This window comes from Pseudopodoces humilis, chromosome 19 (assembly GCF_049639895.1).
Source record: "Pseudopodoces humilis isolate 2021_Gansu_Grassland_sample_001 chromosome 19, ASM4963989v1, whole genome shotgun sequence".
Taxonomy (NCBI): Eukaryota; Metazoa; Chordata; class Aves; order Passeriformes; family Paridae; genus Pseudopodoces; species Pseudopodoces humilis.
In genome coordinates, this window is record NC_142218.1 from 3,351,122 (window position 1) to 3,423,210 (window position 72,089).

General features: G+C 44.0%; 1 long non-coding RNA gene across 1 annotated transcript; it reads left to right on the forward strand.

The window, feature by feature from the left end:
- The first annotated feature begins 18,046 nt into the window (after positions 1-18,046).
- Positions 18,047-23,478, forward strand: LOC148182797 (uncharacterized). Its single transcript, XR_015774179.1, has 3 exons — positions 18,047-18,157; positions 20,401-20,724; positions 22,543-23,478. It is a non-coding gene; the product is annotated as an uncharacterized LOC148182797 (long non-coding RNA).
- The last annotated feature ends 48,611 nt before the right edge of the window (positions 23,479-72,089 follow it).

Here is a 72,089-nt window from a genome sequence, read left to right on the forward strand (position 1 = left end):
AAAGGAAAGGAAAGGAAAGGAAAGGAAAGGAAAGGAAAGGAAAGGAAAGGAAAGGAAAGGAAAGGAAAGGAAAGGAAAGGAAAGGAAAGGAAAGGAAAGGAAAGGAAAGGAAAGGAAAGGAAAGGAAAGGAAAGGAAAGGAAAGGAAAGGAAAGGAAAGGAAAGGTGCGGAAAGGAAAGGAAAGGAAAGGAAAGGAAAGGGAACCAAGTTACTTCCTTCACATTTGTGATTCAGCCTCTGCCTTCATTGTGAGACCATGCATCAACCCAAATTTATTTTAGAGAGCTCTGACTGCAAATGATGCATTTTGTGATCTGGCAGGGAAGGGTTTAAAAGTCTCATTGTAAAAATGAGGCCAGTTGATCTGTGCCTTGGCTGTTTATTCCACAAAATCAAAGTGTGTATGAAATGCTCCTGAATCAAACCAGCAACACTTGCTACCAGCTGGAGAGAGCCTCTGATCTGTGCCCCAGTGCTCACATCTGCCCTGAAGTTTATCTGCTGCTGGGTGACCTAAAATGGGTCTAATGATGACCAAGATAGGAAAAAGTTCTTACTTTGAGTTACTTCTGTGGCCACAGGAGGGACAGCCAGTCAGGACTGCTGCAGGCTTTTTTCAGGTAATTAATAAATATATTAAATAGTGAGGGATTTTGCCCCATCCATCCCCTGTCCATCTTCCCCTGTGTGATGGGGCTGCCCCGACACTCCCCTACCCACTGACTGCAAAAACCCTGGGAGCCACCAGAAATAATTAAAATATCAATCTGGATTTAACAACAAAACCCCCCAAACTGTAAACAAACACACAAACACCCACCCCATAAATAAATAAGTAGCATACTGCCCCCTCAAGCAAATCAGAGGAAAACATCAAACCAGAACATCAAATAACATAATAAACAAATGATTAATCACCATTCAAGCAAGTGCTTCTCCTAGCAGGCTGAGGGCAGGTCACCCAGCACAGCCTGGAAATCATGGATCCAGCCCTCCAGATGTGCAATTCCTGCTCCATTTTTATAAAAACTCTTCTCTCTGGAGCTGACAGAGTGCAGGGTAACAGGTTCCTTCTGCTGGTGTTCAAACAGGCTATGCCTACCAAAAAGTGCAAGGCAGTGTTTTGTTTTATGACCCTTTTAATTGGCTGCACAGTCCATAATGTGCATTGTTGCACCCTGGAAATTAGGTTTACTGTGGTATTGTACCATATGCCATTCCAAGGGGCTCACTGTGCCCCTGTAAATGTTTAGTTTTGTTCGTGATGTAGGTGCTGAATAGAAAAATCCATTCCTCTGGGAGCTTTCCCTGTTAGTAAGCTCTAATAATCTTCTGGGCAGCGTTCAGTGCACCAGCTGAGAAAGCTGGCTGTGGTAAGAGCCCCTTCCCTGAGCCGTGCCAGTCACAGGAATTCCTGCCAGCCACGACAGTAGATGGTGCTCGTGGTTTGCTTTAGCTGCCTGCAGACACAGCACCGGGAGGTTCTCTGCTCTTGGGGCTGTTCCCACGGAAATGTCCTGCAGAAAGCAACCCTTGGGATGGCCGAGCATCTCATCAGCCTTGGAGAGTGGCCACAGCCCCCAGATCACCCCGTGTGCAGTCCAAGAAGTGCTGAGTGTGTGTTTCCCAGAGCAGCTGTGGCTGCCCCTGGATCCCTGGAAGTGTCCAAGGCCAGGCTGGACAGGGCTTGGAGCAGCCTGGGACAGTGGAAGGTGTCCCCGCCCATGGAATGAGATGAACTTTAGGTCCCTTCCAACCCAACCCATTCTGTGACTCCATGATACAGGCAACAAGCCAGCTTTCCCATGGCTCCTTTTCCAAGCATCACATCCTGGAGAGGCCCCTCTGCAGAAGGAAACACCCCAAGAAGGCACAACAGTGCTTGGCTATGCCATGCTCCCATGTACCAGCCCCCATGGGAGCTCTGCACAGCCCTCCTCAGCTCCAGCCAGCTCCTGTTGACAGCAAGAACAAGGCAAGATCGCTGCTTCATGGTTTTTAATCTCCATAGAAGATTAAAAAGCCAGTAGAGATGGGTGTGGGCAAGGCTTGGTGTGGTGAACACACCCCCAGCAGCGAGGCAGCGCGTCCCCGGCACAGAGAGGCTGCTTGGGGGCTGATGATGCTCTGTACTGAGAGGATTTATCATCAGGCAGGCAAGGAAAAGCCTTAAAAATACTTTACAAAGAGGATAAACACCTGTGTGAAGTCTTCTCTGGGGACTTAGAGCTCAGGGTGACAATTTGATAAGGCCTTAAAACGCAAGGTGAGCTGTAAAAGGCTTGGGTGCCCAGAGCTTGTATAAACAGCTCCTTCTCAGTCCAAACATGTGCTCCAAACCAAAATGTGCTCTCTGAGACTTATTGATTTCTATAAACTCTATTCACCCACTGTAGGCCATGGCTGAGCAGCACCAGTTTAAGATTACACATAATCTATAAAAATATTTCTACTTCAACAAGTGGTGCTCCATCATCAAATAGAACAGCTGTGCCTGGGTGGAAAGGAGAAGAACAGAGATGATTTTACACTCACAGATGTATATTGCCTGGATGTGCCTTCATGCCTGTGAACAGGCACAAAGTTATCTTTTAAATAAGCCCTGTTGCCTGGACATTAAAAGGCTTGGAAAAAAAAGTAAGGAAAAATGAATGCTTCTGCAGCTTCCTCGGCACTAATTGAATTTCTGTCCATAACATTTACAGACTTTAAGAAGAGCCCACTTATTTACCTTTTCTCTTGAATTTTTTTTTTCTCTCCATTTAAAACTCATTGTGTTGTGTCATTTTATAGGCGCCAGGAATAAATCTTTTGTCGACTCTATTGCATTATTATGCAAAGTACACAAAAAGTATAGGAATAAAACAGCCCGAGAGAAGCTGAGTGCTGTTCCTTTCAGCCCTCCCTGTCTGCCCCAGCAGCAAACTCTCCAAGTTTGCTAACACAATCATTTTCTCAGGAAAACTTCCTCACCCTTGGCCATTGATTGCAAAAGAGTTCACTTGACCATGCTAATGCCGGCTGCGGGGAAGTGAATTTACTGAGGGAAGAAAGACTCCATGAAGGAGCCATCAATTAAATGTGCAGAATTGATCCTGTGGGATGGAGGAGCTGCTGGGCATTGGGAGGATTTCTTGGCAGCAGGAGAGAGCTCAGCTGCAATAAACTCCCTTTTTCCCCCTCGATGGAGACGTGTCCCAAAAAGAGTCACTTTAGGGAGAACCAAAATCACTGCTGTTAAAAATATTTCAAAGGGCAAAGCTCAAGGCACATTTTGGCTCCTCCAGGTGCTGTTGCTGGGCTGATCTTTGTGTGAGTGGCTCAGAGCCGGCTTTGTGTGAGGTGTGAGAAGAGGCACCTGAACCTGGGGCTGACCCTGCCCTGCCCCACCAGCAAAGCCCACATTTCTGGGGGCTGGCACTCCTCACCCAGGCTCCTTACTGGAACAGAGCTCTGCTCCCACAGCACAGCCACCAAATGCAATTAAGTCACTTAATTAGGCCGGGTGAAACACAAAGAGGGATTGAGGAGTGAGGGGACTTGGCGGCTCTCTGCGAGGTGACGTCAGGGGCTGCTGGAAAAGCTCATCCACACAGCTTTGACCCTGGAAATCTCTGCTGGAAAAGCAGTGGAGTAGGATGTTTGCCTGTGATTTGTTTGGTTTGGTTTGTGCTATTTTTTTTTTTTCTGTCCTACCATAAAACATTGCAGAGAGCTGGACTGATGGTATGAGAAAGTCCTGACACTCCTGCCACCCATTTCTCTTCCCCTCCTTGTTTATATAAATAAAGGCCCTTTGCTTAGGAGAAGACAAGTGCAGCAGCTGTCTGTGGTGGTGGAAAAAAGAAAAACGAGGGAGAAAAAAGTCAGGAGGGAGCCAACAGTAAACTTGTACCTTCTGGGAGGTAAATAACAAATCTGTGGTCACTTAGAGAGCTCTCTCCAGGGGGCTACTCAAACTTATCCACTCTCATCCACCTATTATTGCCCATTTTTTTCAGCTGACAACATGGAGCTTGCAATGATGGGAGGAACAGCCCTCTGCCAAAGGGAAAAGGGTGAAATACTTTACTCTTTGCTGTTGATTTACCCAAGTATGTGTTTAAATGAAAGGCTGAGGACTCCACAGCACCTCCTGGAGCCGTCCTTGGAGCATCTTTCTGGTGGAGCACCGGTCCCACCTTTAGAAGACCCTGCTTAGTGCCTGGAGCTGGATCTATGCAGGGTGGGATGGGGTCTGGGGGCCTGCAGCAGCTGCTGGCTGTGCAATGGTTTGTGCCAGAGCCCTGTGGGAAAGGTGGAGGAGCTGCCAAGGGAAAGGTCTCACTCTGTTTCTTGGACAAATTTAATGCTTCTGGAGGTTCAGATGGAGACATGCATCCCTGGGAAGTGTTTTCCAGCACTGCAGGCATTAATCCCCCGGGGACATGTTGGACAGTGGGGTGCTTGGGTTTCTCCACCTTGGCACAAGCTGACCACTTCTGATTCCACAGGGATCCTTGCCATGAGCCCAGCTTGCTGCTCCCCTGCCCCACAAACCCATGGCCCCTGCTGGCCCCACTCCTCCTGCCCTGAGGAGCTGTTCTAGTCACTTAAATCCCTTCAATATTTATTCACTTTATTCCTTAAGTACCAAAATGCTTCAATGGGTATTTTAGCTGAAGATTTTTCATTATTTTCTTTCATCATCTCCAGCTATTTTTTGCCTTCAGTCAAGCCCCTTACACATAATGTCCCCTCTCTGCACCTTTGCCTCAGGTATCCTGGCACCCCACATTGAATTAATAAAACATCCCACCTGCAGACCTGAAAAAATGAGAAGAAACCACCACATTTTATGGCAAGATGATGAATTTAAACTCATCAAGCCTCATGACATTTCCTTAAGTTGTGTGACTCGGCAGATCACCCCACTGCGAGTCCTGAGCCCTGCCACTGAACTCTTTATCAAATAAAACACTAATGAGAGCAGACTAATCCCATTTCTTTGGGATGGGAAGACATTTATTGCTGTGCCTTATCTTGCCCCTTTCAGTCCAGCTGGTTGCAACTGTTTGCTCTGCATTTGTGCTGCTGTTTGCAAATAGAGACAGAAAAGGGGCTGGGAGCATCATTGCACCAACAGGTTTCTGTTTGTGGAGCTGTGCTGTGCACGGGCCCCAGGATGAGCAGAAACAAGTATTTATGAATTATTTACATTTCTTTAGTTGCTCTTCAGCATTTTGCTGTTTAAACAGTTTGTCCTCTGTTCTAGGAGCAGAAAGAAAACCAAAATGGCTTCAGTGACAGCTCAAATATCCCACAGAATGACTAGTAAGTAATCAAAGTAAACAACTTGTGAGGAAAAGGCAGCCTGAAAAATTATTCACCCAACAAATCCACACAACAAATCGGTCATAGAAGAGGAATTTTTGTTCTACAGGAAACCCTCAAATTAAAAAGCAAACAGAAGAAAAATGGTTCACCTTTTCCACCAGAGAATGGGCACATTACCAAAAAAGTAGGATAAATATTCAATATTATTGTGGCTTTGTCTCTAAACTGTGAGAACATCTGAATCCTGCAGAAAAGTAAAGAATTGAATTGAGCAGCTAAGGAGATGATGGTTTTTTCCTTATCAAAATGAGACAGAAGCATTTTATTTTGACTTTTTCCCATCAAAAATATTATGGAAATCAGCAATTTCCTTTGCAAGATTTCAATGAAAATGGCAATCCCATTTGCTAATGAAATACCAGCCTGTTGTGGGTGCCTACCAGGCTGTTTCTGGTATCAGCTTTCCCTCAGCACAGGTCTGTGGGGTTCACTGGGGCTGCTCTTGGCTCCAGTGGCTCCAAGATCCCTCAAAAAATCCTCCTGAGCCTGGAAGGGGCTCTGCTCATCGCTAATTTATTCCCCATGAATAATTCAACCACTTCTTGTCATTGCTGTGCCACACTCGATTTTATCATTGACACCTCCAAATGGAGCTGGGAGGGCAGAACAAGGGTTCCCAAGCTCTGGAACATTCCCTGTGTTCTCTTGGGGTGGAGATGAGCCTGGCCTGGCTCCAGCAGCTCAGGGCACCTGCAATACATCCTCCAAACCCAGCCAAAGGTGGGTTGTGGATAACTACAGCACAACTGGGTTTGAATATTTGTATTTCAGTCAAGTTTACTGCAAAAAAAAACCCAAAAAAACCCAACAAAAACAAACCAACTCGTTTCTGCACATAGGTAAGGTACAGGTATGGAGAAAATGGCATTTTTTATGTAAATAAAAATTGCAGAGGAAAAAAATCTATCCTTCCTCTGCCCAGCTTGTATTTGAGGATATTCTGGGTTTATTTTGCAGGTGAGCTGCTGGAGTTTTAACTCTATAAATAAGCCTGGCTCCACTGATCTCAATGGCACGATGCTGACTGACACCTGCATAAGTATTTCTCATAACGAGCTCCTTCTGGGCCCACGAGTGCCAATTGATGTGGCAATTACACATTAATACCTGTGACTGTGCACAATCAGACTGGGCCAGAAGGGATGCAACCTTTTGTTTTTTAAAATTAATAAAATATTTATTGCAATCAGCTCATAGCTTCCAATTTGTTGCCAATTAACTGAAGTGTTTAGTGTGAAGCTGATTGAGGCTGCAGCCACAGGGCTGCACTCAGGGAACAAATTGGAGGCATCTTGCCCTGAATTTCTCTCTGTTTCATTCTCTCCAGGTAGGAACAGAGCAGCAGGAGCTGGGAAATAGTGAGAACTTTCCTCTCCAGGGAAAGACATCTCCAGTCATCAAGAGGAGACAAAGCCAGCAGACAGCTAAAACACCCCACAGATTAAAACTCTGAAGTGCATCAGGCTGAACTCCTGTTGATGAGATTTCAGCCAATAAACTGAAGCTGACTTTTAAATATGTTGGGTTTTGTTTGTTGTTCTTTTTGGGGAATATTGATTAAATGTGGAGCTGCAAAACAGAATGGCACCAAGTTTTGAAATACGTTTGCCATGGAAATTCAAACGTTGATTTTTAGCTGGTCTGGTGTATGGGGACTGTTAATCTAACCTGAGGAGATCCCTGTGGTGTGGGACCTCAAGGCATGGCAGAAGATTTATATAATTACACAGAGGCCAAGAAGGGACAGGACAAGCATGGAGATGAGTCTTGGATTAGCAGAGAGCCTCCCCAGCTGCACTAATGCTGCTGGAAAGATGATTTGGCTGCTTGGATGGCACGTGGTGTAAATGTCCTCTGGAAGTCAGTGACAACAGAACTGCCTGGAACAGGAGGCTGTGATGGACATCTACTCCTGTCAGTGCTTTGCTCCTGCTCCTTTTGAGCATCTTTCTTCTGACACAGCACAGCTGATGTCCCTGGGCAAAAAATCCCAGCCCCAAACTCCCAAAGGCCGAGTTATTCCAATACTTGAATTCTCACTTGTGTCCTATAGAAGTTTGTTATTTAAATTGCATTCACAGCCTCAGTGCCTTGATGACTCCTTCTCAGAGTATTTTCTTCCCATTTGTTTATTTTTAATTTAAACCAATGAACTATTCCTGCATTCCTTCCCTCATGTCAGAGAGCAGGACAGATTTGTTACAACTCCAGTGAACTCTGGAAATGAGTTTATAAAATCTTGGGATGTTTCAGATGAGCACAGGCTGTGCCAGAGGGAGAGCCAGGTTCTGTGCCAAGAGAAAGAGCAGGCCCTGGGTTTTATTTATGGGTTTTATTCAGCTTATTCAAACTCTATAATGAGGGACTGTCTCTTCATCAAATCTGTCTAATGGGATCTTTGATCTCCATTAGGAACTGGAGCTCAGCGAGGACAGCAGCAGTAGCATGTTTTATCTGAACCTCCCCACTGATACAGAAAAGGTGATTCATCCCCAAACTGGGCCATTTTTTTCAGTGAGTTTGCCATTCATGGAAATTAGGTCTAGTCCTTGCTGCTGCAACTCACATAATTATTAATAAACTGAATGTCTGCATCTAAAACAAGATCAAATCACATCTTCTTTTCTAAGAATGACTGGGCAGAGCAGAGCTGGCTTTGTTTTAGCTGAGGGGTAGCAGAGAGCCAAGCCCCAGCAGAGTGAACATTTGATGGTGGCTCACACCAGCAGAGGAGGAGCTGCCAGGGACACAGGAGGTGGCAGCAGTGTCACAGGTGCTCCACTGGGGTCCTTGTTGGAGCTGAGCTGGGCTGGACTGAGCTGGATCCGTGTTCTGTAGCATCCCCCAGGGTTAATGTGTCTTATTGGAGTTCCACAAATGTTTACTATGAACGTGGAAGGAGACATGATGGGTGTGGAACTGGAAGAGGACAGGGAATGATCCTTGGAAGTCTCCCTTTTTCTTCTTACAGTGATCTGAATTCATCATCCCCTGATGGAGCCTCTCATTTTTAGGGGAGATTAACTCCTCATCCTCCCTGCACAGAAAATTATCACCCACGGGCACAAGCACCCTGTTTGCACAGGACCAAGACATTTTTGGGTGATTCAGGCTCAGGTGGAGCTCAGCAGCTCCAGCACTATCCCCTGATGGTGCTTTCAGCCTTCCCAAGGGTGCTGCAGAGCCTGGACCTGCTCCTTCAGCGCGGCTGGGAAGTTCATCCAGCACGGCTGTGACAGGCCCTAAATCCACACGTGCAGCTCCACTCCCCCTGGAAATGGGCACAGATTGGGCCACGACAGCAAGATTTATTGCAGTGTGAACAGCAGGGTAGAGCAGAGAAAGAACATTGGGAAACAAACCTCTGGCTGAATATCTCGATCTGCCTCTTTCTATTATTTTGTTGTGGAGTGTATAATGGTGAGGCAAAAAATTCTTGCGGAAAAATAAGGGATAAAATAATATTTCCATCATTTCACAACTGTTGGTGGAAATTCAGGGAGTAAACAAATTCCTGCCCTAGTGCAGGGGCCATTTAAATGAAGTCAGTGCTGAATCCTGTCGTGTGGACAAGAGCTGTCCTCCGCTGCAGGGGCCGGGTGACACAAGTGGGATGAGTGGGATTCTGCCTCCTAAAACTGTGAATGTTGGAGGATTTCTCCCAGACAAAAGCTGCCAGGGTCAAAGGGCCTGTCTGGCCCTGGTCTCCCTGGGGATGCCTCTCAGCTGCTGCCACTTGAGCACCAGGCTTTCCTTCCCTGGAGAAGAGCTGTCCTCCAAAGCAAGGCACCTGGTGCCTGAAGTGGGATTTCACCTAAAACTGCCAATGTCCAAGGATTGCTCCCAGACAAACCCTGCCAGATGGGTCTGGCTGGCCTTGGCCTCCCAGGGGCCACCTCAGGACATCAGCTCCTGAGACACTGAGGGGCCTGAGATTCCTCTGGACGAGCTGTCCTTCTCAGCCATGCATCTGTGACCCAAAGTGGGATTCTGCCTCCTGAAATTAGGAATGTCCCTGACCTGTTTTAAATTATTTCTGAGAAACTTCAGGTAGAACCATTGAATTTTAGAAGAGTCTGGGTTGGAAGGAACTTTAAAGATCATCCAGTGCCAGGAGCAGGGACGTGGGCAGGGACAGCTTCCACTATCCCAGGTTGCTCCAAGCCTTGTCCCAGCCTGGCCTTGGACACTTCCAGGGATGGGGCAGCCACAGCTGCTCTGGGCACCCTGTGCCAGGGCCTCACCCCCTCCTCAGTAAAGAATTTCTTCCTAACATCAAAACCAAACCTGCTCTCTTTCAGTTTGAAGCCATTCCCCTTTGTCCTGTCCCTACAGCTCCATATGAAGAATCCCTCTCCATCTTCCCTGTAGGTTCCTTTTGGGCAGGTTCATATCTGAGGTGCATCAGAAGAAGGGAGAAATGCAAATATTGTACTGTTCATCAGCAGATCTGAGAGAGAATGACACAGTTACCATACATTCAATTTCTCAGTTCGAAGCAAATATTAGGAGATAAATATTTCTTTGAGGGTGGGTTTGTACAGAAAAAAAATAAAATAATAACCTTGCAGACAAATTCAATATCATATTAAAATAGAATTACAGTTACTAGCTGAAGGGGATGTGGTGGGTGTAGTCTATTTGAATTTTAGAAAAGCATCTGATGCAATCTCTCATAAAATTTTAATCTCAAAATAAATTAAAACTGGCTTTGATATAAGCACAGCTACATGGATCCATAACTGGCTAAAGAATCATAAAAGTAAGAATGAAAAGTGGCATTTACATCGCACTGGAGGAAGTCGTCTTTCTTACTGCAACTCCGATAAGAATAATTGCCCTTATTTATTATCTCCCAGCAATAGAGGAGGGGAAGCATTAACAGCACATTGCCAGACTAAACAGGAAGGCATATAATGCACATGAACTTTGGGAGAGAAGTTATATAGTGGTTTTCTGCCCGTGGTGGGCAGTTAGAGCAGGAAAGGCGCTTTAAATTCATGGCTCTGCTTTGCTCAGAGGCTCCTTGGGCAGCTAAGGACCAGCAGTGAGGCAGCTCTCCTGCTCTGAACCCACAGGCAGTGAAATGTTTGTCTGTCACGAGCTTTAATGTGCATGGTATTCATGATATTAACAGAGTCATCAGTGTTTTCCCTTAATTGGATACAGAGGAGGAGCCTGCTGTGTCTCATTAGGCGGCTCTGGTGCCCTGCTGGGGCTTGGGGCTTGCCTGTCCCACAGTCACCTGGGTTTGGGGGAAACTGAGCTGTTCTCCCATTTGATGGCTCCAAACTGGATGGACTGGAGCTGTCAGTAACTTTTCCATACACAAAGTGGGAGGGAAAAGCCATTGGTGACTTATCCTACACTGCGGCACTTGGAATCTGGGAGTTGGTTTAGACCTCCTTGCTCTAATTAATCCATAAGCACAACTGAGCTAGTTTGCCTGGGGGGAAAAAAAAAAATCTTTGAAAGTTCTGGGAGAGCAAAAATTGAGCTGGAAAGTCCAGATGAGGCAGAAGTAGATATCATCTCTGCACAGTGGTAATTGACTTTGAAGACACTATTCATCTGAATTACTGAGTTTGCAAGGCTTTCCACCCATTCCATCTTCACAGAGGAATTCAATATATTCAAGAGTAAAGATGTACAAAGAACTGATTTTTCTGTCATATGAACAACCCAAATGAGGAAATGTAAAAAGAAATCATTTCACATCAAGCTGAAGCAATTTATGAAATTCATTCAGGGAAATTAAAGTAAAAAAATCTTTCTCATGAAACCAAAGACTTTCATTATCCATTTTTAATTAATTTAAAATAAAATAGATGTCTTGTTGTTATATAATGTAGAAATACTTCTTTCAAAGGCATTGAGAAAAAAATACCCCCGTTTAGATTTCTCAACCCAAAATTTATTCAAAACTTTACTTCAATTAATAGCTTCATTTTTCTGATGGGAAATGTTCAGAGGAAAGCCTTCCCCGAGTCTGGCTGATTCTGGATGTTCCTGGGTGCTTGCTTTCCTTTGTGCAGCGATGATGTGCATGGATGGGCACTGCCTCCTCACAGCTCTTTCTGAGCTACAGCATCATCATCCTCAGCACCCAGGAGGGCCAGGAGGGCAGAGGCAGGAGGTGCTGAGCCCTCAGTGCTCTCCACAGCAGCATCTTCTCCAGGAACAAGCTGCCACTGTGTGATGGGAGCTAACCCTGCACGCTGCTGCCTGGAACTGCCACTGACCCTCCTTCCACGTGGGTGTTGGGCACCGTTCCTTGCTCTGGATGAGCTACAGGGTGCAGACAGAGTTTGGGAATTCAATCACAGCAAAGATCTCTGTGGTGGAGGTGTTCCAGAACCTCACTGTAACCATGGAACTCCAAACTCACGGGGATTTCCACAGAGCTCTTTGCATTCCAGCCTTCCTCTGTCCCAGCTGTCCATGCTGAGGATCCCACTGCTCCTTGGACTAAAGGACTAAAAACAAAAAATATTTTGTTGCTATTGATGCCACATCCCTGGAAGTGTCCAAGGCCAGTTTGGATGGGGTTTGGAGCCACCTCACCTAGAAGAATGTTGTCCCTGGGAACAGGGATTAGGAATGAGGCGGTCTTTCAGGTTCCTTCCAACACCCAAATCATTCTGGGACTCCATGTTTCCACAGGGAGCGCATTCGTTAGCTCTGTTCACCTCGATGGAAAGAAAGTCTGTGGGCTCCTGGAGCAAGCCTGTAGCCTGTGTGACACCACAGCCTGGTGCTCCATCTTCCTGCCCCATAAAACACCTCTTGTCACATCTGGAGCTCCCTGCTCCAGCAGCCTTTAGTGCATCCTTCATTTTGATGCCTCGTTCCAGGTTTTAAATAGCTGCGAGTCCCCCATTGCTCATTAGCAGGCTCAGAGAAGCGGCTTTTATAGAGCCATGTATTAAACAAATAAAAGACGTCAAGGAAACTTAAAAACACATCCAGCTGCTCGCAGATTTACTGCGCCAACATTAAACTCTCATTAAATGTACTTTTATAAGGGGTGGCTTTATTTTTTGACTCTGAATACCTGTGACAGCGGGAAGTGGGGGTTATCGAGATATACTGGCTAAACGAGAGCGTTTATCGGCGTGAGGTTTATTGGGCACATCGCGGTGACAGTGCAGAGCATGGCAGGTGTTTTGTGGGCTGTCACGCAGGAAGGCGCTGCTGGCCTCGCTAACAGGGGGTTTATGAAGCAAATAAACATTTCTTTGCTGTCTGGCTTCCTTGCTCCCCCCCCCACCCCGGTCTCTTTGTCTCCAAGGAAGTTATGCTAAACATTTCAGGGCACTAAAAATTTCACTGTTTTGTCAAGAGGAGGTCTTGGTGCATCTGGAAGTGACCTTGTCTCAAATTCCACATTTTGAACTCAGGGGTAGGTGAGATGGGGGTTTCACAGGGGCACAGAAGAGTTTGAGTTGAGGACCTTAAAAATAATTTCATTTCTCCCCCTGCCATGGGCAGGGACACCTTCCACTATCCCAGGCCAGGCTGCTCCAAGCCACATCCAACCTGGCCTTGGACACTTCCAGGGATCCAGGGGCAGCCACAGCTGCTCTGGGTACCCTGTGCCAGGGCCTCAGCACCCTCACAGGGAGAATTCTTCTTTATATTGGATCTAAACCTCCCCTCTGCCAGTTTGAAGCCATTCCCCCTTGTCCTGTGACTACCCCAGCAGGGACCACCATTTCCCATCAGTCCTGTGCAGAAATACCCTGAACTCAGATGTTTCTGCCTCTGGTCCTTATTGCAGCCAAGGCCAAAGGTGTCCCATGAGGTTTGCAGAAGGGCTGGCTCTTACCTGGCTCCCACAGCCTGTGCTGGCAGAGGTTTTGATAGACACACCCTGCAGGACAAAGCAGTGACACCTGCACCTCTCTTTGTCCCTCACTGCCGAGGTGCTGAGGCAGAGCAGGGAATCTGCTCACTGCAGCACATGTACTCATCAGATGCTAGATTGATATGGACAAATGTGCACAAACCAAATTGGTTTATGCCATATTTGAATTTTTATCTGCAACAATAATCCATTTATTAGTGAATAATTCAGGGTATTAAATACTAAAACCCCATCTTTGACGCTGAAAGTCACTGAGCCCCAGAGTGCTGAAGGCTGAGGGAGTGTGCTGAGCCAGGCCTGGGACATGCTGCTCATATTCTTCATCCTTCATCTGGTACAGATGTGGTAACAGTGTGGACAGACCTGTACTCTGACCCAATGTGACCATCCTAGTTCTCTGAAAAGAATATTTTATATAATATATGACTTATATATATTCCATTTCTTGTTTCAAGTAAAAAGTGATTTGATGGCAGAAGAAAGGGTTTATGTCTTTGGGGTTCAATTTTCTGAATACTGCACAAAAATATACATGCAATTCTTGGCAATAATTGAGATTTTGTATGCAAATTGGGTCATTCTGTGTGTGTAATTGCCCTTTCAATGCATAATTGCCCGTGGGCAGGTTTTGCAGGAGATCATATCAACTGCATGTGCAGATAAGTCGCACATTTTTATTCACTTCAGGAAATGTGCACAAGCAGGAATTTAAAACCAGACACCCAAGAGGGCTGGGGACTTCTGAGCGGTCTGGAAACAATGAATGCTCGGGCTGTAATCAGCAGGCAGGATTTGGTGAAGATTATGAACCTGAGAAACGGAATAAATATTTGTGATGGATGTTGAGGAGATCCCGTGGCACTGGAGGGGACAGCACGAGCCTTCCGCAGGGAAGGCCTGGCTCACGTTAACCCTTCCTTCTTCAGTGCAGGAGACAAGGGAAAGGCAAATACTCCTTTATTAATTAGCACCCCTTAATCACTTTGCAGGGAGGATGACATTTGGACAAGCATCCCATGCCTCCTCCCCTGTGGGAGCCTGCTTCTCCATGCACGGCAGAGAGCAGAGCCTGCTGAGAGTTGAGCTCGTGCTTAACTTTGAGCATGTTTGTTTTCTGTTCCAATTAATACAAATGCTGATTACTTAAGAGCTTTGCTGAAATGGGTCCAAAGCACCAGAATGGCCTGAATGAGAGAGGCATTTTGATATCCTGATTAGAGAAAACCTGTTCTAGGGTCTTCAAGGAATATCTACAGAATTTTTGTGAGACATTTTCCCTTACGCAATCTTCCTGCCTAAGTTCTAAAGACACTTTTACTGAAGATTTACTGATAGAAACCTTCTACTGAGTGCATTTGATTGCTCCATATTTCAGAAACAATGTGGGAATGGAAAAATCTCTCTCTTTAGGCTCCATTATCTTAGACTCCTGTTGTCAGCATAGAGTTATAAAGAACCAATACTACCTTTAAACACCGAATAGCTTAACTGCTCAAAACATAAAATGGAAGCACTAAACATATCAGTTTTGTGTAAAAAACCCTGCACTTTTTCCCTTGTAATAAACAAATAGATATATAACAGCAGCCAAAATAAACCAGGTAAATGCTTTGGCTCCTCTTCTCGGAGTGCAGGGCTGTAACTGCTGGACGAAAATCCATCGCTGTGGAATACTGGGAATGAGGGTCACTGTCTATTCACAGCCTCCAGTGACAGAGTGGATCATTTCAAGGGTTAGCAGTGAGGAAATACTGTCCCTGGAATCAGGGTTCTCTCGACAAGGGTGTGTGTCCAGCAGAGCTGTGGGGAGCACGGCCTGCCCTCCCATTTTCTGTTGCAGTCACGCTCGTCCCTGTTGACGATTAAATTCTTCTGGGCAAACCCTGTCTGTTTGTGATAAATTTGATAAGATAAAAGATTTTTCTAGACAAAGGAAATGCAAGATATCTCATCTATCTGGTCTGGAGATGCCATTTGATATAGTGCCACATGGGAAATTATCAGCTCAGCTGAAAGCACCGAGAATTTATACAGGAGCCGTGAGGTGGGAACAGCGCTGGCTAAAGGGAGCCCGTGACAGGGAGCAGCAAAAGGGGAATTATCACTCTGAAGTGAGGTTACCAGCAAACATCCCTGAGGATCAGGACTGGATCTGAACATATTTCATTTCTGCATTGACCTTGGAGGGGAATGATGAGAGTGGCAATGACACTCACGCGATGGAAGGTGCATCCTCAATGCAAACCAGGATGGGGCTGTTAACTGAGGACTGACCTTGAACACTGAAGCAATAGAAAAGGGATAAAATACAATAATATATAATGTATGCATGAGTACTTATGGAGCAGTAGTGAGAATTTCAGCTATTTGTTAGAAATGACTGAGGAAGAGAAAGACCTGAAAGCTTGGGCATCATGGGTTAACCATGAAGTGGCAATTATATGGTTTCAAGGAAAAAACTATCAGATATACCTAATTCACTTTTTCAGTTAAGGCTACAGGTCTAGAGAAGCCTTAATTCAATTTTACAAAGCTAGGCCTGACCTCATCAGAATAGTGTGTACAGTTCTCTTCCCCCAAGAGTGAGAGGGAAGAATTCAAACAGTAAGTGGTGCCATAAGGGGATTTAGGACAACCAGAGGAATGCAGGGGCTGTCCAGCTGAGAGAGGAAAAAAGCACATACTTTAGGTAGCTAAAGACTGGGAGTGGAACATATGGAGGGGCAAACACTCAAAGGAGAAAATTGCTGCTGAAAAGAAATAACAGTGATGGGCAAGAGGACAAATGACTTAAATAAACCAGGAGTTAATTTAGGCTTGAAATTAGCTGAAAATCGGTGTTGTAACAAGTGGGGACAAACCCCTTTAACAGTAATGTGAAATAAAGCATGAATGGTGCATTATAAAGTTTTTAATGGAGCTGGAGGAGTGTCAGGACTGGGGACATGTTCCTGTGTGGTGTTTTTTGGGAAGGACTCAGCACTGTGGCTGCAATGTGCTGTGTAATGGCAGCCCAGGGGCATGTGAAGATTGCTGTCTATAGGGAAGTTTGACGGACAGCAGCTCATAAAACAGACACCTTTGAAGGTAGGCCAGGGGATTTGTGTCTGAGGAAAACTATTTGGGATTACCACTCTACACTTGGTTTAAGCCTCTAAGCCATCCATGGAAAGAGGCAGAGGTTGGATTGAGAGTTACCTGCCCTGCTTGAGGGCTCTGTGTGTCCAACAGCCCTGATGGGCAGCCCGTGCTCAGAGTCAGAGGATACTTACAGAAAATGCACATTTTTGCCAAAGCTGGACCCTGGTCATGAATGATTCATGAATGGGAAACAAGGCTACATTCATCAGATAATTTATATGTAAACCACTAGTTCCAGCAGCTACAGAAGTGAGCCCAGATGCCCGCAGGTCAGAGCCTGTGGCAGTGGGGAGGGAGCTGTGCTGGTGCTGCCTGGGGCTGTGTTAGCCTGGCACAGCCCCTCGCTGGCAGGGCACCAGGTGCTGCTGGGCACCCTGCCTGTCCTGGCTGCAGCCTTGGCCAGGGGCTGCTCACCTGGGGCAGCCTCTGGGGGTGCTGAGCTCACTGCAGGGGTTTGGTTTGAGCAGTGATGGCAGAGCTTGCTGAAATCCCAAATCCTTGTTGCCACCGTGACAGGGCTGTGCTGGGACAGGAGGGGACTGTGGCTGTGCTGATCTCACATCTCCTGCAGTCGTCTGGGCCAGAGGAGGCTTTCAAGGTCTGCTCATGGCAGAGGTCAAGGGCAGTGGCACCCAAGTGCACTGACTGAGTAAAAGCAGTGTTTTCACAGAGGTTTAAGGCTGGGAGGTTAAACCACAGCCAACACTAATTGCTTGTTAGTCTCACTGATGTCCATCCATTTCAGGGCCACCAGAAACTTCCCACATGGCTGCAATGAGTATTTAACTGCACCCAGAGAAAGAGGGAACGAAACCTCACCTGTCTCTTGGGTTTACCCTGCCTAAGGCAGCCCCAGCCTTATGGAGCTATGCAATTCCTCCAAAAAATTAGTTCTCCCTCACCCTTCCTGAGGTCTCTTTGTTAAGTCCTGGCTGCTTCTATTCACTTTCCATGAAATGTAAGCATTTGGCCAGGAACTGGTCAACTAGCAAAAAAAAATAATCTTCACTGGTGAAAAAAGTAATCTTCACTGGTGAAAAAAGTAACCTTCACTAGTATTGATCTGCCTGTTTAGTGGCAGAAGAGTCCTGAACCTACTTCAGAACATAATAGACAGCAGAAATACATTTCACCTGCAAGTAAAGGGCTTGGAACCTATGAAATTTAACTGCATGTGTTCACCCACCCCACTCACCTTGTACCAAGCAACTCTACCAATTAGCTTTTTAAAACCTCTTTCAGTATAGGGAATTAGATGAGATGGACAGTTGGTCTGACCCAGTAGTGCTGCTGTTATTTTTTATTAGAACTAGGCTGAGTTAATATCAAATTTATACCAACTTGCAGCTGGAGCTGCTCCAGGGCTGTGCAGCTGCAGAGTGATAAGACCAGGGGGGAGCACACATTCCTGGTGAGAGTTTGTCTTCTGTCACCCTGAAGCCTTCTGATAATGTTTTCATAGTTTCAGTTACTTTCCCATGAAAGTTCTATAAACATAAGTTGTTTATCACATTCCTTCTAAGAGATGTCTTTTGAGGGACGTTTCTCATGACCAGTGTGATTGGGAAGGTGGTAACTTAATTATCCAATCCCTGGTCATTGTTGTGAACCTATAAATACTGGAGTCAGAGAATAAAGGTTCTTCTTTCCTGTTCTGACACTGAGAGGTGTTTGTGTGCATCATTTTGTGTCCTTTAGTGACAGCCTTCCCTTCTGCATTACTGGAACCCCAGGAGGATTTTGAAGAGGCAAAAAGTCTTGTGATATCAGTGGGTGAGCCAGATAAATCAATTGCCCATATCTACCTATAGATATACTGGATCTAGGAAATGAGGCAAGAGGCTTTCTGGGCGTTCATAAGGGGAATGGGATCTAACAGGAATGGGATCTAACAGGAATGGGATCTAACAGGAATGGGATCTAACAGGAATGGGATCTAACACTGCTTTCTCCTTGGAGAAGAGCATGAGAGGTGACCCCACTGTGAAGCTGAGCCCTACTGGCAGGGCAGAGCTCCTGTCCTCAGGGTTATGCCCAGGTTATCCTGCTGGAATTGGCAAAATCCAGACCACAGGTTCCCTGCTGGGACTCCAGCTTGTCACTTTTCCCAAATTCCCAGTGAATGATACACTTACAAAGTAACAGAGTTCTGGTACCTGTGCTTCAGAGTACTAGAGCTTTATATTAGAAATTTCAGTAAAAAGAATCAAACAAATTATAGCAATTCTTGCGTGCTATTTTTCTATCCATGAGAAACCAGCCAAACTGAAATCAGTCCAATTAATTTTACTTGGAAGTAACCTGTGAATTTCCCTCTGTGAGAAATGTTCCAATGTTCTTCCTTATGGGGGCATTCTGGCTTTGAGCACATGACTAATACATTTCTTATTTGTCTACAAGAAAACTTGTAAAAAGATGATTCCATGTCCTGGTCTCTTGCCTGTGAACACAGACATTTTCAAAATCTCTCACCTCACCAGTTTCCTACTTGCCTGGTTTTCCTACTCTTGCTTTCTAAATTGATTCCCTTTGCATCTGCCCTTCCTCAGACCTCTTATTAACATCAGCTTTCCCTTCATGGGCTGCTTCCTTCCTCCCCTGGTGCTCCCTGCTCCCAGCTCTATCTATCCCTCCTGCCCACCCATTTATTTTTAGCTCTTTTCTCACACCACTGCGTTGATTCCAGCCCTCCCCAGCAATTTTAAAAAGACATCCCATCTCCAGCCTACCTTTGCAGTAGCTTATACAGTCAAACAGAACAAGTTTTCTCCCCTGAATAGAGTCTAAATAGAGTTAGAAAGGGACCTTTTAGACACATTCCTCATGTCTTCTTTTGGCTGTCCAGATGTGGGCAGATGTGTTGACTTCCTTCTTAGCAAACATATCAGGCTGTCTGCTATGGATAACTTCAGAGATCTGGTAATTCTCTGAATTTTAAGAAATAAATTATATTTCCTATCAAGAGTTTCTATGGCATTTGCTCTTAAAGCTATTTCATATCTGCCTGTATCCACTATGGATTTTCAGTTTCCACATTCATATGTTAAGAGAGAAATGAAAGAAGCAAAAATGCCCTTTTTGATGCTAATCTACAGAGCTTCAATAACCAAATATTTATTTTTAATATGGTAGAGGCAGTGACCATCTTCTAATTCACAGCATTATTTCCTCCCTGAAAATTTTCACAGCACAGGAGATTGTTGCTGCCAACACATGCCAAGAAGTTTGTTAATTGTCATCCCTACCTTCCAAAGCTGTTATTGAGCCTGCAACCACTGCAGTGATAGCTGAGCTTGTTTGCAGCATGAATATTACAAGTATTTCCCCCACAGTTCTGCATTGCCTTCTGGTCCTCACTTCAGTGTTGGCTAAGCTGTCATTTACAGGAGTGATGTTGTCATTACAATATTTGATATTTTTCTGAGCGTAGCTGTCGTTGGAAGCACATTATGTACTTCCTAAGGAAACTTGCCATTTATTTCTTGCCATGAGGTTGGTGGCACTGCCAAGCAGCAGGTGTGGATAAACTCACCTGGTGCACCCTGGCCTGGGACAGCACCTGACAGAGGCACCTCTTTGTGTTGTATTGCACCTCCAGGCATCCCAGATGTTCTGCAGTGGGCACTCTCAGGTGGTTTTTACAATCTATTTGATGGTAATTCCCTGAGCCTAGAGACTGGGCTGTTGATCACTGGACTTTTTAAAGATTAGAATTGATGCTGTTTAGATTTGTTCTCATGGTTTATAGAACCATAGAATCATTTAAGTTGGGAAAGCCCTCTAAGACCACAGAGTCCAACCTCTAACCCAGCTCTGGCAAGCCTGGTGCCACATCTGCACATCTTTTACCCATCACAGAATCACAGAAATGTGTGTTCTTATGGGTCAAACCACAACACTCACCCCACCTGTGCCACAGCAAAGTCCCCTAGTGTGCTGAGAAAGACACTGCTGACCTTCCCAGTCTGCCAGACCATTTCTCTTTCCCACTGAGAGATTTTGTTTGTTCCTTGCAGGGCTTTGCTGGCTCCAGGTTTTGCAGAGCGGTCACAAGATTTCCTCTGTTCTTCCATTCCAGCGCATATCCTCACTCCAGTAACACTGATGGACTTCAGCTGGGGGAAAACTGCTGTTGAATCTTCTGCCTACTGTTTAACTCTTGTTTTTCTAAATACTGGAAGTTTCTTTGCCAAAAACAACAGTTTTGTTTGGTTTCTGTTTGTTTGCTGTTCTCTAAAAGTGGTTTGTCCGCTTAACTTTTGTTTTTTGCTATTAAAAATCTTCCTTTGTTGATCCCTGAGAGGGGCTCCAGCTGCTCCATCCTGACCATACAAACCTTGGTGAGTGAATGTTTTCCTCTCATTTCTCTGAGAAGCCACTTTGCCTTCATGATCCATCTCCTTCCCCTTGTCTTGATTTGTGTGACATTTTCCAGCACTATTCTTTGTTCTGTGAAAAATTTCTTCTGCTCTTTTTGTGAGGATATTTTGGAGGAGCTGATGATGCTGTTTCCAGCCTCTCACCCACTCTCTAGATGACCTCACCTACCCTGATTTTAGGTTCATTTACCTGTAAGCTGGCAGTGGCTGGTACTGCTCGATAGCATCCTGCAGGAAGATGTGTGACCTGTAAATCAAAGCCTTGTAGCAGCTGATTTATTCTTTAGTTCAAATTGAAATTGATCTTGTGCTTGTCTTACAGCTTTCACTGTCAGTTTGGTTAATGAATTAGGATTTTATTTGGGTCTGCAGTTTAGTCCCATACCTTTCCATGCAAATCATGATTCCCTCTCCCCTCCTCAGTCCATACCAGGGGTGGTTCTGCAGCTGCAGCTGATAGCAGGGTAGATGTCACCAATCTTTCACCATTTGCATTTTCATAGTCAAGTCAGCTGTTTGATTGTTTTTCCTCACAGTGGTTGATTTTTCTTAGCAGAAGTCTCCCATTGTTTAGAGGAAGTCATGCCTGGGTTTTCATTAGTCTGGAGACAGCTCCAGACCTGACCCTGCCTCCCCTCCCCGGAGCTCTTTGGAGGTGTGTGATGGTAGATAAATTACAATCAGCTCACTGGAAACCTGGCTATAAGCAATTCATCTGACATGCAAATTGCTGAAAATTATTGGTTGTGTAGACACTGTACTAACTCCAAATCATCCACATAACCTAAACATTAAAAACTCAGTGCAAACTGGTGAAGTGGCATTGCTGCTCCCAGCAGGACTTTGCTCTGGAAGGGAGTGCAGCTCTGGAGAAGCAACAGATGATATTAATTAATTACATTTATTATTAATTAATTCTATTTATTATTTATGGATCTTAGGGCTCATATAGGTCCTATAGGTTTATCCAGTGCGACTTCCTTGATATTTGCCTGCATTCTGGGATCACAGGAATTCTGCCTCTCCCTGGATGCCTCTCACCTTATGTTCTCCTTGGTGCTGTCTCTGGTGCTCAGGCAGCTCCACAGCTGGGAGGTTTGAATCCATGACATAAACCTATAAAATTCTCTAAAATCAAAGATTTTCCTGCTGTGACTTCACAAATTCTCAGGAGGAATTGCTGCCTAAAATAAGCCAGTGGCACCCAGCTAGGAGCACATACATTATATATAGTATATATAAATATATATATAAGTATATGATATATATATATTTATATATATAATTTTATTTTATATATATAAAAAATAGTATAAATCAAGTCTCATTACCTCAAGTTAGAGGCATAGAATGAATTTCAGAATGGTTTGGGTTGGAAGGGACCCTAGAGCCCAGCTCATTCCACCCCCTGCCATGGCAGGGACACCTTCCACTATCCCAGGCTGCTCCAAGCCCTGTCCAGCCTGGCCTTGGACACTTCCAGGGATCCAGGGGCAGCCACAGATTCTCTGGGAAACCTATGCTAGGGCCTGCCCACCCTCATAGGGAAGATTTCTTCCTAATATCTAATCCAAATCTCTCCTCTTTTTGTTTAAAGCCATCATCCCTTGTCCTTTCACTGACTGTGGAAAAATCCCTCTCCCTCTTCATGGTGTTTCAGTCATCTAAAGAAACTATAAAGCAGAGGCAGTGTGCTAAAAGAGTTATAAAAAAAAGGGTGAAAGCTGAAAGTTGTGTTGGGATTGGTACTGAAACTTGCTAACCTGTGTTTGTCTCCAGGGCCAAAGTTCACACTGAACTGATGACAGTGTGGGATTTCCTGCATCCAGCAAACATCCACAGGGGAGAGCTGCATCCTTGTCAGCCTCCTCCTTCAGACCTCTGATTGAAAGACTAAGAGTGGACCAACTGCTGGAGCTCAGTGTCAGATGCTTTAAATTACAATTTAAATTACAGCCTGGGGAGCAGCAGAAAGGCTTTACCTGGCTGCCTCTGCTGTAGCTCTCCTCTTGGTAATTTTCTTTGCCAATGTTTTGGCAGTGTCCCCTTCCCCCAGCCCTCGGTGAGTGTTCAATGCTGACATTCCAGCTGAAGCTGTGTGTGCAGCATCTGCTCTCCTCCCCCTTGGATCACATGCACGGCCTCTATTTATAGCAGGAGCGAATTTTTGTTCTTATGCATCATTCCAGCCAGCAGAAAGCAAAACAGAAGGAGAAGCTGATGGAGGAAAAATGTTCCCTCAAGTCAGATTTTCAGCAGAGACAGGAGGAACAACCTCCTGCCCTTTTCAGTGCCCTCACACCCCACAGTCTCCATCCAGAATCCTCCACTGGCCACTGGGCCATGGCCAGGTTCCTCCTAGGGGCCACCACACCACAGTAATGAGCACATTCAAATTGAGCCAAGTGTATTTAGTTTTTAGAAGACTGGCATAAGTCATCTTTATTGAATATAATTTAGTTTTAACATATTGCTCTGTGCTTGAGTTATTATCTTCACTGTGCTTGGAGAAATAAATTACATTGAAGCCTTTATTTTTGACCTGTGACATCAATACACGCCATGGACAGATTCCAAAATCTTATCAGCTTTGGCATGGCTATTAAATTACAGTGGTGAACAAACCTCTTTAGAAATGAAAAATGCTTTTGGAGCTTTGACCTTTTACATTTCAATTCGTAAAGAGCCCAGTGCAAATGGGAAATGCTGATCAAAATCCAGTTACTTTAATCTTCCGGGGTGTCCTTTCTGCAGAAGAAAAGAACAAAATGTATCTTCTTGCTTTGTAGCCCTTGAGATCTTGACACCAAACTTTGCCTGCAACTCTGAGGTTTGGTGGTGGAAGCAGAGCTTGAAAGCACAGAACACAACAAGTCAGCCAGAGTCACAGTTCCCACAAAGAAACCTACTGCAAGATAAAGATATTAATTAAAATTGGACAAAGGCACACAGCCTTTCTGCTGCACATGGGCTGTGTCCATTGGTGTTCCAGGAGGATGTGTGAGGATCTGCAGTATTTTCACCTCTGCTCCTCTTCCCTGAGCATGCACCGAGGCTTTGGCTGTCTGAAAGATGAGGAATTGCACCCAAACTGGTATTTTATGTACTCTTAACCCAAGTATTTAAGTATTCTGAAGCCAGTACACCAAGATTTGGGTTGTTTTCTCACTTCTCCCACTGTCTTCACAGAACCATTTTCCCTTTTTAAAATATTCTGCCTGGTTCCTTGTGCAGCACATGGGGATGCACAGTCAGATGGGGAGTGACACTGGGGCCAAAGGACACAATTTAGGAACAATACTGCACAGCTCTGTGTGTCACTTGGCTGAGGGAGCTCTAGGGACAGGTCTATACCAAAATGAACCATTGTTACTCACATTAGCCATGGTTTTTACCTTCCCTTGCTCTTTTCAGCCACGTGAAGAACAAGGTTTAGCTGCCTGTACTCGTGGGGGAAGGACCAGTCTCCAAAATCTCCCAGATCTCCACAGGCAGCCGGAGATGTCGCAGTGCACAGCTCTCAGGCACCTTTAGGGTGGTGGAAATTCATTCCTTTCTCATCAGCCCTCTGGCTATGCTTGCTTTCAACACTACTTAGTGGTGCTTTCTGTATTTCTTACAACTTTTGGAGAGAGACATTATTTTCTACTGCTGATGAGAACAAAAACACAGGTTACACTGAAATTAATGAATACAGCTGGACAAAGACCCAGTTTGCTCCTTTTTAAGCTTTAATTAAAACTGTAGCACTACAGAGAGGCAGAGGAGTTTCTGGGTTGTTTGTGATGTTTCAAGTGAGTAATTCCACCCTAGGACATCCATCAGCAATGCTCATTTAAATTCCACTTTAATCCCATATTACTTTTTCAGAGCCAGGGAAAACCTTGACATCCCAAAGAAAGGACAAGCCAGTTTCTCTTCTTGAATCAGAAAACAGGGATGGCCCCAACAGCCCAGGGCACAGAAAGGTCCCTAGGGCTGGGAATGCAGAGAAGATAATTGAGTTTACTGATGCACCAAACAGGATTTACATTTCTAAATGAGTAATTATGGTCGATAAATTCACCAAGAGCAAGATGGATGCTAATTTTTTTGTTTTGGTATATTCTAGGTACCATGTTGGACCTAAATTATGGGCAGCAAGTGGTTAACAAGTCTGCAAGGCTGGTCTGTTGGACAGAGAGCTAAAATAAAGCACCGTGCTGCAAGAAAAACCTAATGTATGTAAATTGAATGCCAATTGATTAAACATATTCATTGAGGTTTCACTTCTAGGTCATAAGTAATGTATCTATTACATACTTGTTAAACCTCATTAAATAATTGCCTAGTGGTATTTAACATGCAATAAGTATCCCCTGAAATTCAGCTAAAATGTATTCCTGCATTTGCTTAGGAACTCGCCCGAGTGAATTGATTGAAGATTTGAATAAAAGGGATCTGCTGTACGGTGGTGTGAGATATCCCAGTAAATCTGCTAAAAGACACATAGTATCTGCACAATTATCCATGTAATTCCATGCAGAGGGAAGGATTAGTCACTACAGAGCTGAGCTCAGGGATGGAGAGCTGGAGTCTGCAGGACTGAAGCAGAAGAGGGAGAGACCTTGGAAGAGTTTTCCAAGGTATATGGACTTGGAGCTGCAAATTTTACTTTTATTTTCATAGGTGAAAAATGTTTGCTACAAATCTAAATGTTTATCCCCAGGTACAGGGCTCACTTGTTGCTGCTGAATTATTAGCAACGTCTTGCAGTTACAGGCTCTGGAGCGAAACAGCTCCAGTCACCTCACAAACATAAATTAAAGACTCGTGGGGTCTGTGGGAGGCAGCCACTTTATATCATCCATTGCTCATCGAAGGCATAAGCAAACTCAGGCACTGAGTTTAAATTATTTGCCTAGGCTGTCTCAGGAAAATCGATGGGGAACATCAGCCAGAAAATTCAGACGTATGTACCTCTCACCTAGGGCTGTGCCAGGTGACTTCCTCAGCCTGGCTGTGCAAAGTGTCCCTGCTCCTGCAGAACAGAGCCTGCAGCACAGCCTGGAAACCTCCCCTCAGCCCAGCTCCTCTCAGCCAGAATCAATCGTGAGCAGCAAACTGAAAACAAAAACAAAGCAACCCCCCACCCCAACAAACAACAGTAAGAAGATGTTTATCAGCTGCAGACTCATTTAATTTTTGATGGGTCACTGAGATGTGTGCTTGTGGCACGAATGACCGGCCTGTGCAGCTGATGTCCTTCCTTTGCTGCTCAGGATGTTGGAGCAGGCCCTTGCTGGGATTATTCTTCACAAGATCTTGTGAGCCTCAAGGCAAGGGGGAAATGCCCTGTTCCTCCTCAATCCTCTGAGCTCTTTCCAGTCCCCAGAGAGTCCTGGGGGCATCCAGCTGGAGATGACATCCCACCAGCATCTCTCCCATCCCACACAGACCCGATCCTGCCATTAAACCACTGCAATCATCCCATGGAGCAATTCAGACTGATTCCTTGGAGACCAGAGAGACAGAAGTGTGACAATGACTAAGAACCCTAAATATCTACGTTGTTTTGGCTTTTTTTTTTTTTCTGTGATGTTTTATAGACATGAGTTAGAAATATTGCTGGAACCTGTTGATTTCCCCCCTCCAGCTTTATCTAATTTTTTTAAGCTTGTAGGGAATTTCTAGCCAAAAGTCTAGTAGGAGGATGAGAGCAAACACACGGGGGAGCACTTAGACTGTAACAGCAGAGTACTCCATCCAGCCAGCTCGTGTACCTGAAATGACCATTTCAGAGGAAAACCTGGCTTTTCAAAAACCCCATTTATTCCAAAGAGTTCACAGTTTCCCAGAAACCGAAAGCACCTCGTGGAATTTTCTAAATGCCAGGACCACAGGGCGACCCACTCTGTCTCTCTGAGCATGAAAAGAGGAGCACTTTTAGAAACTCTCAGTGTTCTCAACAACAAAGAAATGTTGAATTTTGAAGCCTGTTCCCACTAAATGCCTTTTAAAAAAAACTTTTACTCCCAGCTCTATAGTTGGAAATGTCTTTCAACAAGCCTTTGCATTTATATTGGGTTGCCTGTTTGCCTAATCTTCGATGTCCAGCTCAGCAAACTCCCCTGTTTGGAAAGGTATCTCCTAAAATACAGATTTGAGACTTAAAAGAGGGTATTTAGTGTGTCCACCATATGAGCGAAGCACTTGGCCCCCATAATAAATTCCCTGCATTTGCAGAGTTTTTGTCATGTTTGCACAGTAAACATTTGTGAAATCGATTTAATGGTTTAATTTTTCCAGTGCTTGTGAAGATGGGTACTTCAGGAACATTGCTTAATACACAGCCAAAGCATAAACCCAGCCACTAAACAGTATTATATAATTAAATTTCTATTTAATGGTGTTTATGCCTCTGTTTTGAGGCTGGAAATGTGATATATGCACACACTTCCTAACAGGTGTGTTGTAATGTTATTAGCAGGCAGTGATGCCGACTCTTTGAGTTCCTTTAATTTGTGCATTATTAAAGAATCCTTGCCTCATTCTCACATAACAAATTCCAGAATTACCTTCACAGAGGTAAATACCACAATGCTGGAATAACTACAGCCTCTCTGCAGCCATCAGCTGTGCCACAAAACTCTCTGTAAGACGCAGGTGCAGCACTTCTCCATCCTCCCCAGCCTTGCCCACAACTCAGTTTGTGTTTAATAGGACCCAAGAGAGAGCAGAGACGAGGAAAAAGGGGGTTTTTATGCACATACTCACAAATAGAGCCAGGAAATAGCACGGGAGATAATATTCCTCTGGCTCTTTGCTGGAACAACAAAGGGCTCTGAGGAGGAGGAGGAAGAGTGTGGCTGAAGGGAGAGGAAGGCAGGCATTTTTATTTTCTGCTAAAGTGAGGAGTTAATTGAAAAGAGTAAAACATTTATTATATTTATTTAATATTATTTAATATATATAACTGATTATTTATATAACCGGTTGTATTTTAATATTAATATGTTTGGTGACACTCCAGAAATGGGATAAAGGCCTTTTAGAGAGCAACCTCAGGCACCAGGGACACAGAACTTTTAGCATTTATAGGATTATGCAGGTGATGAGTTCTGGGGTCCTTGGAACCATGGAATCATGGAATATTTTGGTGGAAAAAGCCCTCTGAGATCATCAAGTCCATGCACTGACCCAGCAGTGCCATGTTCACCGCTGAACCATGTCCCCAAGTGCCACATCCACACATCTTTTGAACACTTCCTTGCAAGTCCACAGGCAGGCTATTGTGTCTACACAACTCTGGATGCTCCTAAGGCTGTGTTTATGAATATTTCCAAATGGAAAATAGAAATATCTGTCTTTCTTGCACTGTTGCTTATTTTACAGTCAGCAGGGTTAATAGAAAATTGTTATCATGATGATTTAGGAATGGATTTCACAGAAAAAACAGAAAGATCTGGTGGCTCTTCCATCACGTGGTTAAAGATCTTTACATTATTTTTTCTGCAGATGGGTTCAATATCTGTAACAAAACAAGGTCGATATCATGATCTGCATTGCTCAAATATGAAAACAGAGCCCAAGTGCTCTGGGGTTATGTGTAATGCAGTGTCACAGTGTGCTGATGGAGTGGCAGGTACATCACAGGTGTGGATTTCTCATTAGGAAATACAGGAAAGCAAAGAAAAAAGGTACTCACTTGAATCAAATAAATGAGCTCAAAGTATGGTGGTGATAAAATGCTGCTTAATCTGATCTCATGGACAAAACTGCTCTGTGCTGTAAAAAATAATAATCATTTCTCTCCAGCCTATTACACTTCTTTGTGTTCCTGCAGCAGAGCGGAGAGAGCAGGAGCTTTCAAAAATTTCCATCTGCAAGGAGGTTTTAAACAGTCTCATCCAAACATTTCCTGGGAGAGTGAGCATCTGCACGGGCACTAGATCCCCTGGGAAGGGAACAACACAGACAGGGCAGGGCTGGCCCTGGGATGCTCCAGGACCAGTGAGCCAAAATAAGGATTTTTATAAGGCACCAGTGAAATTATAACTCATTTCAGTAGTCTGGAGTGGAGCACATTCCAGGGATCAGCTCAGCTCAAGTAAGCAGAAGGTGAAGCGTAGTGAAAGGAAAAAGGAAACAATTTAAACTGCTCATGTGTGGAGTCAGTCTTAAATTAACTGTAGGGAGTCAGGAGAGCAACAAGGTGTCACTGCCAACAAGACATCTCTTCAGTGAGCAGTGGTGGCTGGAAAAGCAAACAAAATGTTCCTTTGCATTAAAAAAAAGCTCGAGGAAAGCACAGAATTATTCCTTATCTTTAATATGAAGTGACACCACACCATGGATCCTCTGCTCGGCTCCACTCTCTGGTCTTGTGGGAGGAGAGAGCAGAAATAAAACAGGTCTGGAGAAGGCAATGAAAATGATTAAGTGAATAGAAAGCTGAAGTGTGTGGAAAGATTAAAATATTAGAACTATATATCTTAGACATTAGAGGAATAAGGAGCTATGACAGAGAGAAATAAAAAAATAGCAAAGTGATGATAAAGATATAAAAAATAGCAGAAAGTTTAAAGAAGGTAAGTCAAGAACTCCTATTCCTTGAGCAGGAGGTGTATAAGATGAAATTAAAAATCAAGAGTTTAGATGTTCTTAACACATTTAGTGATGCTCAAGAGAAGACTGACATCTGTATCCGTGGTGTCCAAGTGTACACTGGAACAGTAACCTGTGACAGGTAAGAACCACCACAGTCCTGAGCTCAGCCCAGTCACGAGTTCTTGGAGTCTGAATGATTAGGAGATGTCTTAGTTCATTAATAGATTTACTGCCTCTGCCCCTGGATCAGCAGGCAGAATGAATTTCAGAGAAAAATACAATATTATGTATCTCTGCACTGAGATAGAGATCAGGGTTGGTTTTTTTTTTTATTATTATTCTTTGGAATTAATGAAGTAGAAACCTCTCAGTGTGAAGTCTACAGCAACAGGAATTGTGCTCAGTGCTTGTGTCAGTAGATAGCTGAGATATATTCCAGACAGACACCACACCTTTTCCAGCAGACTGTTCTAAGTGCTACAAGAGAACAAAGAGCAGATTTCTAAAACACTTTCAGAGCTGTCCTGAACAAAATCAAACATCTCTGTGTGGATGAGGGCTGGGAGAGGTGAGCTGACATCACACCAGGTACCACGAGCCAGGAGAAGGCTGAGCTTCCCAGCAACAGCACAAGAAATCCTGTGCCCAGCCTCATCCCAGGGGCCCTGGGCAGCTGCCCTGACTCTTTGTCATGGTGAAAGAGGGATGTGAGACTGATGGGTTACACTGCCATCACCTCAGGATGTGAAGCTGGTCCCACTCCCTGGTGTTTATTATGAAGTGTGTTTCACTGCACCAGCAGCACTCTGGGCTGGGCATTTCCAGGGAATAGTTACACTTCTCCAGTGGTTTATCACTTGGCCTTTGGCCTCCTGCCTTATGACTCTGGCACATCATATAATTACTGCTTGGAGAGTTTTATTACTTAATTATGGAATCAGTTATTGCTATTCAACATGCCATCGATCCCTCCCCAGCAGCCCCCCATAAACCCCCAAACAAGTTTCCCCTTTCAATCACATTTGTCAAAAATTTTCCACAAAGCAATGAACTGACAAATCTGTGCTTTGTTGAATAAGGTGTAAAATTTCCCAATGTACAGAATCCTTGCTGATTTTCAGTGCCTCTCCCACTCCTCCACTCCTGAGCCCTTTGATTTCAGGCTGTGATAATATATGAAGTCACATTTACCAGTGTTGGCAGAAAGCAGCCAGAGAACCTCATCCTTTTTACTACATCTCCTAAAAACAAATTAGGGCTCCACCAGACAAGCTGTTGGCTTGTGTGAACATCTGCCTGGCACTCTGTGGGCTGCTTGCAGATCACTCCCAACCCCTGAACCGTGTCCTGGATGGGTGGCTCAGCCCCTTCCACCCAGTGCATGTTTGGTGCAGTCATGAACCATCCCAGCACGCTTTGAAGAACAGGTTTGCTGCTGTTGTGTCACTGGAGGAAGATGAAGAGAATGTTGCCATGGCATTCAAGAGGGTTTGGGTTTGGGGAAGAGGTCTCAGCCACTTACTACTCTTTGTTCTGTGGTTCTCCCATCACGAGAAGCAAGGCTGAGGTTCTGCGGTGGCTCCTGGAGGCAAAAAACCTCAGTGAAAAATAATCTTAAACCAACTTGATTGTCATCCCCAGTCCCCAGTGCAGGGTGTGCTGATTTATGACAACCTCCCACAGCTGCCCCCAGACTGTTTGACAGCCCAGACAGACAGAGATTCTTAATAGCGTGAAGTGCAGACCCATCTCCTTCCACCTCCAACATCTCCCCTGCACCGGGACCACAGCTCCACATAAATCTGCCCTGCCCGTGCCAGGGGAATTGTCTCCCGGCCTCCTGCAGCTTGTAAAGGCTGTTTCAGGAGATAGAATTAGTACCTTGATGCTTGGTATTGATCTCTGTTTGATTTATATTCTCTTGATCTGATTTTCTCCTTGGCGTCATGAGTATAAATCAAAAGTAATGCCCATAAGAGTCAGAAGTTGCGCTGGCTTTAAACTTGTGCAAGTGAAATTGAGGTTCCTTAACTCCAGGCTTTTCTGGTGAAAAGGGAGGGCAGAGTAAAAAGATCAGCTGCCTGACTCATGGGAATACAAAATAGCCAGTCAGTGTAGGATGCAGTCTTCAGCCATTCCTTTATTTTATTTTATTTCCTTAACCTGGATTTCAGGAATTCCTGGAGTCTCTCTCCTACAGTTAGTTTGGGAACATCCTTGTCTGCAATAGCCAATAATCCCCCCTTTTGGACCTCCATATGGGAGCTGAATTAAAATTTCCTTGTGGGATGTGAGGAGGAGGGACAAGAAAAGTACTTTTGCAGTGAGGTTTCCAGTGTGTGACCATTTTGTGTTGTGTCACTTGGATAAAAACCCACAAAGACACCAAAACTCTGTCATCAATTTTTATTTCCAAGGCAGTCTTTGATGGCCATTCATGGTCATATGCAAGAGACTGACACAGCCTGGAGATTCTCTTTACAAAATTTGGTGCATCTTTCTAAAACCACTCTTCAGATGTCCTAAAATATCCATTAATTTATCCTGAAACTCTCTCTTACGTGCTGAAGAGCTGCTGAGTAATGGAAAAAGGAGGAAGAGTGGTCTGCATGCACTATAATTCTCCATTGTGGCAGATGCAGAGAGGGTGGAGAGAGGTCTGGGGGGATCAGGCTGCATCCTCACAGAGTGAAAGTCCACTCCAGGTAATAGAACTGGTGTGAAAAATTTATAAAGGAGAAAGCTTCCAGGGGGTCCCCTGGCAGCAGCCCGTATGTTCTGATGTGACTGATGGAAAAGTAAATGTATCTGAGCAAAGGCCAGGGATCATAAAAGGCTTTGTAGGGAAAATGGACCCTCTTAATTAAGTTCTGTGTGTTTTTGCATAGCTGGGAGGCAGAAGTGCTGGACTGGCAGGAGGAGCCACACAACCTGCTCCTCTTTATTTCTCCTTCGTGCCCAGGTATTCTTCAGCACCTTCCCCTCAGCACTCTCTGACAATGCAAAGAGCAAAATTTTAGTAGAAACATTGAAAGGTTTCTTAAAAATTTTATTTATTTTTAAACCCAACAGTTAAAAAGCACGTACCTGTGGGTGTAGAGCCAATTATTCATATAGTATCAGTATTGCCATAGCTTGCTTAAATTTAATTTAAATATAAATGGTCTACATTTACAACACTTGCTTGGGGAATAATCCCAGCCTCTTTCAGTCCTTTGCCTTTAAATTATTGACTGTCATGCTTTGCCCTCAAGTGAAGAAATAAAGATGTTAAAGGAATGCATTTGCATGCCAATGGTCTGAGACCACATCAAACCCAGCTCAACAGATTATTTTGAGGTTTTGTCTGATTTTATGTTTTTTACACCATGCTTTGAGAGATTGCTGCTGTTGGGCTTCACCACACCCCGGAGAAGGCTCTCCACTCTCAAAGACCACCTTGGGGCAGGAGGCAGCAAACCAGGGAGCACCTGCACCAGATTTTTGCACTATAATGCAGCACGTATCATCTCGTAGCCTTGGGGAAAGGGAAGGGAATCAGTGCAGGCAAAGCAATGCCTTTTCTGTTTGCTGTCAGCACACTGTCAGCTCCTTCTTGTATTCCCTGCCTTCTGCCAATGACAAAGGGAAAGGGAGCTGGTGAGGGATTGGGTTTTTTGGGGTTTTTGCTGCAGGTCATGTGAGCAAACACAGAGCACTGTGAGAGGGCCATCAGCAATGGGCTCTTTCATTTCAACGCCGCCTCATTTCTTAAGGTAAATAATAAACACGTCTGCTGAAGTTCCAAAGAGCTTCTGGGATTAGCTGTAGTCTCTGCTGGGAAACCAATTACTCTCAAGCTCCAAAGCTCTTTCAGATTGTGACACTTGCTAAATTGGGTTTGGGGAGCGCTGGGTGGACAAAAAGGTGCGTGGTTTTTTTTTATTCCATATCGGAGTGTTCCTGCGTGTGTTCAAACAAAGAGGGGAGGATAGAAAAAAGGCATTTCCCTCCAAACAGCAGCCTCCATCTCCAGTGCCATCAGACAGAACAGAAAGAGATACAGGCACTGGAGGAGATTTGAGATGAGTTCCGCTCATCGCTGCAGGATGGAAACGCGAGCGGCTGCCTTTGATTAATGTATGCCCAAGGTCACACATGCAACTGTAGCAGTCAATAGCAATCAGATTAGTGTAATGTATTATTCAGTGTTTATGATGGTGAATTTGTATAGCGCCCGTGAGGCAGCTTTGATCCCCTTGAAATGTTTCCTGAATGCCATTTGGGAACGCCACGGAGCCCAGGCAGCCGTGTGGCATCTCCAGCTCACGTTCCTCCTGTCAGCAATGCATAATTACCCACCTCTGCTGCTCCTGCCTGGACACACACTTGGATTTCATTGATCTGCAATTGGTTACCAGCCTGACTTTTTTTTTTGCCCCCTAGGTGTTAGGAGAGTAAGGGATATAATAAAAAGTAATGGATTTAATTGAAGGTCCCAAGTGCTTTCCAAATACTGCTCTATTAGGCTTTGCTATAAATTGGTGATAGCTTTATCCATGTTCAGTCCTGGCCCGTGGATGAGTGTGCAGTGCTCTGTGGGGTGCAGAACCACTCTGTGGGATAGGTAGATAATAGAGCATAATTTATACTTTATTTATCAATCTTACTCTACAGAGTTTTGAAACAATTTTCAGCTCCCTTCATATTTTGAAAAGATTTTTCTAAACAATTCTACAAATAATTTTTGGGCTGTTTTGTTTTGTTCTGTTTTTCTCAGTTCTTTGCAGAAGGATTGAGGGACTGAAGAGAATTTACTCTCATATAGGACATCTCTTTGAAAATTAACTTCAAAATTTCGACAAAGTTGCCTTGTTAGTGAGCAAATTGTTATTTGTGGAGTGCAAGGGGTGCAAGGTTCGTTCTGTTTAGTTTGATTGCACTCAGCTCACCACAGGACTGAACCAAATCTGGTGGGGTGGGTTTGGCATAGGATGGGCTGCACCTGTGTGTTCTTTCTCTGAAGGAGAAGCCCAGCATTGCTCTGTTGCCAAAAGTGCATCCCTGGCAGACCAGCCAGGGCAGGATGCTGACAGGGAAATCTTGAAAAGGCCTGGAAGGAAGCTGACATTCCCTCTGGAAAGGGTTTGGAATGCTGTGCTCTTTGTGGTGTTTCCAACCCAAAGCATTCTGTGGTTCAATCAGGGAAATGATGCACACTGCGTGAGGGGACCTGCATAAATCCCAGAGGAGAGGGGGATATAGAAAGGAGCTCTTGTTTCCCACTGAAAGGAGCTTGCTGGGTTAGTTGTGTCAGAAAAATTAATCTACAAACACCAGAGGTTTATGTCCAAAAAGGAGACAGGGGAGTCCTTTTACTTTATTTGAATAAAGGGAGAGGCCATGGGCCATTCCCCTCAGGTCTCTCAAAGTTTTGGAGGACTCATCCTCCTTTTTATCCCAATTTCCCAGCATCATGTCCCTTCCTTTCCCCATTGACTGAGGTACTTGAGAGGTACAGACTTCCTGGAACACCTGATACCTAACATTCCCCTCTAATGTATAACCCTCCCTTTTAATTTTTCATTCTTTTGGAATTTATGGTGTTTCCCCATTGTTTCTTTCATCTTTCAATATCCAGTTTCATTTACCAGCAAACCTACAGTTTGCTTGTAAAGGCAAATATCTTTTTTCCTTTCATCAATCAGTGGAATCCATCCCATTGCTTCTTTTATCTCTCAGTGCTGGTTTTATCTACCAGCAGACCCCCAGCTTGTTGGTAAAGACAAATCCATCATTGCTCTCAGTTGTTTTACTAAATTTGGATGTCAAACCTTTTTTTAGTCATTTTGGACTCCTGTAAATAATTTTATACAGTGGCACACAAGCCCTTACTGGAAAACTAGCTCTGTCTAAGTCCTTGGAGTCATTCCCCATGGATGGAGCATTCCCAGGAAGCTCAGCTGTGCCACAGCAGTGTGCAAGGCCTAGTTAGGAGCTGTGCTAAGGTGACCTCAGGGACTTCTGTTATGTCCAGTCTTGCTCAAATTCACATTCACTGACCTGGAAAAGCAAATAGAAAGCACAGTAATTAAATTCCCTGGTGATACCTAAATTGGAAGGCATTGCAAACAACAATGGGAAAACCATTCTGGGAAAAACACTGATGGACCAAGAGAGGAAAGAAATGAGGCAAGGTACAATGAGATGAAAGCAATGGATGGATGGGCTGGGAGGTGGGATTGGTTGGTGTTGGTAGCTGGGATACACTCAGCAGGGGGAGGCAATATGGAAAACCCAAAATATCTGATATTTCAGAATATATTTTTGGCAATGTAGCACGGCTACATTATATAATAATAAGTTAATAATAAGTCCACCAGACAGTCAGGTCTGAAAGAGCTGGGGCTTGGAAGGAAGAAAAGATGTGAATATTGTCCATAAAAGAGTAGCTGGGCATATGTAGAAACTTGCATTCTGTTATGACCACTTCTACACCAGGAAGAAGCCAACAAGTGAAAAACGATTAAGGAGTGACAGAGAGTTATCTGAGAAATTAAAGCTGTATTATGGCAGTGTTGCAGAGCTAAAATTTGAATGGAGGAGGGAGAATTACAGTGAGCAACAAGTATTTAAGATGTAGATAGAAGCATTAACATGTAGATGGAGAAAGAGGCAGGGATTCCTGGTGGCAGCCAGAAAGTGCCCACTGGGGAGGAGAGGAAAATATTGGCTGAACATCAGCATCAGCTCCCTATTATCCAAGCAATTAGTCCTGTGGAATGAGCTCTGGAGAAAAGTGCTGACTGATTATAAACTGGTGCAGTCTGAGAACTGGAAAACAAACCATACAGCAGCAGACAGCCTTCCACTGGCACAGAGATTAGAACAATCCTCCTTTTCCAGAAGTTTGTTTACAGCTCTTGACAGTTAAAGCATCCTGACATTCAATATTGTGACTGTTCAAGGGACTTTACTCTTTACCACTTTTATTTTAACACATAGGAGGGCAGCAGTTAATAAGGAAAAACCTCCCAGAGTGGATGAAGGACCTTTCCTATTCATCCTTGGTTTAAAGAAAACATGTGAGGAGAAGACTAAACCAATTTTTCATCAAACTTTCAGATGCTCTGAGTTGGTGGGAACATTTCTGCAGCTCCCTGGTGTCCTGCTGCCATCCTGTGCAGCCCAGGCACCCCTGGGATTATTTGTGGAAGGCTGCAGGACAGAGCAAGACATATTTCAGCTGACTCTTGTCCATCTTTGGTTGAAATGACATAAAAGAGGTGCCTACTTGCCATGCAGAGTGGAACTATGGTGTAAGATATTCCTTTGTGGAAAGGGAGATGGGTTTCTCCAGCTCTGCTTTTTGTTCCCTCCCAGGAATTATGAAAAACTGAGCACTTAAATCAAGCCCTATGTCTTGTTTCAGCAGGAGGAGATCTTAGGTGCTGAAAATGGGGACTTCAAATGGTGATATATTTGTGTGGAAAGAGTCAGCTGTGAATGCAACACCCATTTTCATAGCTGCAGGAGAGAAAAGGCTGGTTAGATATAAGAACAGCTTTTCCTCTAGCCTGAGACAGAAGAGAGACTGATAATAAGGTCCTGGAGCTCATGCAAATTTGCTTCTTTTTGAATTTATGCTACTTTGAAGCTAGCCCAGCTCTGAGAAGTGGGTTGGACAGGGTGACCTCTAAAGTCTCTTCCCACCTGAATTATTCTGGATTTGTCATTGTAGTTCTGCACTTTCATCTGACAAAGATGCGTATGGAGGATCAGGGCTGCTCCCAAAGCGTGTCCTGCTGACCATCTCCTGCTGGGGGAAAGGACATATCTGCTCCTGAGGCTCCCAGACATTTTTAGGGAACTCGTTATGTTCTAGATAAATTCATAGCATTCAGCATTCATCTGCCAGTGCAATCTGTTGAGTTTGGATCGGAAGGAGAATTTGACCAAAATGAAACTTTGAGTTTCATGAGCACATTCACAAATGAGCGTTAAGATCTGCCTGCTGATGCAGGGCTCAGCCTTCCCAGCACAAATCCTGCCCCGAGGGCTGGGTCAGGATGCTGAACCACAGACTGGTGCCTTCACCACCCACAAGGCTGACACCCCACGGAGCTGCAGAGGGCAGGGTGTGTCCCCAGCCTCTGGCCTGATCCTGTCACCCACTGTCCCCATCCTGGGCTGCTCCCTGCCCCAGGACCGAGCATCAGAGAGCAGCAGCAGCAGCAAGAAGTGCTCCTGCAATCATTTTATTGCTTACACAATGCTTGTACTGCACTGCAGGGTAAAAAGGTTCTCTCATATCCAGTGCAGGAGCCAACCTCAATCCCTATTGTACCTTCTCACTCACTTTATTAAGTTTACTTCATTTCTGCTCTGCCTCTGTACCTCTGTGCCCTCTGCTGTGTGTACCAAATCTTATTGACATTTTAATATTAAATTATTATGACAAGAAGATATTCCACTTGCTAAGTAATTTGTTTTATTCGGAGGAAAATTGGAAGCTGCAGAAAAACCATTATGAAAGATTAAGACAATGGAGTGATACTGACTGATACAATATAAATTATTATTTTGTCGGCAAGCACACCCAAAACCGCTACTAAAATTTTAAGCAATAAAGCCAACAAGTTAGAAAATTAAATTTGGGGGATGAAAAGAATATTATGCACACAGAAAAAAAAAACCAAACCAAACCATCAGACAGACATTACAGAAAAGCACATCCCAGAGAAATCTGCAGGAGCCAGAAGGGAATCAGTAGATGAGGCCCTGACCTCAACTGGGCTCATTCAGGGTGGGGTTGTGGGAATTGTCATTGACTTTGGGACACAATTCTCACAAAAACAGATTAAAAAGGATAAGGAATTTCCTTGCATGATTGTTGAAAGGTGTATCCTTATTCTGTCATCTCCCCTTCCCCTCCTGAAGGCCTGACATCAGCCCTGATGGAGGAACATGCAGTTCCTGCCCCTTATTTCTCTCTGCCTTCCATCTCCAAAAGCTCTTGAGATGCTCCAAGAGCTAAAATAAGCTCCTGCCTCCTGCATTGGGACAATCAAACCTGGAATACTGGAAAGGAGGTGACCTCAAAAGTGACATGTCATGGTTCACAGGCAGCCTGGGGAGTGCAGCACATGTCTTTGCTGCTCCTGTGCTCCCTGCTCAGCGAGGGGAGCAGCTGGTAGGGATCATGCTCTGGCACTAGGCAAAGCTCCTGACTTTGGAAATGCCTTCCTGCTTCTAGGGGAGACCCAAGCTGACAGGAAATCTGGGAAATAAGGAGCCAGGGAACATGGCTGTTAAAGAAAGGATAATTTTACATGCAACTGGTGACCCTGCAGTTGGGCTTTCAGTTAAGATGTGCCACACATTTTTGGGTAAAGAACAACCAACCAGAATCTTGCTCCCAAAAAGCAATGGAGCAGTAACTTCAACAAATGGAACTTGTTCTTTGTCATCATATTTTCAAGAGTGAGGTTGCTGTTGGCTTTCTGGGCACTCCTGATTTGACAGCACCCTGTGTGTTTAGCTCAGAAACAATTTCCTCTGTTCGAGCAACCTCGCTAACACACGAGGGGAGCAGAGGGTTCACACCACTGTGTGAAATGATTGTGCATTGCAGGTACAGCCAGGAATGAAATGCCAGGACTATTCCCACCTCCCAGGGGTCTGGGATGGGTAAAACTGGCAAATGCCTCTGGCCTTGCACAGAATCCAAGGACACACATTTCCTGGTCCAGCTGTGGCTGAGGAAGCCTAAAGGCTGTGGGTTTTCAGGGGAGCCAGTGGAGCAGGCTGGGGAGAGACAAACATCAATCATTAAATCCAGTCAGGCTTGTACTGGAAATCAGAACAAGCTGCAAAGCTCAGTGCCTGTGTGGGTATCACTGTGCCACACAGGCTTGTGTTCCACACCTCCAGAGAAACCTGAGGATTACCTGTACACACCTGCTGAAATAACAGCCTATAAAAAACCTTCCCAGAGGGCACAAGTCAAGGCACACACATTTTTGTGAACCTAATAGATCACAGGGACCAAAACTCTCAGGTGGCTGCAGTCTGTTCAAGGCAGGTGAGCTGATACCAGAGCCATGACCTGACTCCTGGCTCTGCTGGGATTTATTTTTTCAGATGATTGCAGCAGCTATGTGACTACAGGTCAGTGCATAAGCAGCTTTATCCTCTACTAGCTGGATTTGTCCATAAACTCACTTGAGATTAGAAATGAGCCCTGGCTTCTCACACTCACTCTCTGGAGGTTTCCTTATTCCAAACCAATGGAAACATTCCTACTGCAAATCTAAGAAGGAGGGACTCTGCAGCATTTTTGGGTGTCTGGAGTGTTTCATTCTAGGGTTTACTTGCTAGTGAGAGAAAAGTAACATTGTCAGGGATGTAATCAATTCTTCAGAAAGAAGAGCTGCTGCCAAACTGGAATTGTGGCCAGTATCTTGTCCTTCCCTGTGAGGGTGGGCAGGCCCTGGCACAGGGTGCCCAGAGCAGCTGTGGCTGCCCCTGGATCCCTGGCAGTGTCCAAGGAAGGGTTGGATGGGGCTTGGAGCAGCCTGGGACAGTGGAAGGTGTCCCTGCCATGTCAGGGATGGGACTGGGTGGGCTTTAATGTCCCTTCCAACCCAAACCACTCTGTGATTTTACCATTCTTTAGGCAGCTTTTCGGAGTTTGTGGTGCAAGATTTTACCTTGCATTGTGTCAAGGCACCAGAAAGGAGGCTGTGGATGGAGCACTCTCAGTTCCCAGAATGAGCCCCATGCCTGAGAGCAGCACTTGATGTTATCTCCTCTTAGGGAGGAAAAACCACCCCATATCTGGAGCTGGCTCCTTCCATCTCTGCTTCTGGAGAGCACCACGGGTTGCACCAGGGGTAATGTGACATTTTCCTGCTGAGACAATTTAGCATTTTGTCCTTTCCTCTGGAGTGGTCACGTTCTCCCTTCCTTCGCTGTTTAAAGCAGGGGAGAAAAGGCAAAGTCGTGATTTGTTGGGAAATATAAATTACAGCAGCTGTAAAACAGGGGAAGAATTTGGTTCAGGGCTGTGTTGTATGTAATACCAGACTCTGAGCATGTGACGTATTTGACTGACATTTGGAAAAAAAATAAATTCATTAACCAACTGGAAAGTTGATGCATTTCTTGAAGATCTTTCCAAAATTCCTTTTATAAGGACAGCATTCTCATGTACTAGACATGGAGTCCCTAGATACTTAACAGATGGAATTAGATCACAGTCTCTTTTTAATCTTTCGATGATGACCTCAATTGCAAAGGTACTGCTTCTCATCTTGTCCTGGCACTGATCTGGCTCCTCCTAGCATTTCACACTTGATGCTCAGTGGTACTGAATATAAGCTGAAGAGAAAATAGAGAATTAAAAGTGTTAGCTCATTTTTTAAGACTCACAGGAACACCATCACTGCCAGTAGGAGACAGTGAGGGAATTCAGGAACCACTGTGTCCATAAAGTATTGTTATCATATTGAAGTCTAACTTTTGTAGGTCTGTGCTGATCAAGTTTTGAAGATAAAAGATTGCCCTGTAGAAAGCACACCATAGAACAGACATTAAATATTAATCTTTGTGTACCAGAGAGATTTCGGATTAAAATTTATGATCTAGAAACATCTCCATGTTCCACATAAAAACACCGATTTTCTTGGTAAATGCAACTATTTTTGAGGAGAGAAAACAATCCAGGTTGCCAGCCAAGCCAAACATCTCCATGCAAAGGCATGGATTTTCTGTCAGGTACCAGTGGCTGTGGACATGGCACATCCACGGGAGGGCAGCAAGGAAACATCATCATCTCCTCTCTGGATTTCCCACAGGGATCCCTCGGCTCTTGGAAGCCCCCAAAGCCAAGGGTCCCCGAGTGGGGACAGCAGGCTGGAGAGCAGGGAGGGACTCAGAGGAGCTGCCTCTGCTCTTCAGGCGCTGGGAGATGTGGAAAGGCACAAAAGCTGTACAATAGGTGATTTCTTGGCTGAGTTTGCCAAGTGGAGCAGAATAATCATCTGGGGTAAAACTGTAATTAAAGGTGTGCTGGTGTTCTCAGTGAATGAGAGTGGAGGAAAAAACATCACTTTGGGCTGGAAGGTTAATTTAAATGCCAAATTTTCCTTCAGATTTTGAAATAAAATTGGAATTAATCTGGAGATTAAGTGTCACTTTGAGTGCATGTTAAAAACTGAGCCAAACTTGCTGCTGCTAATGTTTAACTGGCATTTTCAGATTGGTTTGCCCTGCTTTTTGGTTTCTGTTGCCCTGAGAATCAGGCCTTTCCATATTGTTTTCATAATTTCCAGCCACTTTCCCAGAAAGTAACTATAAACACAGGTGTTCATACATTTCATTAAAGATTTGCCTTTTGATGGATGTCTGTCATGGCCAGTGTGGTTGGGAAGGTGTTAACCTGACTATCCAATCCTTGGTCATTGTCAAAAACTTATAAATACTGAAAGGACAAAATAAATTTTCTTCTTCTTTCATCTCACTTCAAGCTGTGTCTGTGTGAATCATTTTGTGTCTGACAGTGACAGGTTTCTTTTTATTACGGCCATTTTTCCCAAGTGAAACCTGAATTCATGGAATGTTTCAGGCCTTTTGTAAACTTTGCATGAATTAGAGGCATGGGAGGAGCTGAGAGCACCATCCCAAACCCAGCCCCTGCTGGTTTCTGTCTCAAAGCCTCGCCTGGGTCAGTAGCTGCCCATGGCACAGTTGTCCCCTGTCCCCTCCCATGGCACAGAGCCCTTATGGAGCCCTAATTCCGTGTCCTGGGGAGGCACTGCTGCAGCCACAGCCCTGCAGACTGCACAGCTTTGATAAAATGATGATCATTTTGTCAAACAGGCTCCTCCAGGCAACAGTGCTGAGCAGGGCTGGACCAGGAGAGCTTTCCACAAGTGCTTGGCAATTAGACATGAGAGCTGAGTGAAGAGAGATGTTCAATAGGGCTCCAGTGGAACTGAAACCATGGGCTGTATTATTTTTTTTATTATTTATTTTCATTTTATATCGATCTCAAAAGCTTCCACCCAGGCAAAAAAAAAAAAAAGAAAAAAAAAGAAAAAAAAAAGAAATTGCAGACTGAACAATATACTGAACCTTATCTTAATTGAACATTAGGAGATGTTCCTGTGGCCAGCTCGGGGCTTCTGCTGGTTCAGCACTCCGGATGGTATCTCCCAATTATTGCCATTAGCTCTGTACTTAAGGGAAACGTTTTATCCTTTCCCAGGCAGGCTGAGCACCTGGAGGTGTCAGCGTGGATGAGCCAGGCTGCAGACCTGCAATCTGTTCTCCTCTGTTTTAAGTGCCCTTGTACCTGCTTTTAACCTCTCATAGATGCAATGTAGCTCACTCTATTTAATTGTTTATTTATTTATTTATTTATTTATGTGTTTATTTATTTATTCATTCATTTATTTGTGTATTTATTTATTTATTTGTTTGTTTGTTTATATCTGTTGAGTAAAATGTCTGAAATTCCTCCAGACAAAACCACAGGATTAGAGATTCTTTATTGAGGAGCTGGGCAGGCCCAGAGCAGCTGGGGCTGCCCCTGGATCCCTGGAAGTGTCCAAGGCCAGGTTGGACAGGGCTTGGAGCAACCTGGGATAGTGGAAAGTGTCCCTGCCCTATGTCAGGGGGTGGAATTGTGTGAGATTTAAGATCCCTTCCAACCCAAACCATTCTGGGATCCTGTGGTTCTGTGTGCAGGCAGACTCTTAAGTTACTATGGAGAAGAGAGCAGCTGTAAATTCACAGCCACTGGAGCTGCCGTGGTGGCTGCACTACTGAGAACCAGCAGGCTCAAGAGTGATTTTCTGTAGGCAATTTCTGGCTATTTGCACACAGGAGTTTTGCTGGTTTATTGATTTACCCATTTCTTCCAGCCAGATTCATCCCAATACCAGAAATCCAGTTTGTCACCATACAATTTTCCCTTCAGAAGTGATTTGTGACAAGAGCACTACAAAAGTATATATTGACTGCAGTGTTGTAAAATTATAGAATGATTTGGGTTTGAAGGGACCTTAAAGCTCCTCTCATTCCAACCCTAACCCTAACCTCACCCTATACCAGTCTGCCCAGTGCCCCATCCACCCAGGCCTTCAGCACTGCCTGGGAAACATCTATCTAAAAATATGTATTTATTTCACCATCCAGAGCTTAGGGAGATGATTTTTCATTCATCCATCCACTCTTTTCCCTGCTGGGTGGAAGTGCTGTGATACTGGAGATGTCTTACATTATGCACAGACTTGAGGGAAGCAACACGTATATTTTCCTGGTAACTTCACTCTTTTTTTTTTTTCTTTTCTGGGATTTTGGGGATGTTCCAGTGTATAGTAACTCTCCCCAGATTTGTTTTCAGAATGCAGGCTGCTCCAGATGAAGTTTGGAGTGTGCTGTAGGGAGTTTCTGCTGCCAGGTTATGCTGTGCAGAGCCGCAGAGATTTTGTTTATCGTGCGGTTTCTTTACCAAAACACCCAAGATCGTGTTTTTCTCACTTCTCTTCCGAAGACATCACAGAGTGAAGGATGATTATCATTTTGCATAGCTGATTGCTATCCCAGGGCCTCAAGTGATTGCTGGAGCTTTTTGGAGAGCCCTGCCACGCATCGCTGCCTGGGCGAGCAGAGTGACACATTTCAGAGGAAGGTTGAATGTGAAAGAGGAGAAAGTGCTCCAAAAGTCCTTCCAGGAAGGATATGAGGATGTAGGAAGCAAAAAAATTTCTTCTTTTCTTTTTAAATCTGGTTTCCCCAACACCCAGGAATGGGCAGTGCAGGCTTTGGCTGGGAGAAGAGGTCACAAGCGGAGGGAGCTCTTTCCTCTGTCAAATATCCTACAGACAGTTGCCAACTTGGTGCTAATTATGTGTTGTTCACCTACCACCAGAGCCAAGAGTTATCCAAGGAGACTTTTTATCCTGTTGTTCAGCTTTAATTGACTGTGCCTAACTGAAATTTGCCTTTGGAAGTCCCTCCATACTTCCAGTATCCTGGAAACAGAACCTTTTCAAGGAAGAAGCTTAATAATATATCTTCCTTTTCCCAGTCAGAACTTACCTTAACAGACAAAAAAATATTAAAATCCAAGTTCCAAGTAATTACAATCAGTCAAGATGTGGGAGCTCTTCCAATACTAAGCTTTGTGTGTCTTTTTGCTTTTACACCAATTCCCTCTGCTCTCTCTCCAGACTTTAAAGATTTAAGCAATCAAGTTCCCTGTTTTCTCTTAATGCTCTACATTTTAGCTGTCAATAACTCTGGATCATGTTTTCCAAGCTAATGTTTCCAAGAATAAGAATATATATACTTTTAATTATGGGGAGAAAAGGGCTGAGTTGCTTAGGGAAAATTAATGGAAGCAACCCATCCTGTGTTTCTGACAGAGGTTGATATGGCCCATGCTCATGGTGTATTGGACAAATTTTGAGTTCCTTTACAGCTTCTCTTGTTCTTCTTTTAGTTTTCACTTAGAGCTGAGCACAGGTGGCAGGAAATAACAGGAAACTCTTACACTTGGAGTTTGCAAGGACCTGTTCCTTGTCAGAAATCTATCTACTCATCCTTTCCTTCCACTGACAGCATCCCTCATCCTGATGTAGACCTGCATAAATCCCTCCTAGTTCTCTTCCTTATTTTCAGATCATTTCAGCTCTGCTGGAACTTTTCTGCTGCTCCCATCTTCCATGTGGTACTGCACCTGGTAATGTGCAGTATTCAATAATCTCTCAGGGTCCCAAACACTTGAAACATATTGTCTTTATGCGCTGTCACACTTGCAACTGCTTCTGTTTAAAGGAGCATGAATTTCCTCAGCATGTCATGCTCCAAATCCCTGTCTCTGAGAGCCTTTCTTAGTTACAGTCCCCAGTGTTGCAGTTACTGCCTTTAATAATTGTCTTTCTCCATTTTTATGTTGGGGAGTTCTTTTTAAGGCTCTCCTGGGGGGAACAAAAAGGCCATAAAATTCTTTAGTCTCAGGGTCATTTCAGATCAGGTACAAATCTTGTAGGCACCAGACTGGTGCCTTGTTGCTCCATTTGCAGAAACTCATGGAGGTGATGGCGATAGCTCAGTCTATCCCCCTGAGATCAGCTGAATGTCCTGAGTGTCCTGCAGAGCTGTGTCACACTGCCAGGAGGAGCTGGGCAGATGTTGGCCATGGGGTGGCCGCTGCATTCATCCCCTCTGGGCTGCCTTGCTGCAGGTACAGCCCCAGCAGCTTCCCTGGGGTGACAGAACATTTATTCCCTGAATTCCAGCCCAGAGTAACCCATGGGATTCCCATGATAAAGCCAGGTCCATGGGATCCATGGCAAGGGGTGAGAGGTGCTGGTCACCCCCTGGCTGCCCTGGGGCACAGATCCCTTGTGCTTCCTCCCCTCTGCAGCTTCCAGGGAGGGACAGCTTGGCTTTGCTCCCTGTAACATCTCCAGGGAGCAAGAACCAGCACAAGGCACTGCTGTGGATCTGGGATCCTGTGGTGGAACCCAAATTATTCACTCCATGACTTCTGGAGGCCACAGGGCTGGTGAATCCAGGTAGAGGCTGTGAGGGAGCTGAGAGAATCACAGAATCACAGAAACACTGAATGTTTTGGGTTGAAAAGGACCTTAAATCTGATCCAGTTCCTCCTCTTGCCATGGACAGGGATATCTTCCACTATCCCAGCTTGCTCCAAGCCCTGTCCAACCTGGCCTTGGACTCTTCCAGAGGTGGAGACAAACTGTTTATTGCATTTCAGCTGCCTTCCTTGTGCCTTTAACAAAGCCTCATCCCTGGAAATAGCTTCCTCCCCTGAATCCTCACAAAGCTCTGGTTGCACACAGGGTTTTATCCAGCAGAGCTGGAGAGCCAGACAGTCTCTTGCCTTGCTCTGCATGGGATTGGGAGTAATGGAATGAGTCATCAGCTGGGAGGTTAAAATTATGATGTGTGGCACCACTTGTGCAAACCTAAAGAGATTAATATTTAAAAAAAAAAGGATCCAGTTCACTCAGTGCTGTAATGAAGAGGTATTATACACACCAGGCACCTGTGTGAAGGTATCCCAGTAACAATCTATTACCATTTGAATGCAGACAGATTAAATACACACTAGAAACTGAGCACTGGGGAATTTATAATGTTTTCTCCAGGACTGCACCATGGGAGGAAAGAAGCAGCAAGGAAAAAATGTTAAAAAAACCACCAAAATACTTACAAGGATATTGCTGCCCTATATTTTGTGTCTCCTTGCTGCTCTCAGCACCAGGGATTTTTGTGTAAAAACAAAATACTCATGCCAGTAGGAGCTGGGTGCACAGCCTTCCTTGAACATGCAGGGACTGGTTCTAATGATCCTTAATGGAGATGCTCCCAAAGGAAGCTTCAGATTCCTTATCCGTGTAACTGATGGTCATGTTTTGTTGGAAACAGTATTCAGAAGGGAGTTCTGTAACAAATAAATTGCTGCCAAACACCAAGAAACCAATACTTCACACACAAAGTCATCTTACTACACACTTTCAAGCAAGTACTTCACTTGCATTTTCCTTCCCATCATTGCTGATAAATAAAATAATGTTACTTTTATCTGCTGCCTTTGGGAAGTGCTGCACATGTTATTTGTGCAAGGGGAATGCCAATGAACTCATTCTTTTTTCCTTTACTTACATGAGAAAAAAGTCCAATTTCTCGATAGAGGCAGCATCAGATTTTCAGTTTCTATGTGAGGCAAACCAGATTTTTTGGGGGGTTTTTAAAATTTATTTTACTTGAAATTTAGCAGAGCTGAGTTTTCTAACCCCAACCAACAAAGCCTAAGGAAGTGCTGCCATTCTCAGGTGCCCTGCAGATCCCACACAGCCCCACATATTCATGTACCAAAGCATCCCACAGTTCAAAATAGGCTTTATTGGTGCTTCTTTAGGTTCTGATTTTGTTGATGTTGTGCCTGACCCACCAGGAAGTATTTCAAAGGAAGCTCCTGGTGCTTTTAATGTGTTTGTCCCATTTGATGCTCCTTTACCTGCCAAATTATAGCGGGGTGGTCTTTGGAGCACAAAATTTTTGTCAGATCTCTTGTTTTGCTTCTCTTAGTAACTGTGGGTGTCAGTCCAAGCTGAACTGTGGCACTAGGTGAGGCAGAACCTCGGGATCACAGCTATTCCTTGACCCTTTCTATACCTGTATTTTCTTTTTTACCCCCTTGTCCTGAGTTCTCTTTGAACAGCAGAGTTTTATCAGGATATCCCCAAGCTCTCCTGCAGATTTGATTTGTTGCTTTATTTTCATAGAAAAAGATGGGTGGGTGAGGAGGGAGGATGTTGATTTTTCCTGCATTAAAGCTGGCAAAGAAAAGAAGAAAGGATCTGAAACCTAAGGAAATTGCACCACTAATCATATTTTTGTAAGCTGTCCTCTGTACCATTACAGTCACAGAGTATATTTATAATTTGGTTTATATGAGCAACAGTTTAAGTTAAGGGAAATTGGTTTCCTTTTCAAAATGTCATGTTTCTCATTTCCTTGCCGAATCTTGGATTGCTCTGAGCTCATATCAGACTTTAAATCATTCAAAACCACACTCCATAATTAAAATGCCATAAATCCTCATTAATCAATTTAGCGGGTTTGATTTGTTCTAAAACACATTCAAATCAGGCTGAAAGCTCACTAAAATTCCAGGTAGCACATACACAAGTGCAAAGCAAAGGAAAGATAAATCCACCACTGCAGGAGGGCTGCACAGTGGTGGGATTGGACTTGGAATATTTTTGTGCTCTGTCCTGACCAACCCTGGGTTAAAGGCCTCAGTGTTCAACTTTGTGGGGTTTGTTTTGCCTTGGAATTGAGCTTTTCTTTCTGGAATACTTAATTTCTGGAATATTTAATGCTTTCTGTAGCACTCACAGTGTTCAAGCACTCTCCTGACTCCTCAAACTTCCCCATGAACCATATTTTATCAATCAAAACCTTTGTCTTGATGGGTGAGGGCTCTGGGATTCTTTGTTGGGAGGAATTGGATTCAGTTCTGCCACAGTTCACAGATGTGAAATAGATGTTTTGGACATTCTTCACCATGAGAGTCAGAAACAAATCACTGATTAACACAAGAATCTTGCTCAGCCTTGTGACATTTGGTCTGGGGTTTGGACTTGTCCCGTCAGTAATTATAAGAATGTGATAAAATCACAGCATACCAGAAGATCTGGAGACAAAAATCTGTTGATTCATGGATCAAAAATTCTGAGTTTCACAGCGCAGTGTTGGTCAGCTGTCCCTTCCTTAAGCCTGCTTTATGTGAAAATGAAAATAGGTGGGTTTACAGTGTTATAGAAATCTCTGCTGAGGCTATATCCAACTACTGGTAATGGTATTTAGATTTATTCAACCTCAATAGTTGCCTTCAGATCTCCATAAGTGTTAGAGTAAGGGAAAATAAATTAAAATTAAACCAAAGAGAAATGAAATAGGAAGCAACTGACCCCTGGGCCCCAGGAACACATTTGCTCACTGCAGTCCTTGTTGCACAGGCAGGCACAGCAACAAACTGGTTGCATTAGAAACAGCAAATAAAGGTGCCACCCTAGAGGGAACAAACATTAATATTTCAGAAAGGATATCTCCAGGAAAAAAAAAATATATTTGGCTTTTTTTTTTTTGTTGGGAGTTTTCATGCCTGTTGTTAGTGCAGGTAGAGCCAAAGCCAATAATTACACCTTATGAAAAGATTGAATGCTTTTTCTGGAAATGTAACTTCAAGACAATGTGGCAAGGGAGAAGCAGGTTGTTGAGGATGAGCACTGTTAATGCAACACTTCACGGAAGAGAAAAATGAAGTTTTCTTGGAAAGGCAGGGAGATCAGGGTCCTTGTATGTTCCTATTAAGCAGTGATAAAGCCCTGCTCTCCCAGGTTGTGGGACTTTGGCAGACTCCTTGCATATAGATTTCCCTTTTCCTGCCAGCACTGGGCTGGATGAAAGCCCAGCAGTGCATTCTGTTAAGGAGCTTATTCATACAATTAAGTTTAATTGTCAGCAGTTCTGATACTTCAAACTAAAATGAAACCTGGCTCCATTTCTGCAGCATAGATTCACCTGCAGCCTGGGAGAATTCTGATGGTATTAAAATTAGAGTCTTGTATTGCTAAAATACCAACCAGCTGCAGGGAGAAATTCTGCACAAACAGGTAGTTTCCTCCCAGGCATGAGGAACAGAGCAGCAGGTCTTCAACAGAGTCTGTTCATTTTTCTTGAGCAACAGTTTCCCAGGTCCTGGAGCACAGGGACAGTGTCTTTCCTGCTCATGTTGGCTGTGTGCTCCTTGGTCCTTCCCCAGCTCCGTGGGATTCAGGACAGGTTTTTGAAAGATGGACACACAGACCATATTTCACATTTTCCTTAGGCTGAAGAATGGGACATGTTGCCACTATCACCAGATTCACACACAGTTTGCTAATGAGCCTGAACCTTGGTGTTTCCCCCCAGCACTAGAACAGAAAATTTGAGGAATGCTCTTCTGCTGTTGACCTTCCTGGTCTCTGACTCAAGAATTCCTGTGCTTTGTTTCTCTTTCATCCCTGGAAGTGTTCCAGACCAGGCTGGACAGGGCTTGGAGCACCCTGGGATAGTGGAAGGTGTCCCTGCCTGCAGCAGGGGGGGTGGAACAAGGTGGTCTTTTAAAGTCCTTTTCAACCCAAAAGATGTGGGGATTCTGTGCTTCTGTGATTCATTTTAAATCAGGATCACAACAAATCAATGTCTGTGCTTCTCCAATGTCAGCTTTTGGTTTAGGAATCTTGCTTGTGCACATTCTGAGCTGTCTGGGATGAGGATTTTATGCAGCTGAAATCAGTCCTGGCTCCCACACCAAAACAGGAGGGTGTGCTGCCACCACCTAAGCTCTACTTCCATGGAAGCATCAGGGAATTCATCATTTATCCTGGCCTGGGTCTTAGAGTGAAGCTGTGACCATGACTGGGCTGCTCGGCCTGGAGGATAAAAGCTGAGTTAGATGTTCTTTATTTGAACATTGATTTGAACCAAAATGCACTCTCTGTACATGAGTGCCCAGCCCCCAGAATGGTGAGAGGCACAGAACCGTGGCAGAGGGTTTGTCAGTCTCAGGACTACGATACTCTCATAAAAAGCAGGATTATTTAGGTAAAATTGCTGCCTTAAATTGGTGCAATGGAGGATTTGAACATGAAATTCTGTAATTTTGATGAGACTTTTAACACTTGGTATATAAGACCAGGAGAGTTGCATTCTACTTTCCCTCCTGCCTTGTAAATGGTGGCAAGGTCCTTTTCTAGCTCCACCACTCTCCTTCTATTTTTCCTTCACCTTTTACAGCACCCAAAATCAAAACATTGTATTTTGCTTCATTTAAATTGGTTTCACATATTCATACAAATTGCTTTAAATGCTGTCTCCAGGTGATCTTAATGGGCTGTTCCTTTTCCCCAGGTCTCTCATTATAATCACCTATCACAGCAGTGATCATTTACTTGTGCTTTACTCAACATTGACAGGAATATTTCATGGAGCAAGAGTTTAGTGCACAGCCCAAGCCACGTTTCTGTGACATAAGCAGTGATTTGCAGAAGCAGGACAGCCACAACTAACCACATTTTGCAATTCATGGAAATTGTGACGTTACTTAATCAGCTGCTGCCACAAACACCAAAACCTTTGTCCTCCTTTAGAAACCAAATTACACGAGAAAGAATTTCATCCGAGCTTTACCTGTCCATTACAGTGCCTCTGGATCATTAGAGAGAGTAATTAAACATCAAGCAGAAATAATTATTATAATTATAAGACATTTGAGATTTCATTTGCTTTCATGAAATATGAGTTACATAAACTAATTCCTTTTGTGAGGTCCTCTCATAATAGCAGTGAATGTCCAAACAGCTCTGGTCTTTGCCTGCTGATTTTGGCAGCATTATTGGACCAACCTTATAGTAGCTATTAAAAACTCAAAAATTACCAACTATTATTATACCAGGATAGCCAAATGGCCTCTGTGTAGTTAGAAAATAGGAAATTACCATAGTAATTGTACTCGTTCTTTCTGTTCCTGCTTTCAGAGTGAGAAACTCTGGGAATAGTCCAGTATTTTCTCTACCACACAGATTACAGAAAATGTTCAGCTCTTGATGGCAACAGACACTGCTCTTTTCTTTTTTTTTTTTAATTTTTAAAATTTTATTGTTTATAATTTGTTTACAGCTGGATTTTGGTGCTGTGGTGCCTTTGTGAGGGTACTGAGCTAATTCAGCACCCAAGCCCTGCAGCATCCTCTCCTGTCCCTCCTCGGGAGCTGTTTGCTCTGGGACTCCTGAGCTGTGCTCACCCCAGGATCTTGGCCAGCAGGGCTGAGGCAATCTAAAGCAGCAGCACTGAAATATCTCACAGTGCAATACTCCTTCCTGGTGAAGGTTTTGAGAGAAGTGAGCGGGCTCCTGGTGAAGTGCAAGGCAGCTTCCTGAGGGACTCTAATGAAGGTGTTCTTCTGCAGCTAATCATGAGATTGCTCTGACATGTTGTACTAGTTTGAAAAGCAAACCAGTGAGAGATTCCAAGTCAGAACTGCAATTTAATAGGAAAATTAAAATAAAGGCAGAAAACACTGGCTTAAACTGACAGAGTCAGGACACAACCTGGCACCCTGTTGGTCAGGGTATGAGTCCCATTAAACAGTGGCTGCAGTCCTGCTGGAGTGATGGATGTGGTTCTGTTGAAGCAGTGATCCTGTAGAAGGGTCAGATCTTTCTCTGCAGGTCCAGTGGTGGTTATGGAGGTCTTGTCCCCTGGGAATCCAGCAGGCAAGGTTGCCTGTGGTGTTCCAAACCTCAGATTATATCCAGGTAGGAATCCTTGGCTCCTCCCCCTGGGCAGAGCATCTGACAATGGGATGATGTCACTTTATCAGTCCTGCAGTGAGGCCTGATGGCTCATTAGCAGAAAATATCCCTAGAGGGACCTGTCAGGGATGAGTCATGGAGGAGGTAAAGAACACTGCCCCACCTGTTTTTAACAGCTCATGAGGATGGTGATAGAATACAGACTTGTGGTGACATCTTACACTGTAACCTAAGACAGGTGTGTACAGAAAAAAATTGTTTTTTTTGCCAAAAGACTGCATCAGGTCTGGACACTCACACGTGTTTCTTTCCTCTCTATTTACCTCATACACCAGGTGACAATGTGCTGGACAAGGCACCTCATTCACAGAGCCCTGCCCTATAAAGGCACTGCTGGTGCAATAGCAAGGGGTGTGTGTAATAACAAAAAGTGAAAGAAGTCACTCAAATATCAAGACCACCACTTTAATGCCATCTTATAATTTAATTTCTCCAATAAAGGCAATGTGTCAGATTAGCAGGGCAATGTCAATGATAGAAATTAACCCAGAGAGATTGTATTTATGTAAAAAGTTTAAAATAGGGCTGTGTCTTGGTTAAACAAATGCTGTATACCTACACCAAGAGCACTTGCAAACAGACATTGCTATTATTTCTTTTAAATACCCCCTCCATCAGTTTGTGGCTGGCAAGCACTTTTACCTGCAGGGTACAGGGAGAGGACACAGGCTTGGAAAAATGGACAGAAAACACCACAAGCAACAGGGCAAAGTGACTTTATGTTCTTTAATTTCTCCTAGATACATTAACAGCAAATGTCCCCAAACTCTGCAGGATTTGCTTCCTAATTTTGAAGCAGCAGAGCAGAGCTCCAGGGCAGAGGTAAAGGTATCTCCCTGTGAGCCATGGCAAATTGGGCAGGGCTTGGCAGTGAAACCTCCTTGGAGGAGGTTTTCTCTTCCCTCTTCCACCTGACCCACGAGCCTGGATACTGGAATGCATTTTCAGTTTGAACCAGATTTCCTATCTCTTCTCTTTCTTCCTTTTCATGGCCAAAACTCAAACCAGCCATGGCCACCCCACCCAGCTGCTCCAGCCAGGATTTGCACCAGCTGCCCTTTCAAATGGAAATAAGCACAGAGTGGCCTGTGAACACAAACTTCTTGAAGAGGTTCCAGGATTACATTAAAGCAATTTGGGCACAGAAGATCAAAAAGAAAGTCACAGCCAAAGTTTACCCAGGTTTCCAGGGAGCAACCTAATAAAGAAGAATGAATAATACCCAACGAGAGGCTACGACTCCTATTAATTCATTTGTTTACTCGGCTCCCAGAGAGGTTCCTGCCACATTATCCTGCAAAGGAGGCTCAGGTGGCTTTTTATTTGCTTATTTGAACGCCTTCCTCACCTTGTGTCGAGTCCTGGTGGGTTGTGAATATGCCAGGCTGATTCTGCTGCTGTTATTCCCTGGAATGTCCGAGTTTATTCAGTTCTCCATGGGATAATCAGGCAAGGAAGGAGATGACAAAGAGATCCATTGTCTACAGGTTGGAGAATGGACACATTTAAAATGAGTCCAGCATCTCCAGAAAAGTATTTAGCTCTGGCTAAGTGTATTCCTTCTCCTCATGTAATGAATTAGGAATTAGCAATCATCATTGAGAAACCAAATTAATGCAACAAGTTACTGTTAATGCATAAACTCGGCAACCTGTTTGTCTTAGGTTTCCCCTATTCGATTTCAAATGTACATAATTAATTATTGCATTTAGTCTCTGCTCTCCCTCCAGTCTGCAGCATCAAACCAGTGCTTGATGGTGTCAAAGCTCATGAAAAACTTGACGAAAAAAAATAAATATGGGACCTTGCTGTACAGTTTCTAGGACTCTTTGGTATGGCAATTAAGATGTAAATGGAAAGAAATTAATTGATATAAGTAAGTTATTATCATCACCATGGATTAAATATAATCAAAATCAGTGTCTACATGAGTTATTGATTGCCACTTGCTCTTGTAAGTGTAATTGTAGCATGCATTGTCTGTGCATGGCTGGACCTTTTCTTCTTGTAAATATCCAAGCAAAGCAAGAGATTAAATTCTGTACAAGCTCTAAAGCGCCTGCAATAAGTGTGAAACCTTTGCTTTCATTTGTTGCAGTGAAGATTTAAATAGAGTATGAAGGAATATTTTTCGGTTCACTCAATTGGATTACAGGTCTTGTCACATTTGTGTAAGGATGACAATCTCTGGGCTGTGAGGCAGCTTTATAACCAGACCTAAACCAGCCTGCAGTCTCTCAGGTCACATCTGCCACTGCCCACCAGCCTGGGCTGCTACAGAAGAAGCCAATTCTGCAAAACAGACAGGCCATTGCATGTGCAAAATTTAACTTCTTGCATAGGTTCTGCAGTTTGACCACAGGGTTTATCCAATACCTAATACAGTGGGATTTCAGTCCCAGTAAATTTGGAAGCGCTTCAAGTGCAAAATCACTGCATTTCATTGTTGCCTATGGCACGTTTTGGCAGCTGTGATGAGTATTGAGCATTTTCAGTCACGTTACTTGAAAATCTGACTCTGTTTCTCATCTGGGGTATTTATGCCATAAGGAAAACAAAGACCTGACTGTGCTGATTCACCCCTTTGAAGGCAATACCAAGAAATCTGATATAAATAGCAAAATACAGTAGGTGATCACAATGGTTGATTAGAAAAGTTACCTAATTACACCTTTTTTTTTTTTTTTTCTCAAACTTGTTATTTAAAATCTGCTTCTGCTTTTCTCACTTTGCACACAGTGTGGGGCCTTGCTTTACTTTCCCTCTGCAAACTCCATGCAGAGCATGGCAAGAGGTGTGGGCTGGCAGTCATAGGAGAGTTTTCAATATCAAACTATATCTGGAATTATTTCAGTGTGACCAAAGGCTCCCTAATTCCGTGAGCTGCTCCACTTCACCCAACCACTGAGTCACATTCTGCAGTGAGAAAATCAGGACCAAATATCAGCATTCCAGACAGGTAACATCACTCTCAAGCGGCTTATTAGCCACACTAGAAGATAATTTTGTCACCTTTTATCTTCAGTATTGGTTTTCAAATGACAGCTGAAGCTCACTGGAGAGCCAAGGCAATGAAACCTGCCCAGCTACTGTGGGTGCTGCCTGCTCTGTGCATGGGAGATGTCATCCTCCTGCTCCACCACTGCTCAGTCCTCCTGCCCAGTTTTAATTTAACAAACTTTAGATATTTATTTTCTTTGATGATGTTGCTCTTATCCATAGCAAGTACCAGAGATGCAACCATTTAAGATGGAAGGGGATGGACACTTGCTTTTAACTTTTCTTTAGGGTGCTGATTCCTGTCAATCCAAGCTGGACTGAGCTTCACAAGCAAAGAACAAATGTAGGTTGTCTGAGAAGGGTTTCCAAAGCTGTTTCTTCACCCTCGTCAGCAAATTTAGAAAGAAATTTGAACCGAATGTGCTCAGCTCTGGGAGTTGCCATGGTTGCAACACAGACGATCTAAATGTGGGAGATTATATAATCAGACAGAATGACTATTTATACAAAGAGTTTAATTTAAACAAAAAAAGGCAGAGAAAAGCAAATGCGCTGTACAATACCTGACTTTGTCCTTAGGGCAGAGCTGCAGGAGCACCAAAGGTGTTAAATCCCAGTGCTCACACTCCCCTTCTTGGCAAGGTGTTCGTAATGTGCACTAAATCTAAAACAAAAACAAGAAAAGCGTGAAGCAAAGAGTAGTGTAGATTACAAAGATCCATCCAGGCCAGAAGGAAGCTGTTTATTACACCTGGGTCAGTGGCAGGATCTTCTTTATGGAAAGTCCTGTAAACTTTTAGAGTGGTGTGGATCTCCTCCTTTGGAAGGTTTACCCTGTGTGATTCTGTCACAGGGACTGATTTATCTTCCCTTGGAGTGATTAAACATATGGGAGCAGATTCTATGGCTCATAAGATGTTACCTCATGTTGTTCTTTCATCTCTTGCTCTGCTCCCTCAAGGCTGCTTCCTTGCATTTCCCCTTCCTGCACATCCTGGGTCCATCCACACATCAGAGACTGGCTGGAGTGAGATTTCACCCCTGTAGATTTCCCTTTAACCAGGTCCTTGGGGTCTATAAAAATGCTGGAGCTCAGTAGGGATTTCCACACAATGAAATGTGGAGAGGAGCAAGGTAATAATCAACATTAAGTGCAGAGCAGGCAGAGAGGGGCAGCCCAGGAGTAACGAGGGTGGTTTTCCTGGAGCTCACTCTCACCTTTGCTGGTTACAGATTAGACAGATGTGAACAGGTTGCTTTCATGTTTTAACTTTATAGGACAAGTGCTCCCACAAGATCCCCTTTAATGCCCACTAATGGGAAGCTGGAAGGAGTGTGTATCTATTAAGCAACTTTTTGGAGTGGGGGAACTTTCTGCCCAGTGACAGCAAATGCTGAAGCAACCAAAGCAAGCTGATGCTGCATTCTGGCATCAATCAGCTGATCCATTAGTCTGAACAGTGGGTGTTTCTCCTCCCTGCCTTTTACTTTCTGTGATGACAAACTTTCCACGGAAGTATAGTTCTGCTCAAATGACAATGAGGAATGGGCTGGGGAACTGCAGGGAGCAAGGACAGAAGAAAATCTCTACTGCAGACACAGAAATGTTAAGGTTGCACAAGTAAATCCAGTAAGAGGAGAGAGATATACAGAAGAACTCATCTGTCCACCAGACCATGGAGGAAAGTGCAGGTCTTTTTTCATTCTTTACCAATTTTCCAGGTTTTTTAATTACCTTCTAGTGCAGTGTGGACATACCAAGACAGAGGTTTGAGTATGAATGAGTTCTCTTTTGAGTATGAAAGAGTTCCTCTCTTTAGAGGAGCTGATGGTTGGCACCTGACCCCAAAACCCAGTGCTGGGGTTGACATAACTTCCCATGATGGGGAGTGCTGAGCTCTGGTTTGCAGTGGGAGGATTGAGCTCCCTATGGGTGCAGGGAAAATCACAACTTCTGTCAGCGCAGGGCTCTCTGGGGAGGCGGCTCTCAGGGGAACATGCAGCCCTGCAAGGAAAACAAAATTGATGCCAGGCAGTTATCTCTCATGACTTGGGCTGTTGTGGGAGCTGGATCTTGTCTCTCTGCTGAGAGATCTTGGGTGGTTGCAGGGTGCAGAACACAGTCCCTTTGATAGGACACCCTGCTTTTTTCTCCTCACATCAAATCCCAGCTTGTGTGTCTCTTGCCATTGTAGGGTTCACCTCTTCTATCTTCCAGAGTGAAAAAAGGCTTGCATATGTTGGACCACTTCTGTGAAACTCTTCATTTTCATTTTAAAGGAGTACAAAGAGAAAGCTTATATTTATAATTCAAGCAGGGAAGGCAGATTCTGCTCTGTGTTTCGAAGCTGAAGGCACGGTGTGAGAGAGGCCTTGCAGCAGCCTGGAGCAGGCTCCTGCTGCTCTGCTATAAATCTCAGCGAGCAGGGATGCTGCAGCCAGAGCTCTGCTTTTGCACAGGTTGTTGTCACTAGAAAATATGAGGGTTTTGCAAAGGTGATTAATGCTGCTCTCCCACTCCCCGAGGAGCCACCCGCCTGCTGTCTGCAAGGCTCGTTCCAAAGGTGGGATTAGGAGAGAGCTGGAGAAGGTTCTCAAGGGAGCAGGGCACAAGATCCTTCCCGTGGTCAGAGAGCTGGAGGTGTGCAGAGCCCATGTCCAAGTTAAATATCTGCTGCTTCCATCTCCTGTGGGCACTCTGAGCTGAGAGCTTTCAACTCTGCTGCCGCAGACAGACTGCTCTGTCCACCCTTCTGCCGCCTCCTTCTCGTGGGTCACAATAAATGTGAGAACTTTATTGTCTTTCAGAGAGGTTACTGGGCTTGGGAAGCATTTCCCATTCGCTTTTGTCTGTTGGGCCTCTTAACTGTCCCTCTGGACACAGTCACAGGAGGATGTCCTTACTGCCTGTGCTCTCTGACCCAAGTCTGAATGGGGATGGATTTCTGCAGCTGTGTCTGGTGCACATCCTGGAGCACACCTCAGACAGCCCCTGCTTCCTTCAAACCCTGGTTTACAGGAGGGTGACTCTGGTACTGCTCCTCTGCCATCCAACCTCCCTAGAACAGCAGCTATGGGTCTGGAAAGAGGGAAGTTAAAGGACAGACAAGACAGTTTTAAAACTCAGGGGGGTTTATTAAGCTTGTCTCACCTCCTGCTCAGATCCCCACAGCCCAGTCTTGACAAGTGGTGGGGGTGGATTCCCCACCCTGAGCTTCAGAGTCCTCATGGATCCTACTGGACTGAGTGAGCCCTGGTTCCCTCGGGAGGAGTGGGAGCTTTTCCAGGGTGATTCACCTCTCTGCTGTGCTAACACTGTGAGAAGCACACCCTAAAAATAATAATTTATTTCCCTTGACTTCAAGGTGGCTGGCAGAAACGGAGACAATTACTTTTGGGTAGAGTCCTACCCTGATGGATCAACAGGTCCCTGAATCTGATGTGTGAGTGTCAGAAATTTACACATTGAGATCCCAGCTTCAGTTGTTTGAAGGTGTTTTGGTGCATTTTGTATTGAGATCTAAGTCAGTATGCCTGGCACTGATTTAATTTCAGACTTTCTTTTTCATTGGGAATCTTCCCTACAAGCTGTCATGTTTATTTTACAACCCCCCAAATCCTATTCACTTACACATGTTTCCTTAGTGGCATTTCTGGGGTGACACAGGATTGTACCGAGGTCTTAAGAGGTCTTTTTTCATTTAGCCTTTTATTTTTCTAAAGCTTCATGTTATCTGAGAAGTACTTCAAGCTGAATCTCACTGTCCTCTCATGTCTTCTAAGTAAAAAGTATGAAATAAGCTTAGTCCAAATCTCTGGAGGAATTTTTTCTGATTGACAAGTCCTTGCAAATATGTCCTGGGACCTGTCTGTTGTGCCTAATAAATCATCATTAACTCTCAGCAGATGAAGAGAGATTCTCATCATCTGACAGGGTATCAATTCACTAGCCTTAATGTATATAAGGTTTTAGGTCTCTCCCCCAGCGGTCTCCAAGAGAGGCTTTTTGTCAAGTGAAAAAATGGGATTCAGGCAGCAGACCTGAGCTGCCAGGTTTGCCAGTGATGGACGAGGCAGGTGGGAATGCAGCTCTTTCCTCCTCTGCTTTATCGATCCTGTGGCTCTGGCCAGTGTAGCAAGGTTTCTGCAGCGCTCAAACCAAGCAGGAAATGAATAAGGGGGAGACTGGCCTGAAGTCAAAGCCTGGCTGCTCTTGGGAGAGCTTTTGGGAGGCTGTCAGTGCCTGACCTCACAGGACAGAAAGTTACAGCCTGGCACCAGCCCACTGATGGCAGCAGCCCGTGGAAGGCAGCTTTACATTTTCTTGATCATCATCACAAAGAGCTCTTCACAAACAAATCAAGAAACCAATATATGAGAGGCAAGCCGTGATTTCAGTGATCACTTCTGGCCAGAACCTTCCCATGCTGGAATTTGGGCTTGTTCTGTTTGAAGGGATGTGTTTCACATCATCTGCCCTTCTCTCCTGGACTTCCTCACTTCTGCTGTCCAAAGCTTCATAAAATCCCCCCAAAGCCTCAACCCACCACATGGTCCTCCTCTGCCTTGGCCATTATTCTGAGGGACACTTTTTTATGTGCTAATAAATAAGAAGTAATCCCCCAAATGTGCTGGGACCTTATAAAATAAGAAAAAACAGAATAGCTACAAAGTACACGAATTTTTGCTAACATTAAATACAATCCAGATATTTCACTAAGGCCTTCATTTTCTTTCCTTATCTTTCTTTCTTAAGTATTTGTAGATTAAAAAAAAAAATACTGCTAAGTACAACTGCAGTTTATATTCTTTTGCATTTTTCCACATAAACACCAAGATTAAAAAAAAAAAAAAAGAGAAAGACTTAAGGTTTTTTCAAGTTAATCCATTCCCTGCAAGAGCTCAGCTATAAAGAAATACACCAGACGGAAGTTTTAATGCACTCAGAGAAGTGGCAATACTGAAATCTCTGCAGTATTTTAGTCATTGTGTTTGAATACCAGGAACTTGCTTAGAAAAAAGCAGTTTATTGTCTGTTTGCTGGCTTAGTTGCTATGGCAGAGAGTTCAACGTGAGTGGCTCTGTGGGGAGGCAAACGCCTCCTGGCATCTGAAATCGGCCCTGGAGGAGCACACCAGAATTTGTGCTGCCCATCAAAGGAGATGAATATTCCTGAGAAGAGTCCAGGACGTTGCCAGGATGCTGATATCCCAGCAGAATGTTAGTGCTCCCAGGTCCACTATAAGGCTACCAGGGAAGTCAGATAAACATGCTGGGTTTGAAATGAATTGTCTGGAATCAAGTAGACACAAGTGGGTGTCTTTGCCCAGCTGGGGCAGGAAGTTGGGGTGGGGGAACAAAATTCCACAGAAACATGTAGCAGATGCCAGCAACCAGCTGAAGGAAAGAGGAAAAAAAGAAAATTATTATGGTTGAGTTTGTTAGGAAAACAGTCTGGGTGTCCAGATAAAGGAATCTACTGAAAAGTAAAAATATTGGAAAGGGCCTTAAAGACCATCTCATTCCAAAACTCTGTCATGGCCAGAGAAACTTTTCACCAGAGCAGGTTTCTCTCCAAGACCCGTCCAACCTGGCCTTGAAATAAGTGGTTTTGTTCTGTTAATCACTAAAGTTTGTGTCATAGGGTGCAAACAGAGTTAAAATATCTACTCAAATATTTCCATTCTGAAAGTGCAACTATTTGAATAGTCATTCTCTTAAGATTGTCCTAGAGGTAAATCAGGTCCTTTTTAATGAATAACTTGCTTTTGTGTCTTCCCCATTCCACAGGAAAGCTGAACTTTTGAGTCTGTTCTCCTTCCCTCTACAAGAAAACATTATTTTTATTGTCTGGTCCAATTTTTCAAGCTTTTGACAAGGCTTTTGAAAGAAGCTACTTGAAATCTGTGCTAACACAGAAAATAATAATACGACACCTGTACCCCTCAAGACTGCCCAGTGTTTAGGTTGTGAGAGCACAGCCATGTAAAGGTGGCATTCAGGGAACTGCTGCTTGCACTGCCTCTGGGGACTGAAGGAAAAACAGGGCTTGGGGTGTGGAGCTAAAGGTCGAAGAAATGTGCCACCAACCAGCAGAAGAAAAGATGAAGGAAGGAAAATTCGGCTGTTCATGTGGTTAAGGCTGTGCTGGAAAGAGTCTGGGTGCCCAGACAAAGGAGCCATCAATGGAAAGTTAAAATAAGTAGTAGGATCAGTCAACACTAAAGCATCAGTGTCAAGATTCACCAAACAAAGAGCAGAGTCCTTTTCTTTCTTACGTCTGGCAAGCGAAGGAGGTGTTGGCTTCTAAAAAGGAAATTTCTTAGAGTGTCTTCCAGCACTCAGCCCCAAACCACTCAGTGCTTGGCACTTCTGCAGCACCTCTCACCTGGGAAAACATGAGTGAGAGACCTCGTGACACTTTTGTGGTGTGAGGTAAATCACATCATCCTGGACATCAGGAACGTGGCTCTCTTGCTGGAGGGACTCCGAGCTGCTGGAGTGCCAGAGGACTGGGCTTTATCCAACTCCTCAGTCAGACAAAGCAGAAGGAAACAACCCTGTGGGATATGAAGTCAGGAGTTCTGCTCCTTTTTTTATTTTTATTATGGCATGTGTCATAAATTTACCAAGGGTTCCCAACAGCACGTACACTGTCAGGCTTGTTACAGCACCACGACTTGTTTATGGCTTGGTTAACTGCATGCACACACATAAAAATCTACCACAGTGCTGTGGGATTCACAGCAGAACCTGACATTAGTTGCCTTGTGAACTTTGGTTTACTGTGATCCCAAATCAGGCTTCTTTTTGTAGGTAAGTAATATTCAGTAATTTGCAGTGTTCTGGAAGAGATTAACCAAGTGTCGGTGTCTTGGTGGGAGCAGGGGCTGTGTTTTCTCATGGCCTGTTGCTGAAACCCTGCATCTGTTACCTTTCTGTTGATAGCAGCTTCAGAAAACCTGGCCACTTTCCAGAGCAGTACCTTTTTTTCATCACTGTCAGCTTCTGTCAGTTCATGTCTCAGCCATAAAATTTTTAAAACAAAGTCTACTGTCTCTTGTCTAATATTCCTTCCATTAGCCATGCCCTGCACTTTCATTGCAGGCATCTGACATTAACTTTTGGCACAGACAGTGTTTTACAAATCTAAAATACCTTGCTGACACTACCTGACCCTCTGAGCACGCTTAGGAAATTGCCATAACTATCTCTATTTTACAGAAAAGCTTGAAAGGAGACTCAGACAGAAGTGATACCCCAATTTTCCTTCGGGGATGGTAATTTAGGTGTCTTGTTAGTTGTGCTCTCAGCACTTCAACCTGAATTTCACTGCTGTTAAATAATCAACTCTAACAGGATATGTGTGTGGTTTATTCTCCTGGAAACAAGGCATTGTGAGCAGGATGCCCCAAAAGGATGTGCACACAATGGAAATTTTAGCGCCTTTAAAAACTGAAGCTTCTGTCTTGAACAATAGGCAGGGACTTAAGGAGCCTTGCAGATCCTCTGCAGGAATTTCAATGTGCTTACAACTTATCTGGCCTTCATATCGTGTCATTTTTGTTGTTTTTTGTTTGTTTTTTTTCTCTGTCCTTCATCTGTGCTGTTTTCCTGCAGTAATTTCACGACCTTCTGTTGAGGTATGATGTGTCCCAGCTAGTGGAGGTCTTGTTCCTTGGTATTGACTGTGCTGTATTATTGGAAACCTGTGGTTCAGTTTATAACCCATCCCAGGCTCTCTCCAGAGGAATAGTGCTTCTGATTAATTTTATTAGTGGGTTTATTTCAGTTCAAAATGAGGCGTGGGTTTCCAAGTGACAGAAAATAGTCCTTTTCTTACAGTATAACAATGTAGTTCAGAGAAGTATTATCCAGAGAAAATGAGAAGATTTTAAAGGTTTCTTTAAAGGAAGAAAATTTCAGGCTTGATTAAAAACAGAACTAAAGGGGGAAAGAAAGGTTCGGCAGTAATTTCAAAACAGAGGTTGCAAAGATTTCTTCCACGGGTGACTGCTGTAGTCTATTACCCTCACAGCAACACAGTGCTGAACACTGGGTGGTAAAAATTTCATTAGACTAGGAGCTAGTGCACAAAATTTAGAAATTTCCAGATAAAAGAGAGGTGTGGACTGAGAGCTTGAGGAAGTAAACCTTAATACAAAGAAGGAAAAAGGGAGGAACCACAAATTGTGTGTCACTCTCTGGATCCAAGAAATGGACCAAATGAAATGGTTTTCATGAGCTTTTCTTGAGTAAGATTATTCATCTTAATTTCTTCCCCTTGCGAATATCTGATGCAATTAATAGACAATGGACAATTCTGGAATTCTTCCTTGTTCTCCCAAGACAGGCAGTATTCTTCCTACACTGAGGACCATATTCATCACAAAACATTCCCTCATTTTTATTCCAGCTTCCTACCTTTACAGCTGAGCTCCTTTCTCATCTGTGAATCATCTGCCTTGCCTCTTGATACCAGAAGAGAGGTGAATACTACATTTTGCTTAAATTCAATGATCTTCTCTCCCAACCCATCTCTTTTTAAAGCATTCATCAAGCAAATTATGGAGTCTCAAGAGTATGAAGTCTTCCCGTTCAACTCTTTCCTCCTTTTAAAGCAGTGAAGGAAGGGAGCAGAAGTTAATGTAACATTTGTCTCTGCCTTGACTTCAGAGAGCTTTTAAAACAGAGCCTTTCCTCCTATCAAAAGCTTTCTCCAAGGTGGTGATGGCTTTACTCAGAGCCTGTGTGCATTCATCTTCCTCAGTGTTTCATTAATCACACGGGGGAGGTCTGTTGTGGAGGATCCTGGCTGAAATTCCTCCCCTCCTCTGCTTTAAACTGGGGGTTAATGGTTGGGTTAATGGTTTGGTACCTTTGCAGAACAAGGCCCTGTGGGGCAGGGATTGCTCTGGGAGTGCTCTGGGAGAGCTGGGAGGACTGGGAGCTCAGCCCATCCCTTCTCCTGAGCTTTTCCAGGAGAGTTTTTCAGTGTTAGAAAATCCAGCATTGCTTGATTCTAATGCCCTTTATTGTGCCAACAGAAGTGACTTTCTTTTCCTGGCTGACATTTATATACTTTTGTGAATGAATGCTTGCACTGCCTGGTTCATGGTTGTGCACTTGTTGACAGCTACAGGTTTAACTTCATTTTTATGAGTTATTTACGAGGGCACAGTTAATTACAATTGTTTTTTACCCAGTTTGCATAGAGGGTACATACAATTCATATGAAATATTTCAGAGATCTGTGATTTTTTTTTCTGAAATGGCAAAGGCTGAACTATTGCAGAACATTAAAACCAAACAAGTAACCCCTTTCCCCAGGAGCTGCAATTTAGAATAAGCTTCCAGCCCAGCACTTACAAATCAAATAAGGATTTGCAGTGATAGTATTTTGTATTTCCAGGTGTCTTTATACTCCTGGTATGCCCATTTCCCCTGTATAAGACATTCAAATTTTCTTCCTTTACGTAAAAGCAATTTCATTTTACGTCATTTCATGTCACACAGGGTAAATCTACAGAGGTAGTTGGTTTTTAGCATATTTATCTATCCCTTAAGACTCCTCAGCAGATCATTGGTGAGCCAACATACCAAGACCCACCTTGAAAAGCAGAAGGAGTCATTCAGAAGAGGAAAGGAAGTGAAATAGGTTCAGAGTCGGTCATAATTTAAAAAGGTTTGAAAGCATTGAAAGAAGGAAAGGCTGATGGAATTCCAGAGCTGGCACAAGGATAGGCCTTGCTCCACCTTACCCCACTGCCCATGGAAAGGAATAACTCAAATCTTCAGTGCTGAAAAATTACTTTGATCAGCCCCAAATAAGAAGCCCAACCTCATCGTGAGACATTCTGTGTTCTCATTTCTTTTGATTTTAATTTTATAGGATCCAGAATGCAAACCTTCTTGACACAGGCTGATAGACAGAAATTCCACTTGTGAACTGAATTGTAAATCATTGGGAGTGGCCCAATTATTTTCCTTGAAAAGAGGGCTGAAATAAGGATGTCAGCATGACCCTCATATTGTTGCACACTACCTAGTTATGCAGACATTTGGGATCTGAATTAATAGACCCCAGGCTCCTTAATCCCATGGCAACAATCAGCCTTAAGGATCTTTTAACCTGTCATTAGAGATAGAGGGAAAAGAAAAAGCAGTTAAAGAACAGAAGATGTTAGGTATGAAGTAAGGTTTTCATCTTAACAACATCCCTTAATCCTTTTTCCCTTAGCTATTTCTAAGGAAAAGTCAGTTTTGGGTACTTTCAGGTGGTGCAAAAAAGAAAGAGAAATATTTGGGAGAAAAGAGCAGTTAGCAGAGATAAGGCAGCTGATGTTACTGCTGCTGCTATTGTTCCTGTTGAAATCTGATTCTAATGCCTGAGGGGAGAAAAAAAACTAAAAAAGAAAAACACTCACACCAGGAGCAAGAAGAGATTAGCAAAGAAAAGATGCATCCTCTGTCCTTTGTGGGACAGATTGTCCCTGGCAGTTATACTTGTAGAGAAGCAGAGAGAGCCTGTGATCTGATCAGCTTCTCCAGCACTGATTGGGGGTACTGAAACTTTGCTTTTAGCTTCATTTCCAGCAGCAAACACAGCCCTGCTGCAGAGATAGTGAAGTCTTGCCTGGCTGACCCTGTCTTTTTTGTTCTAATAGAAGAAGAAAATAGAGAAGGAGAATAGAAAATATAAGTAGACCTGTGAGGAGTAAAAATTACTGAAGCTTTGTTTTCTATGGATGTGTGTCCAGTGGCTGATTGGATTTCCTGCCTGAGGAGATTACAGTGGAAATTCTTGCATGTTTAAACCCCTTATCTTGGGGCTCTGAGCAATCTGGTCTAGTGCAAAGTTTCCCTGCCCATGGCAGGGGTGTGGAATGAGATTTGAGGTCCCTTCTAACCCAAACTACTCTGTGATCATACAGCTACTACCTTCCATTTCCAGGGGCATTGATGTGTTTGTATTTCTCCTTCCCCCTCTCCCAGCTGCCCATCCTCACCACACTTGTGAGGATCCAGTTGTCTGTGAGCTTTCCACTGTCAGTTCTGCTCAAGACAGAGCTACAGGCTGAGGAGCTGTGTGTGAGGTGAAGGGATGAGAAAGACAGCAGGATCACATGAGCCTTGTTTCCATAGTAAATGAGGCTGAGAAGGTGGAGGAAGAAAGAGGAGCCATATGGCAAGTGGTGATGGCAGGAACCAGAGCTCTCTTCTGAGGGTGGCTTCAGGGTTTAGTCATGTATTGGAGCCAGAGATATAATTTCTCTCAACCAGCCAAGATGCTTTAAAGGATCACATGGAGTTGCAAGAGCATCAAGGATCCAGGAAATTATAACATTTGTTGTTATGGTAAACACAGTACTTCTTCTTCATCTCCTTCTATCCAATGTCACAATACTTGGTCACTTTCCCATTTAGTTTATTTATTTGTTTATTCATTTTATTTGACAAGATACCCAAATTCTGATGGCTCACGTTGTTTTTCAGGGCAGTTTTCCCCTTCTACTAGACTAGGTTTCCTCCACCCAGCCTGGCAGGAGCCTCTGTTGGGGGCTCAGCCACGCAGTGCCTCCCCCAGACCCCAGCACATCTCTTAGAGCGGGCAGTTTTCATCTGGTCTGTAATTCCTGACTCCTCTACACCCACCCCCAGCATCAGCTGAGACCATGGGGCACATGGAGGTGATGCAAATTCATAGGACAAGAGGAAATGATGCATGGCAACTTCTACCTAAATATGAGGAAAAACTTCTTTACTGTGAGCACGGGAAGAGATTTTCCAGAGAGGGTGTGGAGTCTCCCTCACTGGAGAGATTCCAGACCCAATCTGGACACAATCCTGTGCCGTGTGCTCTGAGCAGGGAGTTTGGCCTAAGGACCAACTGAGGTCCCTTCCAAGCTGTTCTGGGATTCTGTAGTCCTGGGGTGGAAGAGTTCAATGGCAGATGTTATAAAGTCATCTATAAATAAATATATAATATTGGCTTTTTGCAAAATATTGGAATGAATGTTATATAAATATTGATAAAGTAGTTTTGCTGTAGTTTTTATTTTAACTAAACTTAGACATGGTGGTGGAATGGCTGACAGCCATGATTGAAGTGTCTGCTTGGCTGAGTTAGCATCCAGTGAACAGATGATGGGGCTGACATTTATCAATTTAAATAAAGAAATAATAAACAAATAAATACTTTAAATAAATAATTTAATCAATTATCAACATCTAGTGTCCTTGGAGGAAAGGGACCAGGGCCCAGACTGAAGGAGATAATGAAGATAGACACGGGCTCTAAAAAAGGCAGAACCAAGGACAGGCCATACAAAACAGTCCTTGGAAAAGTTTGAATCTGTGTAATTGTTTATGAATATGCAACAGGCTGATGCAATGGAAATGGTCCACAAAGGATGTTTCCAACACACCAGGTATGCTCTTGGCACAGTGCCAAGCACACGGCCCTTTTAACCCTTTGCTTTATTGTCTTTGTCTCCTACTGTCTTTTGTCCTTTTATTAAACCTTTTAAAATTTACCAGGAAAAGCGAATGTTGTTTTGTGCCCTCCATCTGCCCCACGTTCTCGGAAGGTGACACAGGCAGTGTCCCCAGCACTGGTGAGGATGCCACTGCGGGTCCTTCAAAGCGGCTGCACGAGATCCTTGTGCCAGGAATTGTGCCACCGCCTCTGGGTGGCTGATTGAATGCAACTTGTTTGCCTCTGCCTGTCTCCTTCCCTCGTGCTCTGAATGATTCACTGTCAGAGGCAGGATGAAAGAAGCCAGAGCACAAAGGCACCTTTATCTGCATCCCTGCTCTCCGCGCATCTCGGCTGGAAAGGGACCCAGCGTCGCGCTCCATCCTTGGAGATGCTGCTGGGGGAGCTGCTGGAAATTAGGGGCACTTTTGCACCTTGTGCCGGGTCAAATCCAAGCTGTCCTCGTCCCCTTGGGCTGTGCTCAGCCCCTGGGCTGCAGGGCAGAGAGGGAGGGGAGGCTGTCCTTTGCAAAGAGTGAATTAACGCAGCAGGTAACATTTAGTTGCTTTTAAGCGATTGTCAAACATAATGGCAGTTACCTGCCTGTTTTCTTGAGGGATTTGTACTGAACAAGGGGAAGAGCTGCTAACAGGATCCCGGGGTTGAGGAGAGATTTGAGAGGAAGGATCAGAAGAATTAAATATGTGACATGTAGCGAGAAAAGATCATAATGAATGGGTATATCTGCCTGTGCTGCTCAGTGCCAGCCACTTGAATGAATTTATTTAGGGAACAGAAGCAAAATAGCTGAATTGCTGTGATTCTCCATCCAGAAAGATCCTTTTTTCCCCCCCTCAAAAATGTCAGTTAGGTTAAGGAAAACCTTCTTTCCAGTAGCATGGTGCTGAATTGTTCCCATAGGCACACTTTTGGGATGATCCAATAGCTATTCAAATCAATGGGAACCCTTCCTTGGATCAAGATTTTAAATCCAGCTGTTTGAGGAGGAAGGGTTGTGATAGAGCTCTGTATATTTTGGAGGCTGTAAATGCTGAGGTGAGAGGAAGGGGTTATTTCATGTAGCACAAAGAGATCTATTTAAGCACAGAGTTGCACTAAAATAGGAATTTTTATCTGAGCCATAAGAGTGTCAGATGGCTCAGATAATAATAATATCACATAAAATAAAGTAATTGTATTGTATAAAGGTTGTCAGTTTATTTGCAACACATCTAGTCATAAAGCTGATCATTTTCTGTTAAATTAAAGTTGCACTGCTTGCCTCTGAGCAAGAAATAAAGGCCTGGTGCTCTTTAGTCCATATTTGTAATTTGGCTTGCTCTGTTTATTGGATTTTTTGAGTCATTAAGTGAAAGACAGAGGGCCAGACGTCGACTCACTCAAACCCAGTCCATTTCAAGTGAAAAAGTGAAGTCAGCCTTGGAATATTGCTTTTAAAAAAGCACTTGGATGATGGGAGAGTGTCTCAAGGAAGGCAAAATGAGCATCATGACTCGGCATGGTTAATCCAGGCAGGACAGGGCAGCAGGAGAATGCTGCATTGAGTGCACTCAGGGGCATGGACCAGAACCTTATGGGGCTCTTACCTTGTCTGGAAACCACTTGTAGAAGAAAAATCTCTGTTGCAGAAAGGCACAGGGTAGGAAAAATTAGGATGGAAGCTCTGATTTTTGTGAAGAGTGCCAAAGTGGTTCCAATTCTGTATTCTCAGCAGCAAGTCTTGTACATCTTCCATCACAGGGCATCAGTTTGGTGACCTGCATTAAGTGGCACAGCAAATAGAACTCATATTTTATTTACTCTCTGGAATGGGACATATATAATTGTCAAAACTCATCATAAAACCCCTTTTTTTTTGTCCATGATAAATGTGTTCAAAACTCCAACCCTTCAGATCAGTGAGTAAGGAAGATGAAGTAGTAAAGCAGAGAAGATACTTATTGCCAAATGGGTTAGGAATTTGAGAACTCCTTCTATGTAGGCTATAAGTCCCAAATCAGATTTGATAAATCAAGTGATATTAAAAGAGATCTTCAGGGCTCAGTAGACTTAAATATTGCAAGGAACTATTACTGTCATATCCATCTCAACACACAACAGTGATGTATATTAAATGGCAATGGATCAGCCTCCCTCTGCCTCTTACATATTCCAAAGAGACTGGATCAGTAACTTAATTAAAACAAACAAAAGACAGTTCAAGTGGAACTACATGAAGGACGATTTCTGGCTATTCATTTATTTGCACATCACTTCTGTGCAGCAAAATTTTCTTCCCCTCCATGGGGGCAGTACAGCCACAGCTGGATATACCAGAATGGTGAAGAGACATGGCTCAGATCTCTCAGACTTGAATGTGATTTTCAATTTTTTATTAAAATTATCCCAGCTAGCAATGAAAGCAAGGCTAGAGAGTGGTCTCCACCTGTCACATGTTTGGACAGCACAGTCAGGGAATCTACCCAAGACCTTTAATCCTTTCTGCTCCAGAACCACATTCCAGTTCTTTCCAAAGTCATGGGGAACATCTTGCTGGGAGTGTAACTCCTTTTGCTGGTGGAGACTCACTTCAGCTGCAGTGAAGTGCAGTGAAGTGAAGTTCAGACTTCAGCAGTGGCACAGATGCTGTGTGAAGAACCCCAGGGTTGTGGCATGCTGGACTAAAAGGACAAACTGTGGGAAAATGACTTGGGTAAGATGCCAAGGTGCTGCTCCAGCACCCTCAGAGTTTACAACACACAGCGCTGCTTTAACACCCTCTGGGTAAGACTTTGGAGCAGTAGGGAAGGCATCTTTGCTCTCACATGTTTTGGTGTCTGGTGCTTCATGAAAATAAAGCTTGTGACATAAATCTGCTGTGCTCTGTGCCAGCCTGGCACCTCCTCCTCTGTGCAGGGCTGGAGGCAGCAGCTGGGGAGCCAAGGTGCCCAAAGGGATCCCCCTGTGGCAGGACATCCCCCTAGCAGGGCAGAGCTTTCCTGCTCTGTCCATCAGCTGCTGCAGCTCGTTCTCCCCTCACATGAATCGATGAGATAACCCAGGCCAGCTCATCTGACTAGTAAGTCCTCACTGGCTAGTGAGTTATTTCTCTCTCTGGCACCAGGGGTGGAATTCCCAATAAACAACTGGCCATGAGAACAAGATGTGGGGAGATATGCTGGAATTCCTGACTGAGAGACAAACTTTTACAACCTATAAAAGCTACACAAACTTTCACGAAGGCAGAAGCCTCCTGCACACACCCAGGATTCATGTAGGACTTCTCCTGCAGAGTTTGGATGCAAATACCATGGATACTTTCCTGGGAATTGAGTGGAAGAATTCTATGTGTACTCCATCAATTTGGTGGTAAATAACATTGAATCATAATCTATACTATCTCTTCACTAGCTGTAATATAGGCACCTTTATTGTGCACTGTATTTTATCTGCTAGTAGTTTTTATCCTGTGTTCAAGGTCTTATGTCTGTTAAATTTGCGTCTATTCAATAAATAATTAATTCTGCAATAGACCTAATCAGCCATTATTAAGACCTTATGGATGTCATTATTAAGACCTTGTGGATGAGAACAATTTGGGGTGCAGGCTGCCTCAAACAGAGCTACTGCCAGAAATCTGAATTAAGGGCAGGACTTGCCCAAGCTCTCTTCTCCATTTGTAACACCACATCCATGTCTCATCTGCACCCATCCTGCCCTCAGCTCCCAGCTGCCCTCATTCCTGGGAGCTCCTGGAGAGCACAGAGGTGCATTCAGCTGCTGGGGATGGCACAGGGAGAGCTGGGGCCGAGCCCCTGCCACGTGGGATGGGTTCCTCTTCCATGGAAACACTTGCATAATGTTGATGTTCCTTCCTGGCCACCAGGTTTCTTCCAGAAAATTTTAAATCAAATGCAAAAGTCTTTTAGAGCAAGTGAAGGGAAATGGGTAATTCTGAGGACGTTCATTAGCTTTGTAGAGTAGTTACACCTCTGCAGGTGTCCGTATTTCTTGGTAGGCAGTTTGATCTTTTGAATGTTAGGTGCTTTAAATTTCAGCCTGGGTACCCATAGTGTGCTGAAGTTGTGGCCATTAACTCCATTCAATTGTCTGTGTCTTCACAGCCAGTTCATTTTTTGCAGTCTGAGAGCTCCAGTCCTGCTAACTCTTGTACACATATCAAAATAACAGTACTTATCCCTGATAAACTCAGGATTATTTCACAGACACTTTTTTTTTTCTTCCAGCCTCCCACAAAGTGTAAAAGTGGCTGCTAGGGAGTCAGCTCAAAAAAGAAAGGTAAAAGTACTTTCATG